The 60,948-nt window shown below is 34.3% G+C and overlaps 1 protein-coding gene across 2 annotated transcripts; it reads left to right on the plus strand.

Moving 5' to 3' along the window:
• Positions 1 to 18,602: 18,602 nt before the first annotated feature.
• On the plus strand, positions 18,603 to 45,618 carry LOC113508339 (carbonic anhydrase-related protein 10). 2 transcript variants are annotated; one of them, XM_026891313.1, is made up of 11 exons: positions 18,603 to 18,833; positions 23,295 to 23,523; positions 29,917 to 29,967; positions 37,029 to 37,165; positions 37,969 to 38,160; positions 39,118 to 39,213; positions 40,327 to 40,393; positions 40,629 to 40,783; positions 43,870 to 44,001; positions 44,231 to 44,279; positions 45,200 to 45,618. In XM_026891313.1, the coding sequence occupies exons 2-11, from the start codon at positions 23,460 to 23,462 to the stop codon at positions 45,220 to 45,222; spliced, it is 966 nt and encodes a 321-aa protein (XP_026747114.1). In that variant the 5' UTR covers positions 18,603 to 18,833; positions 23,295 to 23,459; the 3' UTR covers positions 45,223 to 45,618. The 2 variants fall into 2 exon arrangements, with proteins under 2 accessions (XP_026747114.1, XP_026747115.1); XM_026891314.1 differs by having other exon boundaries at positions 43,884 to 44,001.
• Positions 45,619 to 60,948: the final 15,330 nt, after the last annotated feature.

The raw sequence follows: 60,948 nt of genomic DNA on the forward strand, positions 1-60,948 counted from the left end.
CTTAATAAGTTATAGGTACATACACCTACGTAAAGTACATAAGCGATCGCCGAAGGTTCTCAAGTTGGCGCTGAGATTTATCGCAGTAGGCCTCGACCACAAACGGCGGTGCGCGGCTGCCGGCTGCCGTGCCTGCCTGACTGATGCCTTACATCTATTTCTACTGATTTACTTTACAAGCACACATTCTCACAAACGTAAATTGTACCAAATTTAGAGCTTAACCAAAAGTCTGAAATTAACTTTTGGAGAAAATTGTAGATACAAATAAGTATGTGAAATTTTAGAACAAATAAAGTTGGGAAGGAATTTGGTTTTGTGTTTCAACATTACTTAGCAAAATTTTACTTAGTTGTTCTAAATAAATAAAAAATGGATCAGACATAGGGAGGACAAGAACATCACGCTTTATATAAAAAAACGAGCTAGTAGCGCTGGCAATTTTAGTGCATCTTAAATATAGTATGGAAAAATTTAAAAATCTTATCTATCGGAAAAAAGTTGCGTTTGGTGTACAGCTATCACCCGAATTTAATATACCATAATACAAGTATAAAATTCGGCATTGAGCATTTACCTCAGACAAAGTTTTCATTAGGAGCGGCGTAAGTTCGTGGCGAGTGTGCGAGCGGGAACGTTTGGCACGATACTGATAACACAACAAACAACTTGTTACAAACGTGTTTAGTTTTAGTTATTGCTTCGAGTTCGACGCTTTAACTCATTGCTCTAATAATGAAGAGGGTAAGCAGTAATTAAGCTCGGTTTTGTACCGCGGACAGGTTGTTCAACTCGTTAATGTAATTATCCGTTGTTATAAAATTCCGTCTTGCGTGGATTTAGAAGTTTGTGTGTTTATTAAGTAGAACTATCAGCGCAGTTTAGAGTACTTGTTTAGGACTCTTACAATATTCCATTATGACAATAATTAAGTGATGTTAGAAAATGGTTTTGAGAGCAGATTCAAGACGAAAGAAGTGTCACGACGACAACGTTAGATGAAAAAAAAAAAGCAGCGTAATATTTAGTCACAAAGGATTTGTTAGTAATGACTAGTGTTTCCTTGTAATCCGTCACAGAGCCAGTGCAGTGATGAATTTTTACACAAGGCCTCGTCAAAGTATATAGATACAAGATTAAATTACGTGCGGGCGCGTGGACCGGTATGCGGATACGGCCGGTCTAACAAATTTTTGTTTTTTTTTCTCGTACATTCGTTTGCCGGATGTCAAACAGATCTGTAAACCGAAATCAAATTGGGAAATTTGTGTGGATTGGAATTTGTTCAAAACGTGAGCTATATTGCGTTTTAGGTGTGCAACGTAAATATTTTATGAGAATCAGATTGCCAATTTGTGTGATAAAGTTTATTTTATATATGTAGAATTGTAATACGTTTCGTTTTAAATAATTTTTTTACGCTTATTGATCCGTTTAGACCAAAATCAAAATACAGGAATGAATTTGTTAATCTTCAAAATCAACGAAAGACTCGAAGAACCCAAACAAGCATCCTCGAAAAATAAAATATAATCCTCATATTGAATAAATACATCACATTCGGTAGACGATAATACGAAGGTGAAAAGTGGTACGTTAGACGTGTATTTTACTGGCTACGTCTTTTGTAGTGTGTCCGTTACACCATGTTAGGCAAAGGGGCAGGAAAGGGAAGCGGTTTATCTGTGCTCCGGAACTCAGGAAGACGGACGCGGGCTCCGGGCTCCGCTGAATTCCTTTAGGCTTTACATTTGTACGAAATTGCGATTGTGTTACACGCGCATGTAAAGGTAAAAATGACTGTCTTGGTTTCTTTGTTTACGGATTTTATTATATTCTTTATTTGAAATGATTCGGATTTCATTTGTTTTTTTGGCTTTTTATGTTACTTCATAGATTGAGTAAAAAATTTTAAAGACAATTTGAATCTTTCATTGTTTCCCCATCTTCAAAAAATCATTTCAAATCGATTAACATATTTATCCGAACTCAGCTTTTCTAAAAACGCAATTTTTTTTTATCAAACCCGACTACTTTTATCTACATGTACCACGGTATGTTATACAATTTTAGATTGGGAAACTGCAATCATAGCTCCGGTACAGGTGAACGCTACTGCCCACTGGATCATATTAATCCCTTAGTCGCCTGTTACTCGAAACCGACATAGCTGCGGGTATGATAGAATTTACCCTGAAATATGTTACGTTTTTATAAAATACATTGTCTGGTATAACATTTAGCAAAATAAGAAGACGTATTTACTGTACTTGGAAGTGTATGGAACAAGCAAAAGAACGAAATAGAAAATATAATGTGTACTTTGACGTAGTCGGGTAAAATAAGCTGGCGATCGAATCTTCCTTGAACATTACAAAGGTATGTTTTACAGCATTTTTGAATCGCGTTATTTCAATAACATTTTCTTTCGGAATGCTTGCCTAGTGCACCGTTTTATTTCCTTATCTTAAGGAAATGTTTCGTTGGCTTTGTCTCTTTGCAACAAAGCGCGCGCATCAGACGTTGGTCGACCTTCGGGGACCGATTTTAAACGAAATACTAGATTCCACCCCTGCTTAACCACTTTTAAAGAATCCACCCTACTAAGGGAGAATGTATAGTTATTTCTGTACTTTCGTGTATATTAGCTTCTGCCTGTATCGTAAATTCTGGTAAAAAGTGTCACGACTTCTGAAAGTTAAGAAACTTGGGATACTTACTGCGGCTTTTCAGTTCGTCGACAATAAACTCTTTGAAATTGAATAACATACATCAAGTCGAAATAGTAATTGAATTTTAGTTTGAGTAAACTCAGCGTGAGTGCGAAAGTAAAGTAACAAATGTGCCAAGAATGTCGTAATTTTTGAACTGTTGAACGTAACTGGTATTTTGTTTTTAATTTAGTTTTCTTCTAGTATGCCTATAGTGATGACAAAATCTTGGTCCAAACAATAGTCGTTAAAAAGATAAACGACATAAAGTTTTTATGAAAAAGAAAGTCTTTTTAAAATGTCGTTTAGCTCGACCATTTAAATAAAAATTCAATTAAACTCTCTAGATTTTAAAAGCTCGCCTTTTTGATATACATATATGTAGCCCTACTAACTAGGATTCTTGCATTTCTACTCCGCGAATATTATTTGTTTCCAAAACAATACAAAAACTATTCAAAAGGCAAGACCGTTGTTTACCAAACCAACCCAGCTAAGAAGAATAGTGAATGGGCCCAACTCTTACTGTGAGTGTAAACGTCTGTTCACAAGAAATACGAGAAAAGCTAATGACGCTATTTCCTTTAACCCCTACCGCAGTGCAGCTACATTCCAAATATAATTTTCAAAGGTGTTCGGCGTCGATAGGTAACACATAAATTTAAACGGCGATAGTAATAGGCTAGTGTTGCTGCAGCTTTGATTTAAGGCTGGAGCGAGCTGAAAATGCAGACGATATCCAATTGCGGATTTACGTTCAAACTATTTATTTTATACGAGGAAATGCCGCGTTTTTTACGTGAGCTGGCGATTGAGTATCTATTGAATAAGTATGATGAATATCGGAGTATACGTGATGAAAAATAGTACGAGACTCGATAATTTTAGAGCTGCCTACAGGAACGATACTTACTAAGTTCCACCTGTGTGTGTCAATGAACTCTTCCTAAATAGTTGGACCAGTTTTAGTTTTTTTGTGGTGGTGGTGGTCTGTATGGTTTATATTCATTGAAATTATACTGTGCGCAGTGTATGTTTTTGGTTGAAAATAATAGTTTGTTTAAATTCATCCTAAGAGTAAACCTCTAAGCTCCAACATATTCAAGATAATTTATCTCACGAAACTCTTACACTACATTTCCTATGTGTGTACGTTTGCGTTGTATCCTGAGGAAGGTCTAGTCCCTGTACGTCTTGCCCCTAATACAGTGAGCTCTCGGATGGGCGTAAGTGGTGTTTTGCACAGCAAACAAATACTCCGTGAAATTAACTGCGCCCGCCGCGCCCCAAACGCTTCGGACGCCACGATTTCCCTCACTTAAGATATAGTACTTCTAGAAGAGGTATCACTTAATTGATTAAGATGCAAAAAGTTTTGCATTTTAAATAATGTGAATTGAAACTGGCGATTTTGTTGTAAACTATCAAGAGATTTTGTCTCATATTTTAAAGTTTAATGTTCATTTTGAATTATTGTTTCTGTATTTTTATTTAATACGCGGAACGCGTTGTGAAGCGATTAATATTGACATCACGACACACTGAATAAATTCAAATTCTCGGTCATTGAGCTCGGTAGCTCAGATGTCGCAGGTTCAAGTCCCGTCTGAGGTTTGAATATTTATTTTTATTTTATGCTTTTATATAGTCAGTCTCGTAATTCATGCAGTTTCAATTATTACGTATTATACCAATCCATCAAGTGACAGTTAACTGTCACTAATAGCTAAATTAAGTGACCCTCAATAGAAATTGTGAGTTTGATAATATAATATAATAGTAAAATTAAAATTCATATTTAGTATTTACTGCTAAATCTTAATTACCTTAAATTAAACACAGTAGGTACCTACTGAGTAACTTATTAGAATGTCATAAACATATTTTTTAACCTTGTGTGTGCCTTTTATTCAAGCGTGTCAATGCGTTATTATGGAATAATACTCTAACGTAATGTTCTGTACTAAAAACTCTGAAATCTTATGAAGATGGGTTTTATTAATTTATAATATCTGTACAAAATTCTGAATAGGTGCCTTTCTTACATTTAAAAACTCTTTATTTAGAGAATTAAAGCCTAATTACTGTATTGTGTTACTAACACTTAATTAAACTGCGAAAAAACAAATAGCATTAAAAAAAATAAAAAATGGAGATTAAATTTTCATAGCGAGTGACAGATCCAACCATTCCAATAAGTTTTCAGGCTCGGCTACAGTTGCCGCGGCAAAGAAAACGACCGATGCAATAAATTAAACCTCTCGGGGACTGACCCGTCTACGGCTTTAATTAACTTTTCACCAGCATTTTAAATGGAAAAAATCACGATATAGTTACAGAATCACATTTCTAATAAAACTTTTTAATCAACAGCTAAGGCAATAATTTGTCTGACAGTAGGTAAATAAGTACTAGTAAAGTAATTTAATTAATTCATTTGCATACTTTGAACAAAATATTATGGAACAAAATTAATTAATTTTTGTAAAAGGTTATATCTAGCCAGTTTAAATTAGCACGAACATGTAGAAAAAAATACAATACCGTACAGTTCTTTTTGTCTAATGTTTGATACATTAGACAAAAAAAACCTTAAAAAATAGGACCACGTCCAAAAAATGCTTCATAAAAAATAAAATGTATGTAATATTGCACCTGACTGTTAAATGTGACATGGGTCGCCTTGCATGTATCACCTTGACAGGACGAGTAAATTTCTGTCGCATGCCTGAATAAATAATCACGTCGTTTACGTCACAAGAATCCATTGAACACACGGATAGGCTTATGAATATTCACGTTATATTATCATCTTCAACATTACACGTACATGAACGGAGAGAAATGTTTTTCTCTGTCAACATATTCACAAGGTTCTGTGACGATCAAAGCTGATAAATTATTCTGTAAATTGATTTGTTGACCTGGTTGAGTGTGGTAAGTTTCTGGAAAACAACTGAAAGAATGATTGGTGATGTACATTTTGTAAACAACCTTTGTGACTCATCCATTACCGGACGATGAAGTTTGGTTTGTTTATTTGAGGTGATTACTTTATTATATTACAGTTATAAAAATACCATACAAAAAAAGAAACAAAAACGGCAAAAGAAACAAAAAATCTGTGCCTAGAAGTCTGTCTCTTGACAGTTACAGTTTATTCGCAATGCTAAAAAATAATTACTGCGCATGAACATTCAGCATAGAAATTAGAAAGCTTTTATTTGTTAGTAAACAAAGCGGGATAGTGGCAAACAGAGACGTTTTGGCTAAGGCATTGTAATATATTAAGTGCTAGCACGCGACTCCGCAATAAGTCTGCCTCGCCTACTTCGCCGCTAGATAACAATTATAAATCTTACTAATACTTCTCACTGTCCACACCGAACCGTTGTATCGTAGTTTTGATTTTATAAAAACAACTTTAATGCATGACATTAGGGAGCATTATGCAATGAAAATAGCGTTACGTTACTTGTAGTATTCAAGTTTTCACTCGCATTTTAAGGGGTCATTGTGATGGCTTGCTATATTGTACCTATTGAGACTAAAAATGTCGCATATAAAGGACTTTAGTCGTTGACGTCATAAACTTTTATTAGACTTACCGTATGTCAGGTCAGAGACAAAATATATGTTAATTAGAACTACTCTAATTCAGAATGAGAAAAGTTTTTTATAAGAAAGAAAAGAAAAGTCTTTTGAAAATTTAAAACATTTTACTTGAAGCCTATACCGATGAAAAAACGAAGGCAATATATCTGTTTTATAGTATATGTCTGAGATGTTTTACATCCCTCGACTACTAAAACTCTGGTTCGAGCCACAGCGTGGGAAAGTAATAAAAAACTATGTTATGTTACAAAATATTCGTATCCGTTTTCGTGGACGGGACATCATAAAAGCATCAAGAAGCCATCAGAGGTAGTAACAGGTTGTCCCGCACACAACATTCTTTACATTTTTACCCGTTTGTGTAAGATAAATGGTGTGTTTCGAGTATGTGACATTAACGTGTGATGTTATTTTGGCTTACATAAATCCCTTGTATTAATGGGGGAGGATAAGTTCGTCGTTCGACATTGACGCGCGGTGAGCTCTTGTAGATAACGGGCTGAATCCGAAAATAACTTGTTGGGCACCCCGATAACCTCGCGTGAGTACAGCCGTTTACTAGTTTATAAGAATTATTCTTAAAATACTCCAACTGAACAAGTTCATTTGAATATACCTTTATGTAGCTCAAATGGCTCAATTTTTAATCAACTAAACAGTTTAATAAAACATTTTTCATTTCTAACTACATTGACTCTACATAATAAAATAAAAAAATTGCAAGCACTTCTGTGGTACATTGAACACTCTAATTTAACGAAATATTCTCAAAAACATTAATTTTATATAAAAGTATGAGCTGTCCAGTAAAAGTGCAACGGAAGTGTTGGCGCGATGACTCTACCTCGCGAGGCGCCGCGACGTGCCTCCATTCTGATGTTTATATCAGTTTAAAAGGCGACTCCACCGATCGCAGCGTTTCCTTTTGCGACAATATAAAAGAGTTTTTAACAAATAAAGGTTGTATTTGAATAGCGGTATAACATGTTCACGAATGTTTAAAAGAGCAATACTTCTTTGCTCTTTGAATTGTCTGTGACTACGATTTTAAAGTTTTATGTTCTGATTGTCGTGTCACTTTGCATTTTTGTTACGTGCGCTTAGCTTGGATTGTCGATAGTACTGTATTTTTTTTGACGATTCTTGCCTTCATTTAGTCCTGTAGGTACTTGATATTTGAATTAAGGGGAGAACTTTTCCTGCAGTATAATTACGACTACATTTATATGAGTCAATCGAAACATTAGACACTGTTACTACTACATTTTCGACAAATAAGACATTTATTAGCATGTTTATTTAACCGTTTACCAGCAAACATCGAATTCAGACTCAAACAGACTGCAGTGCGCGGTATCCTCAGTGAAATATTATTAATTACCAAAACTCTATTTGTAGAGTAACTTAACGTTTGTAAATTCTATCACTCATACACGATACACCTGTGTTATTTTATGGATATAACCAATTAAAGTTTAAAGTTCTTGAGCTAATCTACATCTAGACAGAAGTTAAAGGAACTCGACTAGTGAGAGTCAGACCCGAGGGTTCCGTGTACAATAAAATAATTTCAAATAAACTAAATTGATATACGTGCCAAGCATTGCTTTCACTCGATTCGATTTCGATTCTTCAACTATTCAGGAGAGACTTAAGTAATGACAGGCAGACGGACAAAAGCACAAACAGAAGACTTTTAGTAATAGGGATTCATTTTTAGCTGTAAGGTACAGGCAAAAAAAAAACAAGTTTCATGGACACAGCAAAATACGCAAAACGACAAAGAAATTCTCCATAAAATTGTTTTACATTGAATAAACGTTTCGTATCGCTGTAAATCTTTTAAGAATTGCTGTTTTTGTTCTACGTTGTCTACGAGGATTATCGTAGCTGCAATAAAACGCATACAAAGCGTAGCCCGGCTACAATCTTTACAAGATTTATTTAAGCACTTATGCTATTCCGCTGTTCTCTTGAATGTTACAAGTATATTAGTGTAACAACAACTAAATTAGTCTCAGATTCAGCCTTTCTTTGAGTATCTAGTTTAAATATGTTTGTTCCACTAGACTAGATTCCTGGTGCTTTCTTGTTTTCAGTCCCAGGGGCTCTTATTATCTTATCAAACTTTGGTAGTTACCATCCCGTAAACACTTTAAAGTGAGCCCTGTTCCCTTAGTGGATAATAGTGGGTTAGTGGCCTTAATAACGGTGATGTAACATAACAAAAATGAAAAGAGGAAGAAAATACTAACATGGATATTCCACTGTTGTAACTTTCGTTGTTACTTTCTAGTTCTTGATGCTATCTTTTTTTTAAATATTTATTAGGCTCTGGTAATTTTAATCACGTGATTTTTGAATTACCATTAAAAATACAATAACGAGTTAAATTAACTAGTTGCCGATTCTCAAAAATATGGTCAAGGAAAATCACATTGATAAAAAAAGGTAATGATACCACACAAATGCTACACTTAATCATAACATCATCAATAATAAGAAGAAGGTGCGTTATCTGCGACGAAGGTTTACTTATTAATTTTAATGATATAACCAAATTCTTGCTGAGCTGGCCTCTTCAATCGAGTGTGCTTCTTATAAAGGTCCGAGTGCAGGTACAAAGTTCACCTGACGATAATCACTCGAAGGGCCCCCACTTCAAATGGCAAGATAAACGAGACTGCTCTCATTTTTTGCAAAGGTACGGTGGGAAACAACAGCTGCCCTTGTGTTTAGATTGCCTAGGAGGGACACCAGCGTCACTAAAACAGCTTTGGAATTGAGATTTAGAAGTTATGATATTTTTGTTCGAAGATGTTATAATGTCATATTATAAAAGGCGCTATTGAATTTCTACCAGTTATTGTATAAAAATCTTGGTCTGGTCTGATCTTTTACGTTATGATAAATTTTATTTCATGAGGATATTGTTTGTGATTTTATTTTTTAACGAAAATAGTGATTAACAAAACGAAAAATATTGATTCAGAATTACATGAAAATGCGATGTGTAGACCTATATAAAGCTTATAAGATTAATCAAGAAAGAAAATATAAATCTATGAAGTCTCTGAGGATATACGCGAGAAAACTGAACAACACCGTAGTTGCCATAAATAAAGCAAGAGATAACGAAACACGTGTCAAGAATAACCTAAACGAACTATACAGTGTCTAAGCTAAAATTATTATTTAATAATTTATATTCGTTTTCAAACATAATGGCAAGCGTACTAATAAGCAACAATTGCCCCTCTTTAAGTAGAAAAAGAATAACCAATAATATTATGTGTACAGAACACATTGTGCAACACTGTGTAACACTCTCGCATATTTATGGTATCACCCGACTAGTTTCGGAATCAAACGGAGTCCTTGATAACGTTTAACATTTTAACTCGCGATTCCGCTATCCCTTCAGCTTTTGAGCTAGCTCTCCGTTTAAGTCGGAAACCATTTGAGCGATACCATACATTTGATAGAGGAAACAATTGCCAATCGCCAATGTGATATGCACTAACATTTTTTTGTTGTAAACCAATTCGGATGTACAACATTTCAGAAAAACTTTATGGAGATTTTATTAAAATTGATAATACCTTATTTCTGAACTCCAGGTTTATCACTTTTGTATTTAAAAAAATAACAAACAATAATATTTTTATTCCATAAAATGCTTTATTTACAAACCGTACCGGGGAAGTGAAAACATCAGTCAGTGGAATATTGAATTATTTATACACAGACAGTATTGAATGGAGTTAAGGAGTGTTTTGACACCCGCTATTGACTGCATGCTTATGATGAGTTATGACTTCTGACTGATGGCCTCTTTTGTCCGGAGTCTTTGTTGTTATTTATATATTATAAATGATTTTATCTCAACCGCTTTATTAAATATATCTGGGAATTCGGCCGTCGTATTTGAACCGAGAATCGTATAAGCGAAATATGTGGAGAATTGACTTTTATTAATGAAGTAGTTGAAAGTAATAACAATGACAAAAATATTTTACAACGTTACCTGCCTTTTATATAAATTTTATTCACATTTTTGTCAATAAAACACGTTTATTCTTCAATCACTGTTCTGAATTACAATTTACAATTCATAAAATTGTGTTGTCGAACGTAACTCGAGATAAACGTATCATGGATTTCAATGTTGGTTAAAACGATCTTTATTCTGTAGAAACAATTCATCTTTTAAGTGTAAAAAAATCCTTTTCTCGTTCGAGTAGAAAAGCAATCTAGCAAAAGCGTGTGAATGGAACCAGGTGGTGATTCATGCCTTTTTTCTTTAAGCCTTTAAGATATGTCTTCAAACTCATTCACGTATGGAAGCATTCTTAAGTAATCCTTATTTTATTTACTGGTACATATTTCTTGCATGCTCCATTAATGCCGTATCTGTTTAATTCAGTGTAAATAAATGCTTTCACGACAGGAGCCTTAACCTTATTCAGTACCTTTGGTAGGTAACCAAAGGTACTGAATAAGGTGTTTCTTTTATTATTTGCCTATGTGCTGTTTGTTTGTAAAAAATGTGTAAACCCTTTTTGTTTGCACATAAACTTATAAAAACACAAACGATGATCCCACGAAACCACAGGACTGGTTTTGGGATATTGTATTGTATCACCAACTATGTAATGTTTTAAATTAAATAAATAAAAATAATAATGTCAAAATGTTAATTTAAATTAAAAACATATGTGACGAAAAAGTTCTTTAAACTTTTTAAAGTTACATTGGTACATAATTAGTTCTGATATCTGTTTATCACGGTACTGTTCAATGTATAAATCAAATAGTATTATAGTCATGAAATATGCAAATTTTGAAAATATTTTGTAGCGTTGTCTTACACATGTATTTTAAAATACAAATACTCACTTACGTAGTTACTTCAAAGAACTCAGGAAATTTTAAGTGCACTTTATTTGAGCCGTATTTACATAACTCGTTCACAAGCACTTTTATTTTTTACTAGTAAGCTCCCGGGATCTCTTGTTCTGCTTTTAATGTCGTTTATCGTATGAAAATAGGTCAGAGGGGATTATAAATACCTTTAGTGTCTAATTATGTTTATTTGTGAATTAGTACTAGATGAAAAAGTAAAGGTCACTTCAGAATATTTTCATAAGAAATCTAGATACAGGTAAATCAACTTTTGCTTAGAAAATTAATGTCAAACAACACAAAAGACTATTACAAAGTCAATAAGAATGGTATCCCGCAACCGTTCTGAATGCTACTCAATGAAAACGTAAAACCGCTATGAATAACGGAGGCATGACTTCGGGATATTTGCATACCTACTTGTAAACAAATCTAGCGCGAACCGGCGCTCTATGATCGGACCGACCACAAAATTCAATTACGTGGCAGACAAAATAAAAACGTCCCAGCCAGTACCGTATCGTTGATTTGTTTTCAGTTTGTTGCTTCTCTTTCCACCTACACACAACACACGGATTTTCACCAACGAAGCAAGACCTCTAACAAAACCGGTTACAAAATACTTTTAGCACAACAAATAATATTTTAAAGTCCAAGTTAACTGGTCACATGAATGCCCAAGTCGCCTTGACATGAGACATGACACTTTTGTCCAGATTTCATGAAGTTTAATTAAACATCTCCCGCGAGATGTTATTTCGTGATACACGTTGATTGGTAGCGTTTGATTGACTAGAGGAAATTACGGAAATGTCTCATTTATGTTTATGTGGGTTTACCTAAATTACATAACTGTTGATAGACAAGACTCGTTAGGATTTTTGTCTCAAGTTTTTTTTGTTGAACATACCTACTTCAACATCAAGTCCAACTAAATATGAAGGAGCTCGTAATGCTTTCGGTGACTAATTTCTTTCAAACGAGCCACTCAAAGCTAACTTAGTAAAAAAGGTAATTACATACACACAAAATTAGCACACAAAGGAACTAGGTTAGCTCCAAAACAGAACCATAACCTCATATAGGAAAATGCTTTCTCCTAAACGCACCGTGAATTTTGTAGTGGGTATAACGTTCGTTGGGCGGCTGTTCCGCTATTGTGAAATATGTCATGAAATAATGGCGAACGAGTTTAGCGGGCGATGCTTCCCCTCGGATAATGTCGGGAGATGGCCGTTGAAATTGTTATCAGGATTGACGGACTCAGTGCGATCTTACCAATGAAATAGAATGTTTTAAAAGAGGATAAACTGTATTGCAGAAAATATTGTCATCACGTTTAGATTTAAAATAACATTGTTAATATTTCAACTGTTGTTTCTAACTAATTCAATATTTTGTGTTACTCGGTAAAATAAATTAAATTACTCTTAAAAAGAGTGTTTAAACGTTAAATCACTAAAACACTGATGTGTTAGCGACTTAACTACTGAATTTGGGGGATTAGTTAAAAATTAATTCACTTAAATATGAGTACGAAAAAGATAAAATATTTATAACCAATCAGACCATGTGATAAGATCGAATCTATTAAGAAGGTGAAGGAAATTTCATACATTACATTTTATGTTATTTTGTAACTTTTCAAAACTGTGCGGCTGAATGAAATCTAAAGTCTGAATGAAGTGCAAGCCTAAATTTGGACTTTGGCAAGACGCCAAGATAATTCAAAGCTGATAAAATAAATAACAATTGAAGCTTTTACATTTGCATATTTCAGTACTATTTAATTATGATGTTACTATATATGATTCATTATTATAAATATAATTGAACAAACATATGGACTCGGAAAAAAACGGTATAAAGAAATAAAAAAATATTTTAATTATATCATTTAAATTTTAAATGAAACTGGAATATAATATTTTTCTATTACCCTATTATTATGTAACTACTTAATTCGCATTTGAAAAATACCAACAGGAAAATGTACGGGGCAAGACCTAATTTTTAGATACGCCCGAAAATCTTTCTGTGTTCTAGCGCGACTACACAATCTCATCCTACTTTCCCGGTAGAAAATCCAACTTAATTTTTCGTCGCAAGGTATCCTAACTTAATCTACCTACAGTGCTTCAAGGAGAAATGAATTAATTCTATTTTACACAAGAGTGCTTTAAAATAAGGAGCCTTTCTTGCACTGGGAGAAATACCCCGTGAAATTAACTTCTGGATTCAGTTCACACTGGACACCTCGCAGGTACAAAAGACAAATGGCCGGAGGGGCTTTCGCTGTACAGCGTTGTTACTTTCATGGAAAGTTCACTTTTATTTAATACTAGCTGTTGCCCGCGACTTTGTCTGCGTGATTCTCAAGATGTGAAAAACTATGAAGTTTAATAATAACGATCATAGCAAAAATGTAATGCAATATTGAAAATGAAACACTTTTTTTATATTTTAAGCTTCCTTTTTTATTTCTAAATTATAATGAATCTTGAGCCGCCCAAAAACTATCAAATGTTTGAATCAAACACATTTCATCGTTTACGATACTATCCTGGTGTCAAATATTTCACAGCTGTTTTAATGACTTTTTCTTATTTAATCCCAAAAAGAGGGATTTATAACTTTGACATATCTGCCTGCCTGTCTGTCTGTCTGTGACATCATAGCTTCCGAACGAATTGAACTATTTTAATTTAAACGTGAATTATGTGCGAGTGTTCGTTTAGACATGTTTGACAAATCGAGCCGTTTAAAAATGGGGGAGGGGGGGGGGTGCAAGTAGGAAAAAATAACAGAAGGTATAACTCAGTCTGAGTACTTCTGCTAAAAATGTTTTACTTTCGAAATTTTCCATTTACTAATTGGGTGGGTTATGATTTTCGAGCACGTCTGTTCTTGGGCCGGCCTACACCTGAAATTGCTAGACGGATTATGACAGTGATTATGAGGTATCATAAAATTATTATTGTACTGTAACCAAAGAGGTAAACCAGAACCATATTACTGAGGCCCCAGTGTCCGTTTGTCTGTCTGTCACCTGGCTGTTTCTCAGGAACAGTGATGGCCAGACAGTTTTTATTTTCACACACGATGTTTTCTAACGATATAAAGAAGATGTCAAATTATTTTTGTGGACGGAGCTGGTGAAGTGAGAGTCGGCCTCGGTAACTGTGGATTTTACATAGTGTCATAAGATATAAGATTTTGCAAAATTGCACCCAGATAAACGGTTTCCTGAAACACGTTATGTTTGATTGTCCTCTTAATATTAAAACTGATCTTCCTCTCAAACATTTGGAATATTTCCATAATAAAAAAGTTGGTAAACGTGTTATCTTGGCCCCCTGGTATTTTGATCATGATTTACCTTTAAATTGCTGATAAATAAATAGCGTGATAATAAAAAAAATATCAGACACCCCTTTTTTTAAAATTGATAATGACAAAAATCTGAAGTATAGGATATGTGTAATTTGTGATGTTACGACAAAGCAAAATATGAACATAAAAGTGACTTCATGTGCATGAGTTCTATTTACTGTACCAATTTACAAAGAAAAATTAGGTATTTTATTCGTTTACATACCTGACGATCATTGAAGTAAAATACCTACCGTCATCCCTACTGCATAAATGGAACTTAAATAAAGACTACATGAGATTGGTTATGAGGTTACGCTGTCGATACCGACAGCCCAAATAAAAGTGACTTCATGTGCATGAGTTCTATTTACTGTACCAGTTTACAAAGAAAAATTAGGTATTTTATTCGTTAACATACCTAACGATCATTGAAGTAAAATACCTACCGTCATCCCTACTGCATAAATGGAACTTAAATAAAGACTACATGAGATTGGTTATGAGGTTACGCTGTCGATACCGACAGCCAAAATGAATTTTCCAGACATTGTATGACGGATGTAAGTGCTGATAGCTACACGCTATTATCAGCCTTATTGGGGAAATTTCCAAAAATATGTTCCGAATCCACGTCGGCTTAGGGATCTCAGATTCAGTCTCGTTCCTTGCCCTGTTTTTACCAGGCTACGAAAGAAGAAAATTTAAAATAAGAAAATATAATAAATTGTTACAGGAATTTTTGGAAGGACCACGTGTGCGGTCTCTATAATGGCGAATGTAGACCGATCAAATCGTTAAAATATTGAAAAATCCCAGGTATCAGTAGACATTATTCTAGCAATAGATACATAATGTCTATTCATTGATAGCTTTGGTCTTATAGATCTCTCACATTGCATACCTATTATGCAGTTTTTATGCAAGTTTTCTGGGTTATTTTATCCGAAATACTTTTGACCTATGTAATGTTGCAAATTTAAGAAAAAAACAAAGCTATTTGTTACAGATGAACCAAGGTAATAATTAACTGTGTCGTTCAGTAATTTTTTGTTATGCATAATTATAGATGAGATCAATGTGAACTACATGCAACTTTGGGTTGAGTGTCACTACGAATGTTTTGATCTTGAAGTAGCTTCGCCAACATTACCGAGCTAAAAACATAGGTATTTACTCCTATCGTAAATAAATACAAAATCATATTAATTTGAACTTGAGCAATTTTTGTACATGAATAAAAATAAAAAGAATTTAAGTTCCTTTCTTTCAAGAATGTACTGGTTACGGTAACAATTGCATAAAAAAACGTATTAGTTTATGTTTCTTTTATTTTACGTGTGAAATAGTCGCGGTAGGCCTATATCAGACTTGAAAGAGAATAAAATGACTAATTTTGTGAAAATGATTTATTTTCGGAAAATCCTAAAAGCCAAAAGTCTTAAGATAAATAGCGTGATTTTTTTTTTGTAAATTGATGACCGTGCTGCCTACTACTCAATGGGGTGAAAATACACCTCATAATTGTATTACACGATGTTACGGGTGAATCCAAAAATTTAAAACTTTACTGCTCATGCCCCCTGCATAGTAGCGTTATGATTTTTGTATATTTGTTGTATCATGTGTACGATAAGGTTCATGCAAAATTTGAACGAAATATATTCAGTAGTTTATAAGATAAATTGATATTTGTTTATAGATATAAAAGGCTCCTGCTCACCCCCTGTAACGAAAAGCGGGATAATAAGTAAAAAGTATGTTGACCGGACCTCTTGTTGATATTCTCTGAAAATTTGAATCAAATCTATCCAGTACTTTCCGAGATCTTTCCGGACATACATACAGACAAACAGACAAACAGACAAACAGACAAAAATTCTAAAAATCATATTTTCGGCATCGGAATCGTTCGAAGACCACCCGGCAATTATTCTTTTAAAAAAATATTCAATGTACAGTTTTCACTTTTCTCCAATTTTATTATATGTATAGATTGAAAAGCAGTTTTAGTAAAATCACCTTTTGTTTTCCACTGGAATAATTTCAATAAATATTTGAAAATCGGTGTTTTATTTCGTAAGTCATAACGAGTCCTTAAAATAACAGCATAAATGCATCTAATTAGTCTATTATCAGGTCCATAATTTATCGACATTCGCCCGAAGCACGTAATTTGAGCACGATAAAAGCGATGATACATTAGCGAGATTAGTGTTCCGACGCGTGAACGCTATTAGTATCCAAATCTTGTCCTGTCCTAAGTGACACGGCTTCACGTGAATTCTTTACGTTGTCGTCGGGCGTTCATAAAAAAGACAATTTCCCTTATTGCCGCAATCTGTAGCACATGTTCCACACCGGGTTATGTCTGCAGCCCTCATAAACGACAAAGTAAACCATAATTTATTGCGCATATTTAGGGTCAAACACACGACTCATAAATTGCTTTAGTATATTATTTGCGATAACTAGCCACTGACTAATGGTAGCATATTACCGCGTGGTCGCAGTTTATTTTATACTCTAAAATATATTGTCATGTAAATATGGTGCATGTCCATAGTACAAAATATAATATTAATGACTTTACGTGAAATAGTAATGCTGTTATTTGCAATTGCTAATTCAATCAAAATATTGATATATTATAATCGATGAAATAAACAAGCGTGTAAGCGTATGAATCATGGATATAAAAACTAACTTTAGGTTTTGGCCAATTAGCTATAGAGCTGGTAATAGTATTTCATTTTTTTAATACGGTCTGGTACGCTTGATACGGTCGGGTATACGCTTGAAAGTCTGACAACCAGTCTTACCAAGGGGTGTCATGTTGCCCAGGCAGTCCTTCCTTTTAAAACACTGGTACTTAGCTGCATCCGGTTAGACTAGAAGCCGTCAGCAACATAGTTACAAAAAAGCTAAGATGATGATGATGTGCCCATCTTTTTAGAAAAAACAGTTACTTGAAAAAAGAAATACTTTATTATATCTTCAGAAAACTATAAAATTTACGGATTTTTGCCGGATAAACAATTTTCATTTAATATTTTCTCATCGGGAAACAACTGAGTAACAACATATTAAGGCAGCGACCCACTGCTGGGAAGCAAGATATACATTTTATTGATTCAAGTTTGCACTAACGACCAAGTTACTACATGAAAAATGTACACGCGTATCGCTTTGAAAAATACTGACTGAACTTTTGAAAGTCTGAAACATAGCTCTTCTTTTATTCATGTTCTGACATGTGGCGCTCCGTTGTGTACAGGCTTTCTTCCTTAACAAAATAAACAACATTTACTTGGAGTTAGGTCCTTTGAGAGGCTGCCCTGTACTAATGTTTTATGAATGAGCTCTTATGCACTCACGTGAATACATACTTATGCTGCCATCGGATAATCTTTGAGTGACATGAGAAAATGAAGATGTTACTCGGATTTAGAGCAACTATGTTTTCTTACACATATTATATTAACGTACATATATAACAAATCACAAAGGTACACACATATAGTAAAAGACTACATTCTTATACAGATTCTTAGAACATTTTAAGATCATCCCCTCCACCGGCACGTGTAGGCAGTTCCCTTTATCACGAAAAACTATCCATCTCTGTCTCGCAGGGAAAAATTTCACGCGTTTTCTAGCGTGCCGCACGGAATTCATACCTACAAAGCTGTGCTAAATTCGACTTTGTTGGTAAGGGCAGATGATCTATTATTCCCTAACTGAGGTACTCCTACTACGTACCTTTTATGTTTACGCTGCCGAGCCTTCAGCTTGTCCACAACATGTAATGACTTATGTCACCATTTGTCATTGCAATATCAACTTTATTCTTTACGTGGCAAAGTCGAGTTTCCTACGCATTATTTGAAAAGTTCCGTCATTCGGTACCTGGAGTTTCGTTGCAAAACTTGTAACGTAGACAAGTAGGTATGTACAGGCTGTATCGAAACAAGCCTTCAGTCGCGGCGCGCACATGCTCGCGTTAAGACGGACTCAAAGCTAGGTCCTCGCGCGAAATGGCGGGAACTTTACGATAACTTTCGTATCATAACACGCAGTCAGACATTTTCAGTATTTAGACCGAAATTCAGTATAAATAAGCAGTGTATTTTATGAAATGAACAAAGTTTAAGTTATTATATAAATAGTGGTGGAAGATTTTTTGAAAAAACGAAGAATTTTTGAAGCCGGTTACGTGAACTTTTTCAAGTACGTAAATAATATAATTATTTAATTATGCAATGTTAACCTCTTTTTTATTTATTAGACTCTACTTACCTTTCATTATAACTTCTTTAAATATATTTAAAATAAATAATTTTCTATTTTATTCCTTTAGAGATTTAGAATATTTATTTTAAACAAATGGTCTATCAAGTTAATTAAAGTATCCTAGATCTTAAGTTTGGAAACTAAAAATAAACCTGTTAATTGACTAAAGTTTCTAAGGATATGATTTATAACCAATAAAATTCTATATAACCTAAACTAAATTTAACGCTTTAATGCCTTAATGTATTTTTATATCATCAACAAATGCATGTAAAAGATTGTTTAAAATAATAATATTCTTATAGAAAAAAAATTATCGCTTAAACTCAGTCCGGCTCTCTAAAAATAATTACCTGAATAAAACAAGAATTATAATTAGACCACTAGAAATAATTTCAAAATTGCCGGCCCTTACGCTAAAACAGGACAAGTTCGCGTAAACGAGGCCTTATTATCGGTCCATGACTTAATATTAGTTAATTTGCTATAGTCAAGCTTAACTTAAATAAGATCCTATTAATGGATGAAAATATCTTACTAATAAGGTATTTAAAACTACATAAAAAACAAGATTAAAAGCACGAGCGTATAATATATGAATAAGCCAAAAATGTCAATATTATCAATAATATACAAAAAAAAAGAAAAAGAATTATCATTAAACAATTAACAAGATCCGTTATTTTCTTGTAATTTAGGAACGCTTTTCGAACACTTATTTAATGTCTTTCAGACCAACAATAACAATGAAAACTCTCTTTTTCAAATTTAATAACAACCTGTTTCGGCATCTTGTACTAAATTTACCTTTAGTTAAATTATAGTACCTATATTTGCTCGAAAACAAGCTACGTGAGCACTTTATAAATAATTGTCCCGTGTGGAAATCAAGCCTTCGTTGGGAGCTCCGACGAATATGATTTAATTTTGCTATGTGCTAGTTTACTAGCTCTAGTTTGTTTTATTATTACCTTATTTAACTTTGACCAGCAACATGAGTGTTCTTTGATATCTATGAAAATGTTAATTTAGTCAAATTTCTATTAATTATTAAATTTATCACAAATCATTTATGTAGTTGTTGAAAAGGTTTGTGTGTTATAATGTACTAACACACTGTTTGAATGTATAAATATAAAAGTATAACGCCAGTCCGTCCCGTCTAAAGCCTTTTCCCAAATGAGGAAAGAATGAGCTTTTGAACACTAAGTCAAGGATTTCATATACTATTTTGGAATCCAGTTCTCATATATAGGTGCGACTAAAATTGCTAAACGAAATTAGCAACAATGTTAATATTGTCTCTAATTAGGTTTCGAACCTGCAACTATGTGCATACGAATCTATTAATTGAACTACCAGACCGTTGTTTATATTCAGACACCTGTCCCTGAAACAAAACTCGCTCTATGGAGACATTTTTAAACTTACGAACATTTAACAAAGTTAAACAGTGGGGAGCATTTAATTATTCAGTTTAACGACATAGCAGACACAATTGTTTGACATAACCTATACTTACCACTAGGTGTCATGAATTATAATTATTGTTCTGTTTTGTATTTCGGAACAATTCGATGTGTCTTCTAAAACTAATTAATCTTTATTGAATGTTAAGGATTTTTTTATATAATTTATTTTAATCATAAATAAGTTCATAAGCTTATCACAGAAATAGCGATGCGTTCCGTTGTCAAAACGTTTCAATGTGAAAATTGTAGGGAATAATTTGAAATTCAATGAAAATATTGGAGTAGTAATAGACACCCTATTTAAAATGTAGGCTTGAAAAACTACAATTAATAGTGGTATGATTTACAACCATATATTACAAATGTAGAAAATATGTAATAATTTATCATTATTTTACCATTATCTCTAATAGCTCTAAAAGCTTGAACTGAATCATACAAGTAACTATACTACGGCAAGTAAAGAAAAAAACAGTACAGCAAGCAACTAATCCAAACCGTTAATCAAGCGAAATCACAAAACGAGCTAGTCGTAAATTTAAACAAAATAGTGCCTGCAAAATTCCCCGTGGAAATAATATTCGGACAAATGAAAATTCCGACCGATGCATTTGGGATCGCGAACGCCGCTCGGAGGTTTTAATTCCCTTGACTGTTGCGAATCGGCGCATGTTTTTTCATTAAAACGCATTCAATACGACGACGACGTGGCTTTGAAAAAGCGGACCTTTTCAAAAAATATTTTCCTGACATTCCACTGTGCTCTGCGCTCGTTTCATTCACGGCCTTTTTGTAAAGAATTAAAAAATCGACGCTTTTTAATGTCTACGTTGTGACAGGTACGCGTAATCCAATCATGTTGTTACATTTATAAATTACAATTTAGTCACATTAATCTTATAAATAATTCTAATGATCTTGATTCATAGTAAGTAAGAACGATTTGTTGCCTTGAAAACCATATAAGTATGACTAAATTATTTTTTAAATGGGTTCAAAGTGGAAAAAGCTCGTTGCTTCTCCCGTTCTGCCGGTCCTAGAGATGGAAATGTGTACCAAATTCCTGTTCCGATTTTAATATCATCCGTGCACAGACGAATGTGATCAAGAGAGTTTTTGAACCGATATCCGATACAAAAGCCCCAGTTTCTATTTACCTGTAAGATTGAACCTAATGTGAAAAATTATACATGAACATCATCCACTAATCTAATAAAGTTACTAACTACATACAATCAGTCGCTAATTAACTGTATGTTACATTGTCTTGAAAAACTTGGAGACGCCTACATTTTTACCCCAACCTAAAAATAGATTCAAACAACAAAAACAGTATTTTTAGTTTGTCTCACTCGCATAAAAACTTCGTCATACGTGCTATGTGTGTACACTTGTATAAATGTATGTCATAAAAGTTTATCAAGTGCTAATTACAGTCGTTTCTTAGCTGTCATTCGGCCCACTGTGAAGTGGTCGTGTTGTGGTCTCAATGACACCCTCACCTCTCCATTAGTGCGCCATGGAGCAGGGTTAACGACCGGTTCGCGTGATACCACACAACTTTATGCTTATTTATACGATGAGGCAAACAAACTCAACGCTCGGCATTCAAACGTTACAACATGGACGGCGACATATCAAATCTCCATTATCAACGGCCGCCGGAAAATTGTCGATGGCCTTGCGGAATTTTTAAAACTTCCCTGCAGTTCGATTTCATATTTACGTTTGAGTCGCCAGTCTGAGTTTCGTAGTTCGCCAGACCTTTTAAAAAACTAATGTCTTTTAAAACTCTTCAAGAGTAAAAGTTAACATAAGCCCACCTGTCATAAAATTCTTAGCGAATTGAAAATAGAATAATGTGCAATAAATTCAATTTTATATTTATTATTCACTACCCAGGTTTTATTGTTACAACGATCATCACTTTTTGACGCTTCGATAGATAGCTATCGAAGCGTCAAATCATTAAATCACATCGCGAGCCCCTATTTGCTTTGGTATTGACCACTGCGACAGGCAAGGCATTGTCCGATTGCGCCAGTAACGTCGTATACGACGACCAATTACCATTCCACTGATAGCAACAATCTTCACTCATCAATTCCTTCGACCGTAATAGCAGTATAGGGGTCCGTCCGAAGCCTAACTACACATATTTACGAGCTTAGATTTAAAGAGAGATAAACTCTGTGTATTGATGATAACATTCAAACAACACTAAAATTTTGTGCAATGCTCAAAACTAAAAGAAAAATAGGATATCAATCATTATGTTAATTGTAACACGCATGAAATAAATCAAAAGTAATTTTCGTAATTTATACAAGCCTGGCAAATTAAGAATCAATTTTTCACAACAAATAACAAGGCAGCGACAGAAAACGTAGCCATAAAAACGATACTAACACTCTTTCCAAAGCTGTACTAATACGATTCTATTGCAAAAACTGGGAATTAGCCGTTGGTTGTGTGGCGTTATTTCCAAATGTTTACACACTGAGGCAAATGGGTCATTGCGGTGCGCGTCGGCGCTGTCCAAGCCGACCTCGTAATTACGATATTTAGGATCTGTTTTTCCACACACGGACACCGTTTCCTACTATCTCTTAGAGTAAAATCATGCTTAATTATTAATGTTATGTGTTTGTCACTTTTTATTTACTTTTATTAATTTATGTTATTGACGATCGATACATTGTTATTACTTCAAGAGAGGACCCTGCTGCCCATCCTCTTGACATTCACCCTCGCGAGGGCGACAGCCTTTTACGACACTCAAGGGTAAAAAGGGGGCTTATTCTTTTCAGGAAACCACGAGGCAATTAAATTAGACCCTCAGCTTACCAGTCTACGTACTTCCAATAATGAGAACAGCTTGCATAAAAAGCAACTTCAGACAAGTAATCGTGTACTTTTGTTTCAGGTCCAAACATGAAACCGAGTAAAAAAGAACGACCGAAGTTTTCCAACTAAGGGGCTATTCAACGTTTTATTTCTACAATGAAAAAGTTAAAGAAGGCAGAAGACACCTGCGGTGAAACGTAAACAAATTCCAATGCCGGGGCTGAAAGAAAACGTGTCATAGACAATGCACAGCCTCCTTGGAGCGGCTGTAGTGTCGGCATTACTGCAGATACTGCTTTCCTATACCGGTAAAAACTATTGATAACATTACATAAAACTTAGGGACTTTAGTGTTCTTTAATACGGATTGACTTAACATATTCCCCGTATTATCACACAACTTGTGAATCAAACTATTTCCATAATGTTCGACAGTAGTTACATCTTGAAATGTTTTCGTCATTATACCAACTACAAACAAAAAATAAAATAAGCTTCAGGTCAGTAAAAACAAACTGCAGGTTCGTAATTAGTGTTTTTATCGTAGCTTCGTCCCCTCTACTTGCGGTTAAGTAGCAAATAAAATATTTCACCATTAAATAAAAGAAAACAGACTTTATGTCTTTGAAAATAAAAATTATTTTCGTACTTTCGGTTTCATGTTTCAGAAAATTTAACACCTAATACTATGGTAGGTATGGTAATCTTATTTCAAATTAAAATTCAAACTTTAAAAACACTTTGGGATTACTTCTCTAACATTGCTATTGCAAAACATTAGAACCAATTTTGACTTACGTGTAGAAGTCGGTTGTTGAAGAATTAATTGCGTGACGTAATATGGTGTAGCGTTAGTTGTCACAAGTCAAGATAATGTTGTTAGAGTCGTGTCGTGGACTGAACATTAGCCGGCGGGCGAGGTGCGGGCGAGGCGCAGGCGAGGCGCGGGCGCGCGGCGGGCGCTGCGATCGCAGAGACAAGCGTCAGGCCTGACCGGCCGGAAGCAGCTGTGTCGTTCGCGTGCTGTTTGCCAATTTATCACTAAGCTGATTATATATAGGATCGTCCTTGTGACGTGCTTTATGACCTTGTTTGCTCTCCTCCCATTGTATCGCACTCCTTTATTTACACACCTTTTAAGCCAAGACAAAAATTGACGGAGAATTTTTCGTGTCAACATCCGCCGGCCCTTTCGCTGAGACACGTGTATGTTATTTAATAATATTGACACAATTTCTCGGTAACTCTATAACTAGGAAATGTTTATGACAGGCTAATCTTAATGATATTTACTCTCCGGCGTAAATACGTCTATACTAAAAAGATTAAAAAGTCGCTTTCTGTTTCCACGTTTAAATTATTCAAACACTACTTAATTAAAATTCAAAGAACCAACACTAAGCTGCTTCTAAAATTTTAAATTGAAATTAATTTTCAAGTTATACGCTTTGCTGGGCTATTCAACGCACATTTCTCGAAGTTCCGTGCGCATTCAAACAGCGGACGTCTGGAAACTCAACAGAAAGCGCTAGAAACTCTAAATGTCAGTGTTCTAAACATGAGATACGGTCGTAGATATAAAAATAGAATGCATAAAAGTAAACAAGAGTACAAAAGGCGCGCCACAAATTGTGTTTTCAGTGCTAGGTTTGGAGCGCAGGTGGCATAGCTCGCCTTAAGCTGGGGCGGACCGCAGCCAAATCCGCATGCGACTTTAATTTAACTTTGCTTCACTGAATATTGTCCTTACATTGAAATTTGAATTATGAGTTTGAGCTAACGTCACGCTTTATACAGCTTCGAAATAGTTTGTACTTGAGTTCTACCACGTAAAAGTAATGATAATACGTTGATTGAATACTCTCGGAAAAACAACTACAAGGCACAAGCAAAGTGAGAATAAATAAATTAAAAGTAAAAAGTTTATGGTTTATAGTTTATGTTATTTGGGGTTCTCCGGGATGGGATTTGTCTCAGATTCTTAGGTCAAACAGTAATTGGAATCCATTGATAAAAATAGCAAAAATTCAGACGTTGACAAAACAACTGATATACCTGTTTACCTGTAGGATATTTTTTCTATTTACTCCATAGCCAGTGGGTAGCATACTGTAATCATCACATCTACAACTGTATCTAAACAAACTGAAGCTATCGATAACTAAAATACTTGTCGACTTCGAACACTTATTTTCACGTAGGTACACCGAAAATAGAAACATTTTAATTGCCACAGTATTTGTTTATTCAACCCCTAACTTTAGAATACAAAATAAAATTTACTAAACATTAATATAAAAATATTATTCATAAAGAGTTAAAAGTCTTCATAAGCCATACGCACATGAAATGTTCAAATGCAATGGTAAGGTATTTGCATAGGTAGAAAGTTGTACCGCACGCGGCGCGGCGATACCGTTTGAATACGTAACATGGTTCATACCGTGAATACTGTTTCATAGCGCGAATACTGTTTCATTCACATCGAACTATAAGTCATTACCTGCAATATGAAATGATACGACGCGACGAACCTCATTCCAATTAATGTCTATCAGATGGTAATGTTCGTAGCCGTGACATGGAATTGGGTTGTCATAACAATCGTTATGGGTACACGAAGTATTATTGCTATACTACCAGATACATCTACTCTCAGATTTGATAAATCTCTTCGTTATATCGAATTGAACTAGAGATAATATAAATAGTTCAATTAGGCTGGCTTCTTGGTCTAGTGGTTAGTGACTCTGACTGCTATACCGGAGGTCGTTTCGGCTCGTTCGATTCCCTCCCAGGACAATATATAAGTTCTGTAAAGACTAGTTGGTGTTATGTGAAAGTTATGGAATATTACTAATTAAGTTATCATAAATTATAATTTACGAATAGTTAGCTGTAGGTACATACATGTTTGTAATGTGGTCAAATTATTTCAGTCATGTGACGTCTGAGGCGTAGGGTCAGCTAAAAAAAAAAAAAGGAGATCGTAGTGACAATGTCATACATGTACTTAATATTTGAATAATTCTTATTCAAACTTAGCACTATCAATTAGGAAGGGTTTGTTGAACATTTTCAGTAGGAGAGCTCCACAATTTTCTCTATTGTCAGAAAATAATGGGCTCTTGAAATCTAATAAGTACGATATTGAACTATTGTGTAGTCTATTCACAATAGTCCAATAACGTTATATACATATTATGCATAAAATAGAGTGCTTGTAGGCTTGTTCAGATGTTTTAAAGACATAAATTGTTCTTTCTTCATCGAGATATCTTCGAAAAATAATCCATTGCCTTCCATATTATCCAATTGTTATATGATCCTTAAATAGATATATTGTAATACGTGGATAAACAAAGAAACATCCTTGTTTGTGTTATTACGTTCAATAAACAAGTCAACCTACACAACTTGAAGATATTAGACGAAACATATCTATTTATGGCTTTGGATATCAGCTTCGTTAGTAATAATTGCCTTAATAACTACATTTTCAGCAGTATAAATAGGAAAATTAGATTTGAAATGCCTGATATGAATAGCAGCGTTAATCATTTACCTATGCATATGCAGTGTAGAGACTACTGAAAAAATTAAACTACGTTATAGAAAATCTTCGATTTTTTTGGTATGGGTGTCAAGACTAGAGCGAGTATGATGAAAGAATCATTCGCACCAGCAAAGCTTTTGTTACGGAAGCCGGCACCGGCTTGCGATGCGCCGCCATCGCAGTCTTGCACATTCACGCAAAGGACGTCCAATGCACCGTGAAATTGCCTATTTTCCACGTGATTTTATTTATTTATTTCATACATCGATGATATTTCCATTCGTTTTGTCACGGTTCAATGCATCGGAAAATCGTTATGGTAGTCTCATTGCATCCGAATCAACCGAATTTGTTACTAACTAAACTCCAAGAGCACAACAAACGCTCTCCTTAATTTTAACTCTTAAACATTCAGGAACTTACGCTACGCATTTAAAATGTAGGAATAGTACAATGTGTCTACAAGTAGTGCATCCTGTTTAAATTTGTTAAGCCTGCAGTGCATTGAACGGTACTACGTAGACAGTAGAGTCCCGTTTGGAATGCAAACGCAGACACATAGGTATATATCATTTGCCTCACTCGAAACGGAAACTGATTCATTTCCGATGCATGGTTGAAGCTCTTTGTGGAGTTCGTCGGCTGCGAATTGCTCACGTTTTCAACATTTGATTGCGACATCAATACCTTTGAAATGTTGTTGATTGTAAATTACTGTGCTTATGATCGCTAAAGTTTCATAAATCGTTTATAAATAAGTGATTTTCCTCGTGAGGAAAGCACAAACTAGGTTACTATACAATAGTAAGTAGCTAAGTATTTCCCGCGGGCTTGGCATGAAGGTGTGCCGACTTGTAGACTGTGTCGAGCCTTAAAACTAAGCAGACGCTGACTGGCATCTCCCGCGCGAGCACTTTCCTACTTCACGTAGCAATCGCGTCTGCAAAATGCAACAATGCATAAGAATTCAATCTCACATTTGTTTCGATATAGTTACTCGTGTACTGTCGACGATATAAATTATTTGCAGTTTTTATTTGACACGTTATGTTTGTATACTGCTAAGTGGTTAAAAACATAGGGCGTAGAACTGACTAGACTATAAAAGTTTATTTGTTAACACAACTAACGACAAGCGTCATTGAAAGTACTCTAAATACCATAAACTAGTATTTATATCAAACAAGGCTTACCTCGTTGAGCTCTATTACTGATTGTACCACGGTAAGGTAGACTTGTAATTATTTCAAAGTTCAGTAATTCATAGATTGAGCAGGATGCGCGCGTAGCCTCAGGTGCTGCTTTCGACAGTAAAGTTGCTCTAAGCCACACTGAGCTGTACTTAGTGTCCATGCAGGCTTGCGAGCTCACTTAATATTATCTCTGTTACCGAAGTTACAAAGCAATCATTGTTGTTTGTTGATTATAACTAACTTTGAGGTTCAACGACACTAATTGCTTGTATGAATAAAACACGCAAAAAATAGTGTGTACGTGCACGGGCTAGTAAACGCGTAATGTTTAAAATTTCTATATTCGCAAAGCAAAATAGCATGCAATATATTATTTCGAATAAACGTGGGCGTACTCCGCGAGGCTGAAGTTTGTTGAGTAGCATTAAAAGATTAAAAGTCGACAGTTCGCTCAAGCTGTATCGAATCGAAACTGGAAACGATCTCTCGACTCGACTGTAACATATATTTGCGATGCAGGCGGCGCGTCCGTGGCGAACTTCGCCTGGCGAATGCAAAAATTTAAATTAAGAACATAAATCAGCCGTGTATCGAGTAACTTTCGAGATTGGTGTATATTTCGAATGCACGTTTCACTACACGTATTATGATATTTTAACTTTGTTGGTTTTAATTTAGCTGAGCATTTGGCCAATTGTTAAGGATAAAGACTTTTAAAGCGGGTATACTTCAGCCTTAAATAGTAAGAGGGAACAATGCCTACGCAATAATTACAGCGTAAGAATCAAGTATTTTTGAATTAATTGCTTTGAAATTATGATGAGTATCATAATCTCATAATCTTAATTAAGAGAACTTTAGCCAGCTCAAATTAGAAATTTTAATCTTCTGTAAATCCTTCTCCCGTGAGCGGGTGGTGTTTGGAAAGTCGGCTTTTTTTGCGGGTTCGGCGCGAAAAGTATTTAATTAATGTAATGTTATGTTTACTTTGTAATAACTTTTTAGTCAGGCTCGGTGGAATAATTACATTATATTATATTATACTCAGTTATCCCTTTAGCAGATTATTGTCTTTATTGATAAATAATAAGCTGCCAATATAATAATATTGGCAGCAAAATACTTGATAGCAAAACATACATAACCTTTACGTGAGAAATATTCACATAATATATCGAAACTTTTCTGTTACTTCGGAGCGCTATCTCAATGGAAAAAACACAGCAAAACAAATGAGTAATATTGAAACAACTGAGACACAAAGTTCACGAAGTTCACCGCACAATCTTCTCGCAGTTTGTACACTTAAAAACAAACAATAACGTCGTGTCAGACATCGCGCCACGTCAAGGAAATACCGTTTTGTTTCAAAAGAATAACGGTTTTCTGCTCCATTGGCTCAATCATTTTATTTCCATTGATTCGCTAAAAGAAAACAGGACGAATAAAAGATAAAAATTGAACGTAACACTGCAAAGTAAATTATTTATCGTTTTTTTTTTATTGTAATGAAATACTTGTACTGTGTTATTAGATTAAAATGAAGAGATTAACATATATTTAAAACAACATTAAACAGAAAAAACGGTTATGCTAAAATGCTCTTGATTCATATAGGACACAATAGCTTTGAAGAAGAAGTAATCCTCTCGTTAACTAAAAACAAACCATCAAGTTTTAAATCCTCGTTATTAGCAGAATGTTCAATTGCAGTTCAAAAAGCGTCCATACTTTCCTATTTGATTGTATGTAAGACCCCATTAAGTAATAATCTATGAGAGCAGTGAAAACGAAGCTGCGACAGTTGTGAACCTCCACGTACACCGAGATAATTCATTGTGAATTCAGTCTCCGAGGTCGACAAACTGGAAATAAAATCACTCAAGTTATAACAAGGACTAGTGTTCATTTTGTGAATGGTGCAGACTTAATTAGAGTTGGTGTGATTGCAGCCGTAAGCGGCGTCAGCTGGGAGGAATGGTGGACCTACGACGGCATTTCAGGTGAGACCCATTTATTGTTCGTGTCATTGTTAAATTTTATCGCGTTATTTAATATTTATGAATTGTTTGTGAGCACTATTTGCATGCGGGTCTAGAAATGAATGTAAAACGAAATTGGCCATTCGTTGCGAGTTTCAAACGTCACTGTTTTTTTTTATTTGTATAGTTTGGTTTTTTATTTAGACATGGCCCGGTTGTTGTCTTATGGACTCACGTGCAATTGTTTGAACAGGATTGTTTTATTCAGTTTACCTCTTCTAATAAAACTTTTTGATATTTCGATTTTCGATTCATATACTTACTAAGAAGGAAAAATCCTAGACATTTTATCAAATATAAACATGCGTACATAAACGCTATTTAATAAATGAGTACATTAGTGCTAGGTTGCGTCACGTATATAATAGTACAACTTATTTAATATGACAGCAGCAAAAAGAGCTCGCTCACCTTATGCTGTTCCGGAGCGGGGTTCCGGCATTACTCTGATTTTCAGACCTTTCTTTGTTTCATAAGTTCTTATGTAAACTCTGTTATTACTAAGCGTTTAACCTTTACGACGAGTAGTCTTGTGTTTTAAGTATGTTGGCTTATAAATATTTCATTCAGTGATAGTTTCTAGAAGCATCAACGTAAATTCCGTATTGATTCAACAAAATGTTAACTTATTGTAATTCGTTCGTTCCTACAAAGGCAATAAAATTATTTTTATATCAAACTTGGAATGGTGGAAGTGGTTATACACACAAATTTAGTCTTATATCAATTAAATTATTCGTCGTAACAATAAAATTATAAATAGCACATAGAGATGTTCAACTGTTTACACTTCTATGCATCCTAAATTACCATTTTCATCTACATACGCCGCGAGTTTCATTCCAGTTATGCAAGAATAGCTTGTCTGTTGGATTGTGAACATTAATATTAAATTTCAATTCACACATACATATAATATGCATTTTATTATAATAATCGATCAGCTGTTCGCGATTAAACATACCTGTCCCTGTTGTATAATTTATCTTATAGCATTATATATTTTAAATAAAAGGTCATGTATACACGTAGGAATATAATTATGAAATACGTGATTTCACTGCTGATTTTCGAATACAAATTCGATAATTTGCAAATGACATTTGTTTAATATAAATGCTATTGTGTTTATAGTAGATATGGTGGTGTAGACATGGTGTGTACATGGTCCTCCGCGTGTAACAAACAAGTACGTCATAAAGGCTACATTAATTTCATACTGAAAGCATTTTTTTTGTTTCAAATACCAATAGCACCGTTTACTTTCACGCGTTGCTAACTCGTAATGTTTGTAGTGTTTCGTAGCTCGTAGCTCGTAGCTCGTAGCACTACGTCGCACTACGTCAGCCCATTAAAAACATTTCCTAAGAAACTGAACTAGACGATCACGGAAAATGTGCGTGAGTATAGGTGCAGACGAATTGATCCCTCGTAATCAAAGTAATATACCACATTTTAGTATTCTTTATTCACAACTCAAATCAGACTACGAATTAAAAAATCGTATACAACGTAATCACACGTTTGCTGTTTTGCATCAGTTTATCTTCATCATGAAACATTAATAATTGTTTCAGTAATACACGCCTCAAGGCCTTCTTTCATACTTGCTTAATCCGAACGTACTTGATATAGAAATCTCAATTCATTGACCCACCATATTCGTTTTGTGCGTATCAATTTCTCTGTGCCGATAACATTTTTGCTGGTTTACGTGACACGAAATTTATACGGGCGATTTATCTTGTATTCATATTACGTCAGTCGAAAATTGTGAGGTGTCTTATCGTATGTTCGTAACTGATATTTGCGTGATAGCTTCCGCGAATTTTATTATGGTCTAATAATCTCCTGAGTTTGGTTCCTATCGGCTTTTTGGCTGTCTCGTTTGATTATCACATAATCTTTACTGGATTTCAAAAGTGTGTCAGTCAAATATTTTTTTGCATGCTTTTGTTTACTTAAATTTACTTACTTTCTCTTTCTTCTTTTGGAATATTAAAATTAAATAGCCGTTAACGATTTTCAAGGGAATCATTGTTCGAAAATACTGTTGTCGTACCTCATAGCAGAAAATTTACCTTCAAGTACGTTTTACAGTTAAATAATAAGTTCATTTCACCAAGTAACCAAAATTATGTTACAAATATATAATCAAAAATATAATTACAAACAATACAACCTCTGCAGCCGAACTAGGACAGGTCCTGTATCTCAGCATGCAGCGCCAACTCCTTGAATTTTGTGACACAGACATTTTAAGCCCAATATAGAAAAGTGCGTTTCTAAGTTATGAATATAATCCAAAAAGTAACATAAAGGTTAATGAAGTTCGAATAAAAATGATATAAAAATATGTATGTGAGGTAGTTGTAAGGTGTATGTGTGTGTGTCTGTAGGTGTGGGACAGTGTATTTGTGAGAGTGTGTGCGTGTGTGTGGTGTAAGGTTTATATTTGTGTGTGTAAAAGTATAAATGTGTGTAAGAGTACAGATATTCATTACTATTAAGTAATAAAATAGGATTTTTTTATTCAATTTTAATGATTTTACTTGGGATGCCTAACAGACTCTCCGTTTCCTCGTATGATAGGTTTGTAAGATAATTGTGTAGCTTTTTCCTGCATAGGTTTAGATTCAGTGGGTAGATATTAAGGTCCTTGTTTATTTTGTTATATAAGTAAGGTGCAATAAATGTATAAAACCTTCTAATAAACGAAGTCTTGGGTTTAGAGTTACTCAAATTCACTGCATGATTTCTGCATGAAAAGATTTACTCAAATTTTCTGCATGAAAAGCTGGTTCCCAATTCTCTTTAACGTCAAATTCGACCAGAAAACGCAGCTTCCTCTTTTTAATGCGACGAACTAATCAAGGCTTCATATGTGTATTAAAAATGTATCGAAACTTGTCAGGCTAGCTGAAGTTAGGTATTTGTTAAAGTTGCGACTCACCGCTACCGTCTCTTTATAAAAACAAAATAAATAGTAATGTATACAAACAGGAACAGAATTGCAAATAATGTTTTCTTTGTACAGTTATTAATACTTTTACTGTCAAATTATTCTTTAATCGATAGTTTTCGACACCATTCAAATTAGGCATGAAAATAGAATCGAGTTACAAACAGTACTCACAACATTATTTTGGTTAAACACATATTTTTGTCGCTATCATACCCGTCATTTACATTTACAAAATTAAAATTACATTCAATTAAAACATGAAAATTAGCTTAATTTTCACATCAGATAAATCAGAGAAATATCGAGTAATCTGTATAGTCGCATTACGGTAAATACCCAATTACAACAATATATGTAAAGTATAATTGAATTACTACAGAGAAGCCAATAACACGATCATTCCCATCATTATAATGATTGTGCAATTAAAATGGCGAACTTCAATAAAGTTACGCAACAATGCGGCACCGCATCATTGAGCTAATAGATACTGATTATTGAAAACAAAAGAATGTCTGCATATTTGTTTACTGTTGCTCAGTTGAAAATTAATTGTAACTATAATTTGGTTAATCATTAAAATATGTGTAGGTTTTCGCACTTGAGTTAATCTCGAGTTATATCGGAATTCTATTTTATTCAATTTAGGTAATGGTCGGTTAAGCTTGTAGTTAATTATTATATAACTGGGAAAAATAGAAGCCTAAATACTTAGTTTAAAACGGTTCATCAAAACGTGAAAAGAAAGGAAGCCTGTATAATAGTTATTATTCCTCGTAATTTATTTCCAAACTAAAATATTTACCAATTTGACCCACCAATGTATTTATAAAGCGATACATCAAAACCAACGCGATCAATTGTATAGAGCAGCTAGCTTTATCAGTCAGAAATTCATGAAAACTACTATCTGTCAAAATAAATTTATTGTAACCATTTGAAATTGGTGTCCTAACATAAAAATATCAGTTTTATGTAGTAAAAATACGAATGACAATTTGATCGCTATTTGAGAATTATATTTCCTACCATTCAATAGAATATTTCATTGCACACCTGTAAAATATGCGATTTGCAATCTGTCATGGATAGATAGGTAATGTAATTTTATTCGAAGTTTGGTGGCATTTGAACTATGACCGCAACCGATTAGTTAACTGTAATCAGTTGAATTAGATTATTAACTGATATTCGTATGATAAATTAAGGTTATTAAACATTCAAGTTTCCACTGTATGAAGTGAATTTACGTCAGTTTGATGTCTCGTGATGTGGAAAATCTTGGTCTGGCGTAATTTTAGTGACTACCTTCTCTTTAAATATTAATACGTGGAGAAGACATTTCTATATGTATCTAGTCGTCTAGACTCGGTTATTAAACAAAAATAGACACAACTAACTGTCTTAAACAACCACGGTACATAAATTTGTAAATTCAATTGGAATTATCATAATAACTTTGTCTGTACAATCAACCGTACATCAATGATTCAACGATACGAAACTAGTGTGTTTGTAATTTAGCTGTTACCAAGTCTTCAAGTGAAGATTACATCTCAAAGCCTAATTATTCACATCACATATACATCGCAACATTATAAAAGCAAAATTTTGATGCAGGAAAACACCTAAATCAGGTATTTTTTTGATGAAAACATTTTTGTCACGTGTACAAAAACAAGAATGTTATGAAGCCACAAAAATATGCAAAATAACAGATTCGCTGTAACGCTTCTAAAAAACAAACAGGAGTGTGTTGCGTCAGCAAAATAATGCCTATGGTCTGTCTTTCGTAAAAATATGGAAACAGTTAAAATCCTGTCTTCAAATTTTCGCTTCTAGTTTAAGGCCATTTGCAGACTGCGGAAGATCCACACCATTCATTTTTTGGCAAAGCTATTCTTAGACATTCATTGTCACACACAGTGCCAAAAACAATAAAAAAGTGCATGCATTAACGGAAAGTTCACTTAACGCGTGGCGATAAAGTGGGCGTGACCGCAACCGCTGCGCCGGCTTACTCATGCAATTTTCAAGGTCATAAATAATAAAACCGTGAATACGATCCAAAGCACTTTGGCTACTTTCACGCCACTCCCCGCCAATATTGAAATACCTTGGGAAAATAAATGTTCGGGGTTTTTGTTAATCCTGTAATTTTAAATCGTTTTCGTTTTATAGTGACTGTTGATTGAATTCATTAATATGCGATCTGAATATTTGGCTACTGATGAAAAAGTTTACTTTTCACTAAGCGTATGATATACTTACAGGACAATACCACCCTTATTTAAGGTTAAAATGCATCGATTGAAGAAATAGCTAATCAAGTATCTTATGAACCGTCTTCCGATAATCTCTGAAAGTACAACACAATATAAATTATGTCCATGATTTATTCTTCTGGCTAGTTACGGTGAGCGCAGATGGTGTAACAGATTAGAGCCGCCACAGTCCGGCAGATCCCGGCTTACACCTCTGCAGTAGAGGCACAGGTATTCGAATCTGATTGCCACTATCTTACCTACGAGAACATTCGTTTAAAGATGAGGAACATGTTAAAAGCTGTACGAAACGGGCTTTGCAACGATTCAGTTACCGATCAGTGTATTTGAAACCAGACTTTTTTTTCTTTTTATGTGATACGGCCCATACCTGAAGAATACTTGACATTTTTGGCCAACGCTGAATCAGACCTTACACGAAACCTATCGACAAACTTTTTGGTTGATTATGAGAAAAAAAACTCAATCAGTGATATAGGTACTCGATGTCCGTCCACAACACACACAATGGTAACTTCAAAGAATATTCATTTAACCTATAAAAATAGTAACAGGATAACTGAATATAATTTTATGCATGAGAAAATTGAATTAACTTTTATAACATGCGTATGAAATTCACATCATGCACCGAGCATTTACAATAAGGCCTTTGTCATTTCGATAATTAACAGTGTTCCATCTGATATCAACTGCCACTGGACATTCATAAAATATAATCTCATATACATTAAATGTGTTATGTTCACATAACTTGTGTTAAAATTCAGTACAATTATTGTAATGTCAATTTATTTTAAGTTGCAAGTTAATGGCAATTGTTATACAGATAATGTCGGCGGAAAAAAAGACGAAACATCGAGCATGTTTTGTTTTTATTTTTGTCGTTTTTCCCCAAATTGTTTTAACCTAACACTATGTCTAATGGTCATTTTACAATTTCGCAATTCACAATGCGTGGCGTTGAATCATTCTTCCACAGGTAATAATATTAATTTAAAATGTGACGATGGAGAAATATCATTTTCATATTTTGAATAAAACAATTATAAGAATCAAGACCATTTGGTATAAAAATGAAAAATACAAAAGATAGTAATAAAAAAAGAAATGATACAGATGAATGATACATGTAAATAATTGTTTCTATTTCTCAATAACATTAGGACCGAAACAAAAACACCATTCTCTTTATTCAATGAATACGATCCTTTATTTGAAAAGCTTACAAACGAGCGCTCAAAGTGAATATTTCCGCAAATGCTCACATCGAATATGCACATTGTGGTTACACGGTTATGAATAGCACTTACTACGGACTAGATACTCGCATCTTATAGCTAATAACAGCCTGGTATTATATCTTAAGAATTACTTCAAATAATTTTTGATTCAAGAATTTACAATGTAAATTAGTAGGTGTTTCGAATTCGTTTGTCAAAACGATAACTAGGTTTTCTATCACATGTTTTTTTATCGAAGTAAGCGCAGTATAATTTGTTAAGTAATTCGTATTTTGGAAATAAAATAATGTCTCTGATTACCATTGAACAATATTTTGACTTTTTTGTTGAACATAAAACTAAGTTTTATTATAAACCAACATAGCTACCGTCCAGTTTTCTAAGAATCATTAAAGCTTTACGAGATTTGATAGAGACCACGTATATGTAAATGAATGCACACATTACATATGCATAAAGTGGAAAGAAAAGCTGACGGTGCTTGTGTGTGCTTATCACTGCAACGTGTACATGTCTGTGTTTGAACAGGTCCAGCATTCTGGGGGCTGATCAATCCAGAATGGTCGCTATGCAACAAAGGCCGGCGACAATCGCCGGTCAACTTGGAACCAGATAAGCTGCTGTTCGACCCCAACCTACGATTTTTACACATAGATAAACATAGGGTAAGTGGGAATTGTAAATGTAATTTTGTTTTATCACCGTGGTGTATGATTCTGATGTATTCTCGTAGTCATATGATCAACCTAAAGCAACCGAAAGTTTCATCAATGTTAAATTTAAATTTTATGTACCTTTATTTTTTTAGCTATCAGTAAGAATCAGTTAACGACGACATCGTTAGAAGAATTCCTACCAAATCTTCATTTTAGAAATTGCCAAAATATTCTTGCTCCTGGTCTATACGCAAAATAATTTACTCTTTGTTTTTGTTTTAATATTGCTGGTATGAAACATAATTTACTATTTATGAGCAGTGTTGCTTTTATGACGTGTTATGTGCTAGCGAAAATTAACAATTGCAGTGTAATTACATTAAATATGAGTCTGTCTCATTCCTCTTATATTGTTAATTTGTAATGCTCTTGGCAGGACAGGATCTGTTTTTAATTATGAATACAAAAAATCATTATGGTCACGATTAACATGGTAAATGAGATCAATTGGATAAATAACAATTTTATTGTTCTTTTTTATTAATAACTCATCGCCTTTAGTGAAGTGAAATTTAATCTAGACTGTCTGATCTTAATGAATCTTTTTATTTGTAACTTCTTTATTAAAGTATGTTGTGCCGTTTCTGAAATGACATTTTTCAGTCTGCTCAAAGTTAAATTTTTGTGCCCTTCTAAACTTTGCAGTGTAGCCTGTCTCCCGCCACGTGTTTCCAAGATGGCAACAGAAGTCAGTGTACCCTCTTTACACAACAAAATTATACAACATTACTTTATACTACTTTTTCTTTTAGATAAACGGTTTAATAAGCAACACGGGTCACTCGGTGATCTTCACCGTGGAGAACGAGACACGTCATCACATCAACATCACCGGCGGTCCTCTCTCCTACAAGTACCAGTTCCATGAGATTCACATACACTACGGCCTGCACGACCAGTTCGGATCCGAACATGCCATCAATGGATACTCCTTCCCAGCTGAGGTAATTAAAAATATTTTAGAGAACCTAGTTCCACCTCTTAAAGTTTTACGCAGTTGTAGAACTGACTTATTTAAAGAAATTATATTTATAGCATAATTTAAAATGGACTGACAACGACCAAATTATGTATGAATATGGTTTAAAGTTGAAATATTATATTACGTTTATGGTTTAATTTTCGCTGTTCACCCGAGGCCATTGTCAGGTTATTGGAATTATACATATAAATATCTCATTTAAAGCTAGTTTTAAAAGATTTAGTAATAATCCTTTTATCCTAACTAAACCTATTGAAAAGAGTCGTAATCACATAACCATGTCAATAATTGTTTACCTTCATGTTTAGAAAGTCAAATCAATCGTCAAACATTCAGCAAAGCAACCAAAAATAAACCAAACTGAAGCGTCGAATAAACACGTTACACAGATAAACGTTAAAATGTTATCAGGGATTTCTTTGGGAAGGTCTCAAAAGAAAGCGTAACAGATGTTTTCACACGCATCCTCGCGCTTCCGCCCGGCGCGGCATCGCGTCGCTGAGACCTTCAAATCCCAAATGTAATCCCGACGAACGAGCGACTTGACTGTGAACCTACTGAACCATGCCTCCTGTTTATTTATGTGACAAATTCTTACGCAGCTATGTTAAATCTCAAATCACGTGCTTATTCTCCCGCGGTTAGCGCTATTAACTTCTGACAACATACTTTAAATGTTGAAGTTGTTTGTTTATTCATTGACGATGAGTATAGGGATTTTCTTTCTAGCTTTTGTGGACATATTTTGGTATGACTCACTAAGTTGTGTTCAGTAATTACGTTACTAAGCACAACTTTTAATTATCCGAGTCTCTTGCACGGTGCACCCTGCTGTTGCTTAAATTAATACAAAGAATGAAAGAAAGTCTAGTTGGAAAATTGTGGAATTCCTTAGAATAATATGGTTTATTTGTTTCAGATTCAAATATTCGGTTTTAATTCTCAGCTGTATTCAAACTTCTCCGAAGCCCTACACAAAGCTCAAGGAATTGTTTCAATATCGCTATTGTTACAGGTACTTAATTAAAACAACTCACTTTTTAAGAATAGCTCCTTTTTTATTTTATTAACATTTTTACTCATCTCAAGACTACAATAACATACAAACTCTATAAATATGCTTCTTAAACATTATATTAGGATACATTTGAATACCAGCAGTTTGTAAGAAACTACAGCCATAGTAACCAAAGCGCTCTCATAACAGTAAATAACGTTTATGAATTAAACATTTCAGCTAAGATCTATTTGGTGCTCACACTTTTTAGGCTAATAATAAAGTAGAGTGCAAAACTTGTTTATGTGATACGGAGTATCGCAGTGTTGCCAGCCGCACCTCTTCATAGCGTCGAACTGAACGCAGTTAATTAAGGAAATTGGAATTTTCTGTGCGCCATTGGATTAGCCACTAAAGCTATTAGTTCAAATTAAGAACTGTCTGATCGTTGCGGTATGGAAGCGGCCCTTCACCACGCGGGGTCAACATGGCCGTGCTTTCAATTAATTGCCACCGTTTAAAATTAACTTGATAAATATTTACAGAGTGATGCGAATTCATTTAATTTTCTTCTGTATATTTGCATTGTAACATTTAAGCAATAAATAAAATAAACTATGACATGCTCTACATTGCTGGTTTGAATAACGCACATACTGTTTGTCCGGTGTTCTTACAGCGTCATCTTTAAGAGAGCTTATTTTCGATCGTTTTATGGTTTTCCTTAATGAAGGCCGCCGCCTGTGTTAGCACATCCCATCCGATGTTGTCCCAAAGGGGAACATGTTTACCGACACGTTCATATTTCGCTTGTGGCCGCCGTTAACTGAAACTTTGCTAAAGCAAGCTATTTCCCCACACGACAAACAATTAGTGTTTTTCTACATCCATTGCCCCTGACTTTAACAAGGTACTGGATATTTAATTATGTTGGTTGGTTAAGGCACTGTTAATAATAATTTTCATATGGTCTTGATATTTTGGTACAATTATGCACACATATACACGTACATTGTACGTATAAAGTAGTAAATATAGGCCAGAATTATTTTTGAAGATGTAAAATATACCATATGTAATTTTATAAATACTCATTAAAGTACATTTTGCTGATTATTCCATCTTTTGCAGCTCGGTGACTTATCAAACCCAGAACTAAGAGTATTGACGGAAGAATTAGAAAACATAAAATACGGAGGTGAGTTACTTTTCAATCTACAATACTTAAAATGAAATTAAAAACAATTCCATATTTCTTAAATACTGCAATTCTAGGTTTCAAATAAAATAAATAAAGAGAATTATTGTAGTAACTAACTTATCACCGCGCGAAAACTTAAAACGAAATACACTCGGGTATTCTTTTGTTTCTGCAGTTTTATATTCTGCACAATTTTGCGGAGTTTGAAACAAAAATGTTTTTGTATTCTTAGGTGCAGAAATGCCGGTTAATAAGTTGTCGGTGCGAGGGTTGCTCCCGGACACAGATTACTACATGACGTATGACGGGTCGACCACAGCCCCGGCGTGCTATGAAACTGTAACGTGGATTATCGTCAACAAACCTATTTACATCACTAAACAACAGGTAAGTAACCCCCTTATTTCTCATTGTTTTATCTTTGAGTAACTTAAAGATTAATTTTACTCAACGGATAATCGAGTGGAATAGGTCACCATGCCTAGTCCACGGAGGGCCATGAGTCGCGGGTCAATTAACGTTTAGAACAAGCAAGATATTCATAAACGCTTGTTTTAAGTTCTTTGTACATGTCACATGAATGTATGTAAAGCCCCTTGCGACACAAGGAATAAATTCCTTATGAGGAGAGTCGTTCTTATAAATAATAAAATGATTATATTGAGCGCCTGCCAGTCCTAATAACATTCCTTCTATTTATATACAACGTAATGTAACACCATTAAGATTTCACAAATTCAAACAATAGGTGTCAATACAAAGCCTTATCATTGTCAATTACCCATGATTATGTGGCATTTACTGTAACATGACGTATCACGGCATTGTAGTTGCTCCTATCAGGTTCTTGCATCTATATCATTATCGGCCATTATATAAATTAATACTCAGGGTAGTAATAATCTGTATAAAAGTCATTATTGAAGTCACATAGCTATGATTATGTAACTAACATTTCACAAGGCATTTTCAATTTTACAACTGTCTGAATAAATTAACACAGTAAAATAACGTGTTCTCTGGACAATTCACTCCTTTTATTTACAAAATATTAATGGTCAATGACTTTACAACAAAAAATACACAAAAAAAGATGAATTCCAAATAAATTAAAATTAGTTAAGCCCTACACTTTTCCGGTATCCTTATTAACAAATTACTTAAGATTCTCCGTAAGTCAAAATGCATGGCAAAATACTTACAACGTTAAGTAGTGTGTCATTGGTCACAATCAATGGTTGCGGTGAATGCATCCGTTCAAGTACGCTGTTAACATTACACGCTCCCCTGCTCCTCCTGTTTAAATAAGAGATGTAGAGCTAATGGAACAGCTACCAAAATATTACGAAGTACTAAATTGAGATCTTTTGTTAACATAAATGAGTTTGATTGCACTATTGAAACAAACGGGTTTACGTAGTTCCGTAGATAATGTTTGAATGATCTATGAATTGTCTGATAACCTGAGTCTTTTTTTTCTGAAATTTGTGTGTAGGTTTTCAAATTTGAACTCGTTCTTAATTGGTAAATAGTAAATTACTTTACTCACTGTTATATGAAAAAAAGACTAATTACGCGTGTTAGTGATTTCATATTCAATTATCATTTTATCGTAACGAATTTCACATTACAGTCTATAAACATCAACGTATTATCCCCAGACATAGCAATTGTTTAACCTATTCGATAAACAAAGACAATAAAAAATTCTACCGATACCACAATAAAGGTTATTTAGGCTCTTAACCTTGACTGGATTTATGGATTCGCCTTGAAGTTGAAAACTTTTTAAAGCGCGTTCAAGCATTTCGGCGTTGGCGCCTGCCTCAGGTGAAACTCACACAAGAGTTTTTTACCCTTAAACGGCCAACCCACTAGACAAAAACATAGAGTCAACTAAACAAGAGAGGTTTATGTGCCATTAGCATTGCTTTATTTATCTGTTTACAATAAAAGTTTCAGTAGAGGCCTAAAAAAATGTTACCATCATGTCCCCATATTTTGTATTGTCAACCCCTGTTTGGCATTTGCCTATTGTTCATTAACATGCTATATCATTAGAACAAACGCAAAACAATTTTGTGGAATACAAAAATGTACTTACAAAAATAAATTCGGAATAGAAAAACAAATGACAAACATTAACCACTTAAAACCAACTATTGTTGTAGTCGTGTTTATAATAAACGTATGTGCGATATCCCGACACTGTGTACGACAACATGTTTTAGCAAGTTCATATAATAGCCGAAGTTGTTTGGCGCCGCTTCCAGTCGAAGGCATGTATCTGTGTGCTGAAGCGTGGTTGAGGCCAGCGTAATAACATTTTCATTTGTGCCCACGCTACAATAAACAACTCACGTCCCTCGCCTTTAGACAAAGACTCCGCCGTGAATTATGTACGTGTTAAAAGTAAACTGAAAGTGCCGCGTTGTGTGGCTGTTATTATAAATCATTGTTTATGTTTTCCGTTTGTGTTGGTTGGAAAATTAAGTGCTAGTGGAAACTGCTTGCAATCTCGCGGGGAGTTGAGCGAACGCCATGTGGTCGCTGCTTGAAGCGCAATTTACAACACCACTAACGTGCTTAGTTTTATGCTAATAAAACCCCTACGCCTTAATGGTGCGTGCCAGTCATAAAAGCAAAATAAAACTAGTCATACGCGAGAGTGAAGAAAATAAACCTTTAGTTGAGTTGTTGTAGCCCCTGTCACAAGTACATTACCGGGCAATTTATCAAATTGGTCCAGTTTAATTCTAGCTCAGCTCACAATGTCACTGCTGAAACTTGCGTAACACATCATTGCTTCTGTGTACAACAAGAATAAACGTCGCTTCAATAACCATCACCAATGTACACAACGTGTATTTGTAGACAAAACCACAAAAAGAATTACAGTTGGAAAAATCAAAGTTTAGGCGGCGTCTATAATCAGAATCAAATTGTCTAATACAGCGTAAACAGCGATGCGAATCAGATAGCGTCGGTCGCGTGCTCAGCGTCAGTTAATCCCACCGTAGCGAAAATGTAGCTATAAGTACGATAGTAGTAGTCAACTCACATTATAAAAGGAAGAAATTTCAATTTACTTCAAATCGCTCTCCACGTAAACAGTCGTTTATGTTATAATGGAAAGCGAACGTGCTCGTATGCATTGAATATTCGAAATTACTATAAGACCGTAACAGCTTTAGTACTTCAACTCAGACTCTATTCTCTCGGCAGCATTTTAACTGTGTTATGATTTTTATGGAAATTCGGCAATGAACATAACAATTTATTTATACAATTTTCTTAAATTCTTCTCATATGCATTTTGATAAACACACACGATTTTTTTATAAAACGAGACCCAGACTATGCAGAATCACTTTCCATTATAACTGGCCAGCGCTTCATAAATACCTAAATAGGGTTAGTCATTTTACTTTCAAGAAGTTTAGTGTCAACATAATTGAATTTCATGACTGTAGTTGCACGCCTTAAGGCGACTGATGCAAGGCGACGCGCGGCACCCGAAAGCTCCCCTCGGCAACAACTTCAGGCCGCCTCAGCCGCTCCACCACCGAGCCGTGAGGACCAACATCGACTTCGATCTCAGCAAGGTAATTTACACCTTATACTAAATCGAATTAAGCACAAAGTCGTCTGGAGACACATTTAATAATTCATATTGTATGCTAAGCTGGGTACCTAAGCGATATACTTAGTCGTTGCAGTGTTCTCCTGTAAAATGGTTAACTGTACTATTAATGTAGCACTAATGAATTGTGTTTGCGTGGTGGGCGCTTGACTTAAAGTCGTTTGTGGTTTAATTAATCTAAATATTTTCAGTATCCCGGGAAGACCTGTCCTAGTATGCATCGGGATATGCATTACAAAGGTAACTACATTATTTTTTTTTATAAAAATAATAATAAGTTGACTACCCACAGATGCAACAAAAACTATAAAACATGGACTTGGCGATCCTGTGACTTGTGTAGTTGTGTCGCTAACTATAAATGTTTGCTACTATCAAAACTACCATTGAATACGTTGTCACAATATTTGTTTAACAAGCTTAAACCATTACATACTATCTACAATCAACTGGTGTTACTAACAGTAACCTGTATTGCGATAACGATAATATCCCAGTTATCGCGATTGCAAATTACGTCATTGCCGCATTTACATTTCATGTTCAAATATGAGACCGACGCTTGTGTGTGATGCTCATTGATCTATGAACTGAAACATTAACGACATTAAATAAACAACTGTATAAAAATACAGGAAACTAAATAAAAATGTGGTTTTATATTTTTTTTTTCAAAAAAATAGAGTACAATTTTTTTTTTGTATATGCAGTATAATATAAATTATCTAGCCATTGAGGTCTCTATTTAGATTGTGACGGTTGAACCTAATTCACTCAGGTTCTTGAAATTATTCCTGTGAAACTCAATTTAAGGATCGTTTCTACTAATACTTAACCTAATCACATTTATACAAGTCAATCTAATATAGGTCGGACTCTTCTTTTCTTTTAAAACAATGTTATCTCAATGCAAATCGTTTATAACGTACAATTTATAAAGATAAAACTGTTTTAAATACTAAATAATACACCATGCAGTAAAAATCGCTTTGACACTCTCATAAAAACATCCATCTAAACAAATTGTTAACGGTTTGCGGCGTAGCGCTACAAAACCGTAGCCAAAAAGACAAAGACTTATTCCCCGCTACGCTCAAACAACTTGCCATCAGTTTAACCCCAGCTTTCACACGTTATCAAGGTTTTCATTTCTGTTGCAGCCAAAAGCTGGACACAATATTGAAGCAGATTTCACTACGGTAGGCATTCTCGTAGCAGCTACGTAGCAAATATATTAAGTAGTTCATAAGTTTGTATATAACTCTTGTACAGTCTTGTTTACGTCTTGCTTATGATAAATGGAGCTACAAAATGTATTGTAAGTGTAATATACTCAGATATCTTAATTAGCGCTGATGTTAGGCCTAGACTAATGTGACAAGTATTTCTGTTGAGGTAAATGTTACCTAATATTTTACTACGGCCTCTGATTAGATAGAGTATAATAGATATTTTCAGATAGATTGTTTGAAACCATGCCATAAGTTTTGCTGTAGTAAATTGTATACTAAAGGTAGGAAAATTTATCTATAGTTATAAATAGGTATGTTGAATTAAAAAAAAACTTTTTATTGTAACTTACGTGTCATTTCAATAAATTAAATACATTTGGAATATTGTGTTGCATATCTTAAAAAATAAGTATTTGTTATTCATTATTTTATATTATTATAAATGTTTGTTATGTAGAAATTTGTTGTTTGATAGTTATATAATAAAATATCAATTAACGAATGAATTTAGATAAATGTTCATATCAATTTCCATATTGTGTACTATTTTTAAGATGTCATTCGACGGTACTAGGTACTGTATATATCTATCGCTGTAAGACGTCTATAGCTTTAATAAACTATATTCTAGTGTTTATATTTCATTGCGTATTGTAAGATGAAACTATTCCAAAACTATGAAAAGTGTATCGCCTGGCTTTCTTGTAAGATCTATTAGAAATATATGATTAAACAATATTCAATTATGAGGTATTTTTATTTCGAAAACACATTCAGTTTTTCTTTATATTACAAAATTTCGACATTTAAAAAGTACAGTCAAAGTTACACGATACGTTATATAGGTTCACTTATAAATGAGTCTTTTTGAAAACAAACAGCCAACATTAAATTCCCATATGTTTACACAATTGGCAATCCCGACCAGCTATTAACACGCTGATAAAGCTTACAAATACCAATGACCATAAATGAACTGTGACGCACAAAGATATTAAGTGACGTCATTTTTATAAACAACCATTATAACCTTCAGTGTACATCTGTCAAATAAAATTTAGTCAGAGTGTAAAATCAAGAGTCAGTATTTTTTCGGTTCGAAAGCTGAAAATATTTGACCTTTGCTATGGAAAAATTGAAATGATATCAATATTCTTTGGTCTCGAGTCTGTATTAAAACGTGTTTTCCTAAAATCATCCAATATGAAGTTTAAAAACATAAGCGGGAGGTATGTCGCCGGTGAAGTGGAACCGTCTGTTTTAGTGTTTCCTCCAGTCTTGTGTTTGAATAAAAAGCTCATTTGAATTCTATGAGAATCGAAATTGCTCTCCTTTTCGCTGTAGTAACTTAATTTAATCGAGTTCCATCACAATGTCTTTTACCTTTAGATTAGGTAGTCGCTATAATGCTGATAAAAGTGGAAAATAAAATTTATAATACTTTCCTTTTGTTATCTCCAGACGTTCTTTTTCTCGAGTTAGTAGTCACGTATACTTTATTTAGCTGGAGTCAAATATAAATTATTTTCACACGATAACGTGGAGATTAAGATTGTAAAATAAATTACTGAATTTTCCGCATAGAGGTCGCCGTTATTGGAAAAGTTACCGACGGTCCGTGTTGATAGACTGAGCTACACAAATTGAGTTCATTAAAATTAATAATTATTATGAGAGGTGTTTTAATAGGCAACTAACCTGTAAACTTATCTCACAGGTATTTGCACACTTACTTAGTTTGATATATGTAAGTTATACTGACTTACATTTTAATTTTTTATTTAACTAATAATTGTCAAAAATAGGAAATATTTTTGATAAAAGTCTTCAAATCAAGCAAATGACATAATTTTAATAAAGCAAACTATTTAAAAAAGTGGCTAGTAAAGTTAAGTGGTGCGATAAACTTTATTTTATATCTATCTGCTACATGTATATCTCTACTACCTGAATGCGGGCAAAATACAATAAACAACTATGTGCAAATAAATACGAGAAGAATATTTATAGGAATTGGTTTCCACCTTTGATTTTCCCTTTTACCGCAAGTGTAATAAATGACGGTAAGTTTTCACGCTGTAAGCATTTTATCATAGCAATATGTTAGACGGAATACTTATTACTTAAAAGATTATTCTATATGAGATATACGAAGATAATCTTTGTATTCTAAAAGCGCACTACTTAACCACTTCAATGAGCATGAATATTGAAATTTTATAAGTACCTGAAGTGTAAATATGTCACTCCCATGATACACACAGCGCCATTTACATTCCAAAGGATACTATAAAAAAATATTTGAATATAATGAAGAATTATCATTATTTACCAAAGGAAAATAAATGTATCTTTAAGGTTCTACTTTCAAATTGACGTACATCTTTCACACCCTGCCATCAACCCTCGTACAAAGTCGAAAACAAAAACTTCTCTCGACGAATTTCAATAAAATATTTTTCATCCAACTAATCCTAACATAAATCAAGAAGGATTGTTGACACAGTTTGCTAAACACTCGCGGAGCGCGCCTCGAGAGCTCGCTTCAACACGAGTGTGAGCTCAAATGTACTCGAAACTCGAGTTTATTTGCTCTTTATTGAGCGAGTGACAAGATTTGACGCGTCTCGCGTCTCGCGTCTGCATGCAGCTTTATGTTGCGAATTGAGTAACGTGTGTAGATCGAAGTGGGTCGAGTGGTATGCATCTTTCAGGTCTTATATCAAAATGCAGGTGCTAAAAGTGTATCGAGGTTTATATTGTTACATGCTAAATAGTTTTTATAGAAATATCTAACAGTCAAATGTAAGAAAAATCATTTTCGCATTTTAAAAATACATATCTAAAGCATTAGGGACCATTAATTCGAATTACCTGCGGGTACCTATACCGTATAAAGTAATTACTAGATATTATTATAAAATAATAACCTGAATCGGATTTCAAAGTTACGAGTTTAATTATGTTTAGGTAGTCAGATTTCTGAAACTGTGGAACGTAACAAAATTATAAAGGATCAGTTTTAAATTGGACCGTAATTAACAATATAATACCTTCGACACAAATTTAGTTTTGAGCTATATAAGTTATTCTAATTATACCTTTTTTAATTGAAATAACCTATTAACTAAATAATGTTTATATGTTTTTGATCCTATTTTATTTTGATCAAAATGAATAAGATGAATGGTTTATCAGAGAATATTTTTATTCTCACGATTAAATATTTTTTCACAAATTTATATTTTACTAGCTGTTGCTGGGAACATAAAAACGGGATTGAAACTATCCCATGTGTTAATCCAGGTTGTAATCTATTTGTATACCAAGTTTCGTCTAAATCCGGTTAGTGGTATTTGCGTGAAAAAGTTATAAACATACAAAGAACTTATAGGATTTTTAAAGATACAAGTCTCAAATGGCACATTAAATATGAATACCATCCCAAAACAATTTATAGAAATCGTTAACAAACTCAAATATAGGAACAGAGAGCCCAGACGTGTAATGTGATAGGAAGTTTTGTTCGGAACTTGCGTTAAAGCAGTTGCATTCGCATTGTAGCCAATTCGACTTTTATGCAAATGCATGTTTTGTATAACCGCGCCAACAATACGACCGCACGGCCGCCGGCAAAACACAGATTTTATAATGACTTATTTTATGCATAACTTAATTCATTTGTTTTATTTGGTATCGACGGTATCGAGATACGATTTAAAGGCTGGCAATAATTTTAAATTCAGACGAATGATGGTATTTTTTTCTTTTTTGTAACCTATAATTAAACTTACGGCATAAATAAGCTGCCCATATTTGTACGCCATAGATAGGGACTAAAATTATTCTACACATCTTAACTTTTATTTCTCAAATTTTATAAGCTTTTTTTTCCTGAATAGAAAACTCAAACATCTCATAGATAATTCAAAGCACTAAGAAGTATTAAATATAAAATATTCCTCATAAATATAATCTTCTACTACTCCAGAACTCGTGTGAAAGTTGAGGGATTTCATTGAATATTAAGATTTATCAGAGCCATACACGTTAACCCCGAAAGTATCAAACTATTATCCACCCGGGACTCATAGATTTCCGGATACTTTGTGACAATACAGAGCAAGGGTAGTACTTGTTATTTATAAATACAAGAGACTTCGTTTATACAGCGACTCTCCCGGCTGCGAACTTTAAAACTTTCGGAATTAAAGTTTCATCATGAAAATCAAAATACTTGAACTATTTTTCGAGTGTGTGTAAGAGGAGATGAAGACGGAATATGAAATTTAATAATAATAAGACAGGTAGGACCTGTGTAAGTATAAAGTACGTATCACCCGGCGATCAGCTTGGCCGTCTGCCCACGTACCAGCTACATATAAAAACAGAAAATTTAGTTAAAATGGCAAACAGCCAAGAATGTTTTCTAAAAGTTATTTCAGAAAAAGAAATCCGCTTTCATATCCCGACTAACTCTTTATTTGTATGGGTGATCCCTTGCGGGTAGAAGTTAAAAACAGCTTTCACCGGCCGACGCGTTTGAATAAGTTTCGCTGAAGTTTTATTGAAGTTGTAACCTTCGGCCCGGTTTGATATATGTACTCCCCGCATCTGTACTGAACGGGTCCCGCCGTGGCCAAAGTTAGTGCACTCGTAAATTATTCAACCCCTCTGTATACATGTACTTGTCGTAACCGAATGGTGTTCAAGTCACAATGTCATATTGTGTTTTTATTTGTAGGAAAACTCGCAGCTGTTTCTTATAGCTTTATGTCAAAACGTACATTATTGTACGATAAATTATTATCCAAATAATAATTTGTTATCTGAGCTTTATTTCATTTTAAGCTCTAAAATATAGGAGAAGATAATTTGATTTCGCAGTAAAGCAATACTCTTTTCCTTTTTACATTATAAACAAAGTCTTTCTAAACTTTCTTACAGTATTAAACACGTTGTTTACAAACAGTTATTCGAATGTTCAACATAAAGTGTTTGCTGCAGCTTATAACGCCAATTGCCAAGCGACTTACACTGCAGCAAATTGCGCTAAGTCTAACGACATTGCTTGCTTAGTGCTACGAGCTAGTGACAGAGCTACGAAACTCTACGCTTCAGTCTACGGCGCGGCAGACTACGGCATATTAAAATAAAAGCAAAGCGAGTCAATTTAATTCTCAGAAGCAACCCGCCCAGGTGATTCCAACACTGCAGATTTACTTACGTCGCTCGGTTAACTTTTATTGCAATTACTGGAACCAAACCGGTGTAGCGGATTTTTCTTCCTTTTTTAATTTGAAGGTGAAGTTAATTTGTCGTTTAAGTACGACCTCTGGTCTGAAAATTAAAGCTAAATTCGTATGAATACAAAAATAAGTAGGGATTTAACTCACGTTATTCGGCCGTGGGAACAGACCACATGCAGTGCTCGCTTTGGCAATATTAGTACGATGCCACATAATTTTATCCAGTCTTGGTCATAAATATAGCACCTAACCCCATTATTGTTGCAAGAAAGCGAACGGTAGAGGCACGGCACGGCATTCGCGAAGCCGCTACCTACATACCTATTTGTCTATGGACGCCGCATAAAACATACTTATGTGCATTTTCACCTTTAACAAAGAACTCTATTTTAGTTTTAAATTCACATGAAAATAAGAATTAAAAATATCACGCACTTAATTTGCTACAAGCCTCATTACTTCTTAAAAAGAATAACAATAAAAATGAATTAATCAAAAATCACGTTCTACCAAAGTTACGAGAAAATTGTTTAATTATTCAAATGTATTGAAAGAATCAAGAGTAATTAAAACGTAATTAAGGACAGCGATGGTTTCAGGTGTCCATTCTAATCTCATGTTCCGGAAGAAGGCAGTGCGATCCCCGGGGGTGGATTCTGATAACAACAAATTTATTTATGATCGAGTAAATTCAGAAATTTCGTCTATTTTTAATTGATTTTTTTAAGTTTTTGCATAGTGAAATGGCGAAGTGAACATCTGTGTTTCAATTTTGCTTGATAACACTTAATTAATATAGGAGCAATACGCATTTCAATATTCATGAATAAACAAACAATATTACAATAGCTATTAAAAATGTCACAGTAAAAGCTTTATTAAATCCATCAAAACAAATATAACAGACCCCGGAACATATGATACACACAAAGAGAGATCACCCTAAAACGGGGATTCAAATTAAGGAAAACCAAATGAACAATCAAGTACTAAGACGTATTGAAGTGCCGTGTTCGAATTACATTAGAGGGTCATCTGTGGGTCCGTATATGTCCGTAGACATCCGTATAGGTACGTAATGAGCGTGTTAACATCGTCATACAGTCGGATCGGACATCAGCGTCCGGAATACGGCCCAGCCGCGTGTGCCCGTTCCCACGCCCCACCACAGACATGCGACGTTTATTAAGCACTTCACGTTTTTGTTACCTGCAGAGAGATTTATTACTTTTAATTATTTTTCATTGTCCGCCGCCGTTATTCGTCTTAGAGGCATCGCATTAAATTATTATGCTTGGCTATGATTTACCGCTCAACGTCGTGTAATTTATGTATGAGAAAGGATAATGTGTTGTTATTAGTGTTACGAAAATCGATTCTATGATTTACACACATTCTTTCAGTATATAAAATCACTACGTCATTATTTTCTTTTTCGTCAAAACTGTGTCAAACTGTTAGGACTGAAGTGTACTAAATCCTAAAAGTTTTGTAACAAAAAACATTTAACAGTATTCCGAATTGGCAATAGCCAACAATCGGGGAATGCGGAAGTGATTTCAGACAGGACAAGTTGTTTCCCATCCATTGTGTTGTGAGAATATGTGTTGAAATATCCGTATGAAACATGAGATGAAAACAATGTTTTGAATAACTTTTGTGTTCAATAGGTGAGGTTTATAAAGTCTAGTGATTATTTAAAAAGAGACTGAGATGACGTACCGATTCAATAATACAATTTTAACTGGTTAAGTATACGAGTAGCTAAAGTAAAAATATTGCTGAAGATTTTTTTATTTGTTTGTTTGAAGGCGTTAGTCATAACAACTATTAGTCCAAATGTTTTTATTTTCCAATTTAGATGCTGTGGAAGGAGAATAAGGACGTATTTTACTATCCCGACATCATCAACACGAGCATACTTGCAATAATGTTATTTAGCGGGAGGATATTATCACTTTTGTGTTTACGCTCCGTCAACGGTTAAAGTTACGTAAATATCATGTACGAATTGTAGAATTGTTCGTAAAAAAATATGAAATCGCGGGCAATAGCTAGTTACAAATAACATTCTAAACCTATTAACACTCTTCAACTAAAACTTGATCAAATGCTTAAAAAAAAACATTTCACAAATTCTACTTTTCAAGTATCATATACGAGGAAGCAAGCCTATTAAGTGCCGGGGTACAACTTAAGTTGTTAACGAAACTACTGAGAATTGCAAACTGAGCGTACAATATACCTTGTGCATTCCAATTTAAGAAGCGTAATAAGGAGTTTGACAAACCAACAGAAAGCAACGCAAACGTCACGTGCGTCTGTATGAATTATTAAAAATCAATATTAAAAACAAGTTAGTACACAAAATAGAAAAGTCAAAAGCTGGAGCCTTCATCGGTATTCATCGCGGTCATAGTAAGGTTCATTAAAATGCGTCGAACAATAAACGGTAGCCCGCGGGACCTTTTGTGAGTGCGTCGAGTTTTAACCGCATTTCAATCTGTTGGTTATTATTTCCCTCATTGTTTACGGCCACTGTACTGTGAGAGGTGCTCTTTTGGCAGGAATACAATTTAACCGACGTATACTATCTTGTTTCTAGTTTGTTTTAAATTAGACTTAATGAATTTTCTTTGGATAATCGAGTTGGGGAGTTTGGAGTTGTTTATACGGTGGTGATTTAATTGTTGCTGCTATTCTCCCCAACATAACTCATGTTTATAATTAAAATACACTCACTATCTATTTAAACACGATGTCTAAAAAACAACATTTATTTAGTGAGTAGATGTATATTTTGTTTCTACAGCTATAAACATTAAACTTACCTACTCGTAGAAACCCACCACGTCTTAATCTTGTTACATAAAATTTAATTTCTGCTCTAAAGCAGGCATCTTGAGTGTGGAAATTTTATACCCTCCTAATTTAGGGGTTACATATGACCTTGTTCTTGCAAGTCGGGTTAATTTATGTGGGGTTCCATCGGCCACGTGGCTGCGACGCCCAGGCACTGTTCGCCGTATCTACGGCCGCCCCGCCGCCAACGGATTTCCATACGTGCCGTAAACGCTCGTAAATTAACTACAACTATTATAGAATAATGTTACACGGTTATGGTAACGTGCTTTTGATTAACGTTTTATTCATTGTGCATCTATACTTTTTGTTGTTTAAGAAATATTGTACGACAATTGTTTTTTAAACAGTGGAACTTTTTTATGTGTTTGACTAAAAGTACTCTATTAAAAATAATTCTTATGTGAAATAAGAAGAATACAGGTATTATATATTGTTTTCTTCTCAAACATATGTTACCATTAAGAAGCTAGAATGTAAATATAGTAAACTAGTCGATTTTCCAAGTCGAGTGCTGGCTGGTAACATATGGGTTAAGATATTCGAGTGAGCTCAGACACGGCCCATTCAAAAGGCGCTCTAAACGGAAGGATACGAGCCGTAAAATAGGATTTCATGCATGCGTTGCTTTGTGTGAACAAATATGTACGGTTGACAACGCACGACCTTTGCCAATAACCCCGGCGAATAAAAAAAATCATATTTCGTATATTTTTTTAAAGTTGAACGTTTTTACATTAACCTTTACGGATTTGAGTGTACCGTGGAATGTGTTTTATTATTTTTTTACTTGTTTTCTGTACAGTGTGCAGTTTAGTCGCGACTGCGCTCACGAGAGGTTTGTACCATTTGTGACATGAAAGCAGCCACAGAGGACTGTGGCCTTATAATTATTTTTACCGAATGCTCATACTTTTTCATTTACACATAAAAGGGTATTTGTGAACTAAATACCGCATTTTTCGGTAAAACCTTTTCATTGCAGTTTTGTTTATGATATGTTGTGCTAGTGTAGTAGATCACCTTAAACTTTAATAAAGATTAAAAAAGTATAGTATATTTTTAAGAAAAAATAAAGCTTAATGTTTCTATTAAATCAATTGAAGTGATATTAAGTAATTATAATTTTCAAAAAACTTTTAGAATTTATACTTAACGAGAAGAATACAATATTCAACTGTAAATAATACGAAAAAAGAAACAATAACCTTGCCATTAAAAGTCATTTTATAAAATTGCATAAAACAATGAAAAAAAAACAACAATTTTCAAACAGAAACAAGGGGATTGCTGACGGATAAATAGCACTTTTATTTCAGCTACAGTGACCCTCGCAGATTCATACCGAGAGTACTATTCTCAGAGCAATCAGCAGCACATATGTAGGGTATGTCCCCTCCCCAGTGCGCTATAGCACACTCGTTTTGAATATTGCATTTAGCGCGACTGTCTCTACGACCCCTTAGCACCGACGTCTGCTTTTAGCTGATACTGTGACATTCACTTATGATTCCAATATGGCTTGTTGTTCTAGCAAACATAAAAAAATGTTCCGGTATCTTTTAGTAAAATAGGTTATCGTCTTTTTAGAGCAGTAATACCAAATCGTAATTAGCTTAATCTCATTGTAGAGACTACCCAAAAACCTTCAGCGTCTGCCACCGTGTCTAATTACTTCAAGAAGTTTTTGAGAACTGGCATATATGTGTAAACCACATCTACATAAGTAATGAATGCTGAACAAATTCGACCGACAACTATTGATTTAATTAAATACTGTTAACGAGTTCTAAATATATCAAAGATTAAACCGAAATAAATGATCCATTGCTCAGGGCAAACAAAACGTTAATTAATATAAACGGAACACGCCCGTACAGATAATAGGATCAAAAGATCTTGTCAGGAGCATTGACATTTCATCTTCCTATAGACATTGTTTGCATTTCAACTCAACAGTAGTAATCTAAGTTACTGGTTGGATTGTGGCAAACTTGGACGGGACGGAACTATAGAGTTAAGCGTATCCATTTAACTAATGCACTGTCCGACTATTGGTCTTGGTGCAAACGAGGCACTTTGTTCCCTGAGTAACATATTAGCTACGTTACTTACTTGGGTACTTAGTCTTTCTAGTGTTTACAATGTCTGCTAGTTTGTAGCTGTGGGCCGAAGACTTGGCGAAGATTGTGACTGCCTGCTTAATAACTGTTCCATTGTTTATTAGCTTTTGCCTGTAGTTTGTCCTTTGGCGCGGAAGTAGTTTTCCTATTAATTTCCAAGTTACTTGTTAAAAGTAGAATAGTATACTTAGTGCACAGAAGTACGCCTACTTCTTCGAGCTGTATTTTTATTACTTAAAACATTAACATTCCAATTAAATTTGTCGCTTGTTGAAATAAAATTGAAAGTAGACACATTAAGGGGTGCAACAATAGCCAAATAAAAACAAATTTTCTAACACAATATACCGTAAAAAAGTTCTTTATTAATATTTTGTCATTATAGCGGCCACAAGTATACATCATCTGTGAAAATTTCAACTGCTTTGCTACCACTGTTCACGATACAATACTTGGCGACAGGCGGACGGACATAAGAACAGTATTAATATAGCTCCGTTTTAACCTTTTAGTCACTTACCGAAGAAAGCTCTGAGACCATGCGTTAATGTTTTTCTATATATTTTATCAAATTTGAGTCTTCATAAGGATACAAAATGTTTTTACAAAAACTTCGAAACATCATCATCATGAAAACAATAAAACCCCAAACAAAATCAATTCCAACCAATTCCAACCAAAACGCAATCGATTGTCAACAAAGTGGTTTTTCGAAACACATTATTGACAACGAAAACAATGATTGAATTTCATGTTAAAGCAATTTAGGCTTGTGTAGTTTGAATGCGGCGCTGCCAACGTTATTAGTTCCAATTAACGTGGTAACCTCAGCACATATATGGGCAATTAAATGGAGTGATACCTTACTTCCATTAGTACCCCGCGTGTGTTGTTTACATCAATTAACAGGCATGTTAATTTTAATGCTCACATCTGTTGCCCGCTTTGTGTGGCGTGCCTTCACTGACTCGGCGACTTACGATTAAACACAGTTAATTGTGTCACACAATTCATCCCGTTGTTTGTAATTTACAATTCATTTGCGTAAAATCGTAAATCATAATTATTTTTGTTCCTTGTTTTAATGAGCAGTGAGGTGTCGTGCGTAATGCGGTTATATTGATACGAACACAATTGGTACCGGTTAATTTGGCTTTGCTGTTCAATTTGGCATGAAGGTACCTTTATTAACAAAATACCAGAAAGTGGTTTCGGTATTCAATTTGTCTATTATTATGAAATTATTGAAATAAACAATACCTATTTATTTGTTGGCGTGTTTTTATGAGTAGACTCTTCCGTTCTGAAACCTGTAAATTTCAACAGACTGAAATTAGAAAAAGAATTATGTACCAAATATAAATCTGATATTTACGTGCCTCACAACGAATCCCTGTCGTTACACACTGAAAATCATAAATAAAAACTTTGATCAATATATCTAAAGGTTATATAAGTGCGGTATGGACGTTAAGCTGGAATGCAATGCCACAGGTCGCCGTTTTTACGCTCCCCTTTAATGTTATTTCCTCGTTTATGACACTATAAAGACGATACCGGCCACTACGCGTAATGAAATCTTGTGTTCAATACCTAGACATCAGCGTGAACAGAAAGGAGTTTTTAACTAACTATAAAGAAAGAAGTATTAATTGCATTTTATGTTTATTACATATTTTTATTTCTTGTAAAGGTCGGCTATCTCTTATATCGTATGTTCCTCAGCTGCACGTGGTATAGAAATCAATCAAATCAAATTAAATAAGATGTTCACATGTCTATGGGTCTATCTTTTTTTAAGCTGATCGCACCGCACATATAACTGAAAAAGGCAATTGCTGCTAAGACATAACCATAAGAACATAACAACACTGAAGATGCCGTAGAAATAATATAAAAAAAGCAAAAGAAAACTATCACTCCTCAAATTTAAGTCTTCGCCAACCGTCGCTTATTTATTTAATTAAAAGTATTCTATACCATTATATTCATTAAAAGTAATAAATGTTAGCAGTGTCTGCTGTTTGCAGTATAATTTTCTTGTCGCTAAGTAATTGCACTGTGGCCCGGTGCACTGCGTAGACACGTACATTATCACGCGCGTCATCTTTGCACTGTGCCCGCATACGACCACCTAATCTAACATTCACGATATAGTTCCACCTGTGACATAAGGAATAGAAAGACAGAAGATCCAACCTGTACGGTAAGTACATCATAATAAGGATTAGCTAAAAATAGTCGGTAGCCGACCCCAACATAGTTGGGAAATGGCTAGGCCAATGATGAACTTCAGTTTAATACAAGCTTTTCCCTCATCACCGACCTAACTTAGTATCAACATGAATCGACTGGGCTATGCTGAAGATGATTCCACGTCATAAAAAAATAAAAATTATACCTCATGTTTACTCAACATACGATACAGTTTTCTGCCCTAAAACTAAGTAGCCATCCCCTGAATTACTATGCGTTATTAGCCTTCTGTCCCTCCATATCATATTACGTCCTCCTATCGCCTATTATTTACCCATTAGTTACTTAGGGGTATTACCTGCCTAACACTCGAGCGCTGTATTACGTATTGATATTCAATTAATGGTAAAGCTATATTAACGAATGTATATACACTTTGATTTTGCGAGTACTTTAGAAATGATATTGGCCAATTGCCGTGCAAATGCTATGAAAGTAAAGTGACATAGAATTCGATTCCAGGTAGTTTTGTTTAGTATTTTTATAACATTATCTTTTATCTATTCATATGATTTCTGGTGACTGTTTTGTTGGAAATTCTTTTTGTGTTGAATAGACCATTCATCGAGGAAGGCTTTAGGCTATAAACCATCATGCTACGTCTAATAGGAGCGACTATAACTTGAGATTTATACTATCCTATCTCTCAAGTTGGATCGAACTGCACATGGTGTGCGAATTTTATTATAATCTGTTAAGTTCTTTAGGAGTCCATTGAGGACAAACATTGTGACACGAGATTTATATATATTAAGATTTAAAGCAAGATTACCAAAAGATTAAATTACAAAGTGCTTAGCTCCGGAATATTTCATTGAACATAACAATTTTATACTAAGTAAAATTGCGTAACATCATTTGATGTAAATTAATACAATCATAATGGTTGTCAAAGTATCGTACGAGGCCCGAGAGGTCGCGGTAATGTAACGGGCTACGAATTTGTTATCCCGGTGGGACAGACCCACTGGGTTCCCGGGATCCCGGGGTCCCGGGATTCCCGGCTCGTCCTATCCTCGCTTTATCCTGAGGTTCTTAATAATATTTCTTGATGCTATACCCCACTTGAGAATAGACGCTGCTGTTAGATTTGTTGAGTTATTTCGTGCTTGTCTACATGTAGCGCCAGGAAAAATGTTTCTGCGTGGAAGTACAGTTAATACACATATATTTTTTTTATAAGAAAACGAAATTAACTTTGTTTTATTGTAATTTCGTGTTCAATCTGAAAACCTAATAAACTTTGTGTTGACATTTGAATTACTGTGATGTTGGATATAGTTATTGCAGCTTTATTTGAATTAGTAATTTATTCGTCTTATCAACTTTTTAGAGAAACGTTTCTTCATTAAAATTTAATTTTCTGTCTCTGTTTATTCAATATAGTTTAAACAACGTGTAAAGATTTTCAAATTAAAATTAAAAAAAGATAAAATAAAAGCCTTAAAACACAATAAATAAACTTTAACATTAGTTGTAGCGAACCAAACTCAACTGCGTTTAAAATATATGGAGCAACACATTTAGAATTGGAAAGTCATTTTAAAGAATTCAGAGTGTATCGCTATAAAGTCGGAGGTGACATCGTTGAACACGTATCTCCGCTAATCCTTTATCCGCTCCGGGGAAAAGTGTTGCAACACCACGCTTTAAAGTTTCCTTACCTAAAAAATAGTGCATAACCCTTCGACTGGGTAGATTTCCCTCTTTTGTTGGGATCGCTTTCAGTTTCATAGAATTCCGAAAAATATCCGTATAAGCCTGAAGCGAATTCCAAATAATAATTTCGTTTACTGCGAAATCCAGAATCGTTTTTAAAAACAATTCATTAAAATTGTAGAATATAAATAATTGTTATAATTTCTTCATGTTTGAGTATGATTAACTATGTTACGTAGAATATTGAAAATACTATTTATTTTGATATTAAATGACGACGTTTTAAATGAGTGTATTTTCGTAGTCCATTATTTCTTTCAAAATACAAAAGGCATTGTCTTCCTAGTTTTGCTGAGAATATGGCAAAAACTCAATACTGGTAACACTTTAGGGGCTAACAGACAAGTTTGCCACGCCAGCGTTTCACAACGTCGCACAAGTATTGTACGATTTCTAACTCGACTTTCCTCTTGTGTATGTGTACGTTTTTCACTTGTTATGTACGAATGATAAAAACGTGCTGTGAATTCGAATGTACGATAGAGTTGATGTCGAAATGTATGTGAAGATCAAATCGAATGCTTCTCATGGATATTATTATTCAAACGGTATCTATGTTAACTTTTATTGGATACAGCACAGACATATATGTGACGGAACTTAGTGCACGAAAGTAGAGTACCGGAAAAATCGTGAAACATTTTATTTATTATCAGACATGTGTATTAAAAATAACCGGTCAAGTGCAGTGGTAACGACAATGCTGGGTTCCGTGTAAGCAGGCTATCGAAAACTAAAAATATATAAGATTTATGAGATGCCTTGCGGCAGACAGAAAATCGGCTGTCCGTCCGTCTGTCTCTTCTTCCGTCACCAGGCTGTACCTTATGAACAGACAAAAAAAATCAAAGGCTATATATTTCAGCTGTGATACTAAAAAACATCGAAGTAAAGACACTTGTTACCTCAACCGATTTATCTTTAACTGTTTCGGAAGTGTTGCCAGTCCGACTCGCACTTGACAGGTTTTTAGTACACTTTGGCTACGAAACTCTAACAAGAAAATATCACTTAGTCTTCAAGATACTGTAAAAATTAACTATAAATAGGTTGGCTGTATGTACCCGTGCAAAGTTTTGGGCGGTTAACTTTTCTGCTCTCTTACCCATGCCGGGATTAAATTTTAAACTTCTACTGACTATCCTCATGAAGTTGAAATGAGTTGAATTTATATACTGTACTTACGAAATTAACTTGTGCTTAAAGTGACGTTTATTTAAAAATATTGCTACTATAGGCCGCTAGTCGGACTAGTGAGAAGGAAGGGTTGTTTACCCGACATTATAAAGGGTTGAATTGCTGTCTGTCTAGTTCCAAAAGTTCTTTATTGATGTAAACTTGTTGAAACTAATTTGCATAGTCATTTGGAGTATAAATACGTTATATTCTTAGTAATAGATCCCTCGGAATATTAAAATTATTTTTGAAGATATTTAAAAGCTATTTTTTTTCTTATTAAACAACCTAG

Source organism: Trichoplusia ni, chromosome 2 (genome assembly GCF_003590095.1).
Source record: "Trichoplusia ni isolate ovarian cell line Hi5 chromosome 2, tn1, whole genome shotgun sequence".
NCBI lineage: Eukaryota > Metazoa > Arthropoda > Insecta > Lepidoptera > Noctuidae > Trichoplusia > Trichoplusia ni.

Coding starts and splice junctions, on each gene's coding strand:
- LOC113508339 (XM_026891313.1), top strand. CDS start 23,460: ATGCACAGCCTCCTTGGAGCGGCTGTAGTGTCGGCATTACTGCAGATA. Junction 29,968..37,028: donor GACCTACGACGGCATTTCAG/GTGAGACCCATT, acceptor GTGTTTGAACAG/GTCCAGCATTCTGGGGGCTG. Junction 44,002..44,230: donor TCGACTTCGATCTCAGCAAG/GTAATTTACACC, acceptor AAATATTTTCAG/TATCCCGGGAAGACCTGTCC.